Source organism: Abramis brama, assembly GCF_963993115.1.
Source record: "Abramis brama genome assembly, chromosome: 2".
NCBI lineage: Eukaryota > Metazoa > Chordata > Actinopteri > Cypriniformes > Leuciscidae > Abramis > Abramis brama.
This window is the reverse complement of record NC_139964.1, coordinates 14,978,110-15,050,198: the sequence shown is the minus strand read 5'-3', so window position 1 is coordinate 15,050,198 and position 72,089 is coordinate 14,978,110. Positions and strand designations below refer to the sequence as shown.

General features: G+C 41.2%; 3 protein-coding genes and 2 long non-coding RNA genes across 8 annotated transcripts in view; 1 reads left to right on the top strand and 4 right to left on the bottom strand.

The window, feature by feature from the left end:
- Nucleotides 1–4,943: 4,943 nt before the first annotated feature.
- LOC311078247 lies at nucleotides 4,944–9,685 on the bottom strand. The gene is made up of 3 exons (XR_014605093.1): nucleotides 9,576–9,685; nucleotides 8,790–8,879; nucleotides 4,944–5,513 (listed from the first exon to the last, which is right to left on the bottom strand). It is a non-coding gene; the product is annotated as an uncharacterized lncRNA (long non-coding RNA).
- Nucleotides 9,686–25,404: 15,719 nt separating this feature from the next.
- Nucleotides 25,405–28,550, bottom strand: LOC311078199 (uncharacterized protein). The gene is made up of 3 exons (XM_084106916.1): nucleotides 28,311–28,550; nucleotides 26,957–27,072; nucleotides 25,405–26,851 (listed from the first exon to the last, which is right to left on the bottom strand). Exons 1-3 carry the CDS (start codon nucleotides 28,336–28,338, stop codon nucleotides 26,576–26,578), a joined length of 420 nt encoding a protein of 139 aa, XP_083963042.1. The 5' UTR covers nucleotides 28,339–28,550; the 3' UTR covers nucleotides 25,405–26,575.
- Nucleotides 28,551–28,568: 18 nt separating this feature from the next.
- LOC311078201 lies at nucleotides 28,569–29,948 on the top strand. Its single transcript, XR_014605076.1, has 2 exons — nucleotides 28,569–28,689; nucleotides 28,773–29,948. It is a non-coding gene; the product is annotated as an uncharacterized lncRNA (long non-coding RNA).
- A 15,368-nt stretch (nucleotides 29,949–45,316) lies between these two features.
- On the bottom strand, nucleotides 45,317–51,331 carry LOC311077940 (B-cell receptor CD22-like; the record flags this gene model as incomplete). The annotated part of the gene is made up of 10 exons (XM_084106585.1): nucleotides 45,317–45,591; nucleotides 45,763–45,822; nucleotides 45,974–46,039; nucleotides 46,168–46,204; nucleotides 49,541–49,628; nucleotides 49,705–49,944; nucleotides 50,029–50,283; nucleotides 50,376–50,630; nucleotides 50,714–50,962; nucleotides 51,058–51,331. The coding sequence occupies 10 exons, from the start codon at nucleotides 51,329–51,331 to the stop codon at nucleotides 45,580–45,582; spliced, it is 1,536 nt and encodes a 511-aa protein (XP_083962711.1). The 3' UTR covers nucleotides 45,317–45,579.
- Nucleotides 51,332–59,571: 8,240 nt separating this feature from the next.
- Nucleotides 59,572–72,089, bottom strand: part of LOC311077766 (hemicentin-1-like) — a 68,022-nt gene continuing 55,504 nt past the window's right edge. For 2 of the 4 annotated variants that reach the window (XM_084106377.1, XM_084106379.1), the window contains 11 exons: nucleotides 71,888–72,089; nucleotides 71,537–71,794; nucleotides 71,191–71,445; nucleotides 66,222–66,476; nucleotides 65,794–66,051; nucleotides 65,451–65,702; nucleotides 65,021–65,275; nucleotides 64,596–64,850; nucleotides 64,374–64,473; nucleotides 64,146–64,185; nucleotides 60,408–60,637 (listed from right to left, as the gene is read on the bottom strand). The exon at nucleotides 71,888–72,089 is cut by the window's right edge and continues 56 nt beyond it. In XM_084106377.1, the coding sequence (XP_083962503.1) occupies nucleotides 60,479–60,637; nucleotides 64,146–64,185; nucleotides 64,374–64,473; nucleotides 64,596–64,850; nucleotides 65,021–65,275; nucleotides 65,451–65,702; nucleotides 65,794–66,051; nucleotides 66,222–66,476; nucleotides 71,191–71,445; nucleotides 71,537–71,794; nucleotides 71,888–72,089 (2,289 nt within the window). In that variant the 3' untranslated portion in view covers nucleotides 60,408–60,478. Of the gene's footprint in view, nucleotides 60,240–60,385; nucleotides 60,638–64,145; nucleotides 64,186–64,373; nucleotides 64,474–64,595; nucleotides 64,851–65,020; nucleotides 65,276–65,450; nucleotides 65,703–65,793; nucleotides 66,052–66,221; nucleotides 66,477–71,190; nucleotides 71,446–71,536; nucleotides 71,795–71,887 lie in introns of those variants that run through there. The other 2 variants (XM_084106378.1, XM_084106380.1) reach the window with 2 other exon arrangements.

The window sequence follows — 72,089 nt, the reverse complement described above, 5'->3', positions numbered from 1 at the left end:
CATCCATCCATCCATTTTCCAAGCCGCTGGTCCAATGTCGCTACAGCATAATATAAAACAGGTATAAATTCCTTTTTTATTGATTATTAAATTAATAAATTAAGGTTTATACATGCTAGTTTCCATGACAGATTTCAAAGTAAATCTTTTCATTACTACTGGAGCAAACATGTTTAGCACAGCGTTAGCTAGTGTTACGCTTTTTTCCGGCTAAGGTTGCAGGTTTGCCAAAACCCTAACTTGACAATAACTATAAGCTCCAGCATAACAAAATACCCCACCACTAAACCTGACCTTAAAGGGATACTTCAGGATTTAGCATTAAGCTTTGTATTAGTAGAAAACCTGTAGTATTTTCGAATTACCATGCTTTCCACCCTCATATTCCCCTGAGACGAGAGATTTATGTATTTTTTGTCTGGAAAAAATCCTCCGATGACGTCAAAATCATAATTTTGCGTCATCGGAGGATTTTTTGGCCATAGGCTAAAGACTACAGCCAGCAGTAGGAGCTTTCCGGCATGTTTTCAACCCGCCCATAGAGGGTGGGATCTCACTCACAGAATGTACAAATAGTGTCAGCCGTCTTTCTTTGGAAGCTAAGCTAGCAGGCTCTTGTTCTGTGGAGAAAGCCGAGTAGTAGGATAAGGCTGAGTAGTAGGGGTTACCATCCTCTTTTTCCCGGACATGTCCGGCCGTCGAGATCGTCCAAAATGTCCGGGATTCGGCTTTTGCTTTCTGCAGTCGCCATTCATTGTTTACATGCACACCTTTTGTTTCAATCTAGCTGAATTCATTCCGATTGGTGAATATGAATATGAATGTCACGCCACCGGCCTCACGTCGTTCTCCCGCGGCCCTCAGCCTCGTCCTGCTCGCCACAGTAAACATAATGAATGAATGGCGACTGTAGAACGCAAAAGCCAAATCGCGGACATTTTGGGCGATCTTGAAAACGCGGGCAGAGCAGACTCGTCACGGAGACTCACTAGTAGCCTAGACTTGTTGTTTAACTGCGCGCTCTTACCGGTAGGCGTGGCTTGGGAGTGGCCTCCTAGGGCAGCGAAGCAAGTGCATTCTGGGAGTTGTTATCTTTTATCCACATAAGCCAAAAATACATTTTCTGGCTTTTCTCAGTCTAGAAAGCTCCAAATTCAAATATAATTTCACATTTCTTCTACATAAATGACCCATTTTAAATACACATTCATCTTTCCAGAGGTGAAGTATCCCTTTAACGCTGCTGTAATCTCCATCCTAACAGCCGGTCTGATACTGCTGGTCTGGCACTGCTGTGGCGTGTGGCTCTGCGCTGGGCTAGTATTGTATGAGCACATCACTAATAAAACTGATCACTTAAAGGGAAAGTTACAGGAACACAAAGACAGAATAGCAGAAGCTGATAATATTGACCATAAAATGATAGAGTGTCCATTGTGAAGAGGCACAATTATGATTTTGTTCAGTATATTATGGTAAAATGATCAATTATTATTTAAAAGCAGAAAAATGCACTTTATCCACCAATGAACATCATGTTAGCATTTATATTTATATTTTTTTACACAGCGTGTGACAATTCACCAGCTTTTAACCTTTATTTAATTCCAATGTTACATCATTTGTTTTAACTATACAGAAATAAATCTATTTTAGTGGCTCATCACTGATGACCCCTGTCAATCATCAGTGGCTCCGCCCACAGAGCTCAGGATTGGTTCATTTGTGCTCCGCCTCTCACTGCAGAATCTTCCTGTTGATCTGAACGAACAATACGATGAAGAAAGACTGACTGAAGTTCATCAACAACATTATAAAACCTTTCACAAGATACATAAAACAATCACACTATACTGAAGAGAGTTTTTTTGATTATATTGAGAAGAGCTGCAGGTTCTGACACTTACTGATGGATTCTCATGTTTAGAAAAGCTCTGAGGATCAAGAGTCTTCAGGAGATCTGGGATCAAAGGTCTGTGTGAAAGAGAAGTCAAAACAGGGACAGTAATAGGTGAACGCCAGCCAATGAGATTTCCGTTTGCGTATAGAACAAAAAAAACAACAAAGTATATTGTTTACACATAGTATGTCAATTCTGCGTGGTATAAGACTCTCTCTCTGAGTGTGTGAGAAACAAAAAAGCAATGACTAATGTTTCCCTGTGCATTCATTGAGATGAACTGAAATAGTGCGCTTTGCGGATTGCTTGAAGGAGAGCGAAATTCACAAGCGCTCAGTGTTCAGCAAGTGAAAATATATCTGTGTGCCCATTCCAGACTGTAAAGGTAGTTCCTCTTTTAGCCATAAACTCCTCCTCAGCTTCACTGGTTAAGTTCAGTTCCGCCATAGTTGTTTTCGCTCTGTGTGTGAGCTAACAGAAAAACATAATCAACTAGGCTTTATCGTTGTTAGCGAGGGAAGACTGATTCTTATCGTTAGGGGAATTTTTACCGGTATATCGCAAAGATAATACATCACCCATCCCTATTGAGAAAAGGTTTAAATGTTGATATTTTATTGAAAATAATAAAGTCAGTAGTCACCATTTTGGTGATCAGTGTTTGCTTTAGTTGGGCTCAACTCTTGATTTTATAATGTGGCGATACGATGGGCAAGACGTTTAGAATCACACTTTTATTTATACCCGACTACGCCACCCTGGTGGAGGGCCAGGGAAATACTTCAAAGAAAGACACACAGGTAAGTGGCAAAGATATAAACCAATGAGACAGGGGTAACAATACAAAACATACTTTATTTTATTAAAATGTCATAAACATCACAAAACTCACACCATAGAAAAATACTTCTCCAGGGCCAGGCTTCACAGGAACAAGGCAGGCCGGGCTCACTCGAGAGGTCTTCCAACCAACTTAAATTCACCCCAAATCAGACTGCAAGGCAATTGTGTCAACACACATCACACACTGTGAAGCACACGCCTCTAGACAAAGGCAGCCGGCCTCCCCCGTTCCACATCGAATCCCTACCGGCTCCTGGAGACACAGAAAAAGGATTAGCTACTAATTATGAGAAAATTATACTACACAAAAACCACCAACCCAAATAAAATATACAAACACAAAAATGGCACGTTGAGTGTGTCCCAGCCTCCTGACCAAGTATGGCCAAGCAGAGGGCAGTGCCTGAATGGTCACCAACAGAGAAAAAAAAAAAAAAAAAAAAAAAAAGTTACAATATTAACATAATAAATTGCACAAAAGAAAAACCATAAATTAATATGTAGTAATATTGAAAAAAAAAAGAAAACTAATAACAAATAACCAACGAGCAGTAGTTGCAAAAGAAATTCAACAGGACAAAACAAGAAAAAAAAAAGGTAGCAGAAGTCCCAAAATCAAAGAAAACCCCAAAGAATACACACTTAGACAATCGAGTCAACCATAATACGCCATGTAGCAGTAGTACGAAGCAGTATTGGTTGACCCCAAAAGCAACCAACCTGCTAAGCTTTACGCTCAGCACAGCTGTACGAACCCACAGGAATTGACAATAAGTAAACCCAATAAGCAAAACAACAGCGGCATCTCCTGTAACGTCTTCAAACTGGATAGGATTTACAGATGGGTAAGTTCCTTCTCTCTTTAACAATAAAACACTGAACGTTAAACTAAATCTATAAAATCCCAAATGAAAAAGGGAACGAGATACTTACAGTTTTAGATGAACACCCTCCAAACGCCCGATGTATGGTTACTCACAATGCGCTGTAGCCCAATCCGCCAGCCAGCACTCACACACCCGCTATTTTAACTATTAGCGAGAGCAATACATAGTAACTACCACAACAACCACTCGTGAAATTTGCCAAGAATGCCACACATACCTGAGATCGCATACCGCCACCATTCCTCATAATGCCTATGCCACCAGCAATGCTATAAATCAAACTATAACCCAGCCAACATTTGTATGTGGGGCCCATATGGGTATGAAATGGGCTGAAAAATGGGCCCCATGTAGGATTGTCCGCGGGTTCCATAATGGCCCCATGTTAATTGCCCAGATGGATTTCATGTAGGATTGCACTTGGTACTAGATGGGACCCAAGTGGGCAAAATGCACAAGACCCATCTCTGTCCCAGCTTTAACCCAGTAGACATTTGTATGTGGGGCCCATGTGGGTTTGAAATGGGCTGAAAAATGGGCTCTGTATGGGATTGTCCGCGGGTTCCATAATGGCCCCATGTTAATTGCCCATATAGATTTCATGTAGGATTGCACTTGGTACTAGGTGGGGCCCAAGTGGGCAGCATGCACAAGACCCATCTCGGTCCCAGCTTAACCCGGCCGACATTTGTATATGGGGCCCATGTGGGTTTGAAATAGGCTGAAAAATGGGCTCTGTATGGGATTGTCCGCGGGTTCCATAATGGCCCCATACCAACTGCCCACATGGATTTCATAAAGGATGGCACTTGGTACTAGGTGGGACCCAAGTGGGCAAAATGCACAAGACCCATCTCTGTCCCAGCTTTAACCCAGTAGACATTTGTATATGGGGCCCATGTGGGTTTGAAATGGTCTGAAAAATGGGCTCTGTATGGGATTGTCCACGGGTTCCATAATGGCCCCATGTTAATTGCCCATATAGATTTCATGTAGGATTGCACTTGGTACTAGGTGGGGCCCAAGTGGGCAGCATGCACAAGACCCATCTCGGTCCCAGCTTAACCCCGCCGACATTTGTATATGGGACCCATGTGGGTTTCGAAATAGGCTGAAAAATGGGCTCTGTATGGGATTGTCCGCGGGTTCCATAATGGCCCCATGCCAACTGCCCACATGGATTTCATATAGGATGGCACTTACAAAAAGGTGGGCCCCAACTGGGCTACATGCACAAGACCCTTCTTGGTCCCAGCTTTAGTTTTTTTGTAGGTACAACAAGGTTACTACATGGGCCGAAATACGGGCTGTAAGTGGGTTTGTCCATGGGTTCCATGTTGGCCCCAGCAACTTACTCATTTAGGTTTTATGCAGGATTTCACAGGGCTTTAGGTGGGGCCCAACTAGGAATCATATGCATGTGGCCCAACTAGGGATCATCTGGGTTCCATCTAAATGAGTAGCAACACCACACAAACAAGTTTTAAAGCATTAGAGCACACAGTGAGATTGAAATCTTTTCAAATTAAAATTTTATTGAAATTACCCATCATATTATGCTATATTCTGAAATTCCAGAGACAATATTTAAAGAAGCAGATTTATGTCAGATTAAAGAGTATCTCTTTAAAGTTCTATACCTAATTGTTAAAATACATACTTTTAACCTGTATTTGTCTTTACTGAAAGCTTTGAACATTTGAACAGGAAATAAATTGGGGACAGTTAGAAGAAGCAGCAACTACACATGTACCAGTACAGCTTACACTGCAGACAGTCATTTGTGCATTCTGGACACTGTCCTCCATCTCTTGTCCCAGACTATTTTGAGTGTTCCCTCTCAGTTTCTTGCCAGTTGATCTGAGCAGTCTTCTTAAGAGCCTCTGCAAAACAAATTAGTTTTTTTAGAGATTAGGATTTTAGAGAAATCATGTTACTTACACATGTCACAATACCTTATGAAAGAATAACAACTTTTACTCAGGATAAAAAACAAAAACAGCATTAACCTTCAATTGAAATGGTCATGGTATTGGAATGTCACTGGAAGGGCATTTGGGAAATCAACAGAGAATTACCGTTTATTTATTCAGACTATTCCGATTTAATTTTGTATTAATAAAATAGGTTTAGGGCGGCAGTGGCTCAGTGGTTCATGTAGATTGTCTACAAACCGAAAGGTTGGTGGTTCAATCCCCGGTTCCACCTGACCAAGTGTCGAGGTGTCCATGAGCAAGACACCTAACCCCAGCTGCTCCCGACGAGCTGGATGGCGCCTTGCATGGCTGACACCGCTGTCGGTGTTTGAATGAGTGAGTGAGTGAATGGGTGAATGTGAGGCAGTGTAAAGCGCTTTGGTGGCCATAGGTCTGTGAAAGCGCTATATAAATGCAGTCCATTTACCATTTATTTACCAGTTTATAAAGTATGAATATGCAATGTGTTTGAAAGCATTAATTTATTAATTGATACAAGTTAACCCTAAAAAAATTATGAACAAAAATAATAATAATAATACATTATTTGTCTCAAGTCATTTTAATATTAGGTAGTTTCTCACAATCAGATCTTCAGTCCATGATAGAATGGGCCAACAAAATGATGCATAATTAAAGTATTTTTTATTGCTAATGATTTATAATTGCTTTTAAAGTAAAAATATAAAAATATTATTCTTTGTGTCTTTGGAAAATAATTGAGGTGATCACAGGTGTGGATAATTCTTACATTTCCAGGATGGCTCGACTTAAGAGTCACAGTTTTAATAACAAGTTAGAATTGTTAAAATGAGAATCTGATTCTTTTAGTGTTTCAGACAGAGATCATGGTTCTGAACAGATAAATGAACAACATAACATGTAATTTACTAGAGGTTCTGACAAATGTTAATTTCTGCAATCGATTTAAAATGTTTAATCTGAATGAAAAAAAAAAAGTTTGAATGAATGCTTTAATGACTAAAATACGTGTTTCATTACTGGATGAATCAGCGATTTTGAACGAATCTCTAGAATGAATGATTAAAGTTTCAAGTGTCAAGATTCTTGCAAAAGTTGTTTTACTCTATTTTGATTGCTACTGTAGACAGTGTTTATATCTGAACTATAAACTTTTATCTCAGTACTTCTGTGATCATTTGAATTAAGAGCTGATGTTGTTGTAATATTATTTAAGAATATAATAAATGACTGTTGTGTCAATCTAAAATGATCTTCCCACTCCTCATTCTGTGAAGTGGTGCAGGACAACGTTGTCCAACAAGTGCTTGTTTTGGACTCTCATCTGCAGATGCCTTGTTTTGGGCATCGTTTTTTTGCTGCTTGATTAATATAAGCAGCACGGCAAACCTTTGTGTACTCCACGTCTCCTAATAAGGACCTGAAATAGGTAAATATAAGTCTGCTTTTTAAAACAACGGAGGATGGTTAGTTTGTGACAACAGCAGGAAACTGCATATTATGTTCACATCAAAAAGATTAAATCAGATTTGAAGCTTGTGACTTATAAATGCACATCAACCTGATGACTTAGCATTCATGTAAAAACTATGTTCAGATTCATCAATCAGAATGATTTCATTCTGATCGAAACAAAACATTTCCATGTAAATGTGGGTACTGACAGCGCCAACGCAGATATAAATGTTCACTGTGATCTTACTTGACAAAGGTTTAAGACAAATCATTGTCATTTAGGAAAATATTGCGTGGGTTCAAAATCTTTCAACAATTTCAGCTCTAATTTCTGATAATATAAGTGGTGGGGGTGGAACGGTACATGTATTCGTATTGAACCGAAACGGTACGGGCGTCACGGTTCGGCGCATAAATTTACACAGAGAATACACGGTATAAAAATAAATAAAACTTGTGTGCAAATGAATGAATGTAATGCGGAACTACTGTTAGATACGCCAGTGCTTTAGGGACACCTAATCTGTAGCCCCGGCTTAGCTCTGAAGCAGGCTGCGATGTAAAGATTGCAATGCTGGAATATATTGTGTGTGTGAGAGAGAGAGAGAGAGAGAGAGAGAGAGAGAGAGAGAGAGAGGCGCGGTCGCGATCGAAAAGTCGCAAAGTGCTTACTGAAATTTGTGTGTGTGTGAGGTGCGATCGAACAGTGTAAACATAAAAACATACTCTGTCATTTTGTTTATACAGGACATCATTCAAACTGCAAAGTGTTTAAGTTACTGTTAATTAAAATTTTAAGGAAAACAAATATATTAATCTGAAATGTAGCAAATTAATTAAATTCAATTCATTCAGGTACAATTATGTCTGAACCGAGGCATGAACCGAACCGTGACTCCTGTGTACCGTTCCACCCCTAATAAGTGGCTCTGTATATTTCTGATATGTAGAGAAACATTACACTTAATTCAGAATCCTAACTACACATAGTATTAAAGTAGTTCACTTTAAAAATGAAAATTAGCCCATGATTTACTCATCCTAGGTGTGTATGACTTCTTGCAGACGAATACAATCGGAGTTATATTAATAAACACATTGACACTTCCAAGCTGCATAATGGCAGTGAATTGCAACCATTGCAACCATCAGATTGAAGCTCAAAAATGTGCATCTATCCATTACATAAGAACTCTACGCGGCTCCGGGGGGTTAATAAAGGCCTTCTGAAGCGAAGCCATGAGTTTGTGTTAGAAAAATATTCATATTTAAAACAACTAGGTTCTGGGCAAACAAACCTACGGATTCCACTTAAGGGTAAAGCGCAACTACCCTGAATAATGCAACATGCTGCTGATATTTACGCTACCCCATGATGCACTACGCTACTTCTGACGTCACAAGTTGCGTAAGTTGCGCTTTATACAAAAGTAGACTATGTATGGTCGGAAGCTAGTTATTTTACTCTCTAAAGTATTAAATATGGATACTTTTGGAAACTCATGGCCTTGCTCCAGAAGGGCTTTATTAACCCAACCCCATAGTTATAACTCCAATTGTATTTGTCTAAAAGAAGAAAGTTATATACACTAACGATGGCTTGAGGGTGAGTAAATCATGGGGTAATTTTCATTTTAGTGAAAATTACTACTACTCTAAGTCAATTATGTAAAAATTTTGTAAATTGTATTAAATTAAGTAAAATCAAAACACCTCACACATAACAAAAGGTTAATATATTCATACCAGAAGTGACAGTGCAATCCTTCACCAAATTGCCAGTACTCATCTGGATCCTTGGTCAATCTGGGGTGGGATGGAGTGGGCTGATAAGTCCTTAAAAAGAAAGATTTAATTTGTACCATTCATTTAAACAATATTAAACAAAACGTATTTAAATTGTACCAACATTTGCCATTATTAAACATTCAGACAACATGAACAAATGGTCCCCAATAGCTCCCTGGGTGCCACAGCAAAAACGGCTGGCCACTGCTCCGGGTGTGTGTTCAGTGTGAACACACACCCGGTGTCTCATGGACACCTCGACACTTGGTCAGGTGGAACCGGGGATTGAACCACCAACCTTTCGGTTTGTAGACAATCTACATGAACCACTGAGCCACTGCCGCCCTAAACCTATTTTATTAATACAAAATTAAATCGTAATAGTCTGAATAAATAAACGGTAATTCTCTGTTGATTTCCCAAATGCCCTTCCAGTGACATTCCAATACCATGACCATTTCAATTGAAGGTTAATGCTGTTTTTGTTTTTTATCCTGAGTAAAAGTTGTTATTCTTTCATAAGGTATTGTGACATGTGTAAGTAACATGATTTCTCTAAAATCCTAATCTCTAAAAAAATACTCATTAACACACACACACACACACACACACACACTGTGAACACACACCCGGAGCAGTGGGCAGCCGTTTTTGCACATACATGTCACGTCACATCACACAATTGTAGCTTTGAAAAAAGCAAATTGGTACACCAAAATCAAACAGACCATCTAATAATTTTACCTGTCGCCACATTTATCCTGTTATGACACGTCTGAGGGTCGTTCCCTTGATGTTCTTCAGTGAACTAAATAAAGGACTGATGATGGTGACATGTTCTCCTTTCTCTGTCACCTTTAGAGAAAGAAAGACAAAAGGATAAATAAGTTACTCAGATTTGACACTGGTAGATGAAATGACTTTTGATGATGAGAATAATACTTTTAACTACATAATATATTAATCCCAATGTAAGGTTTAGAAGCAATGGTTAAAATTGACTTGCATATTACTGAAGTTGATAATCGTGGTGGATTTGTCTCTCTGTTGAGTGCCTGTTCTCCCCAAAAAATCTTCTTCCAGTGCTTGATATATATATATATATATATATATATATATATATATATATATATTAGGGCTGTCAAAAGATTACGGTAATCGCGATTAATCGCATCCAAAATAAAATATTGTGTTTAAATAATATATGTGTGTGTATTGTGTATACTTAAATTTGTATCTAGAAATACACACACATGCAAGTATATATTTAAGAAAAATGTGTTATTTATATATAAAAAATATTATATTTATATATTATATATAAATATATACAGTATATGTATGCAAATATTTCTTAAATATATACATGCATGTGTGTGTATTTATATATACAAAATATTTATATACAGTACACACACATATATTATTTAAACACAAACTTTTATTTTGGATTTATCGTTCGCTTTACTCATTCGGATGCTCCTTCCCTAGAAAAAATAAATAAATAAATAAATACATTAAATGCAATAGTTCCACTTTAGCACAATCAAATACACTTAACCTCAGCACTACTTCCAGATAACTAAAGTTGCATTAAGTACAACATTTGTTGTTCTTATTGACTTTAAGTATATAATTTAGGATACAAAGTACAATTGCAGGGTATTTATATTAAGTACATACATATGTAAATGCATTTGTAGTAAACTTAGCATAAAATAAATGTTTCAAATATATTTTAGTTATATATTTTTTCCAATAGGGTTTTCATGTGTTTGAGTTTTAAACTAGCTAACTAACATTGACATCAGAGGCTACGTGCTAATACTCACGATTAGCATCTTACTGTAATCAAATCAATGGTACACGTACACGCGCGCACACACACACACACACACACACAGCTGCAGGTTGTAGTACGTCCGTTATCCGTGTGTAAAAGTTAACTGACACAGAAATTTTCTGGGAAGTTAACCTCCATTAACACAAGATTTGTTTACCTGCATTATTCTACCATGAACTATAGGCTATTAACATTCTTATCCACTTATTTTAATGTAAAGCCTAAACGTTATATATATTAATTGATCTCTGTTTTTTCTAAACTGATATAGGACATGAACACAAAACATATCTACGTAATAGAGACTGAAAAATGTTCTCTTACCTGATATCACCAAAATGTTTGCAGGACTCACACATCCAGACCGACCTTCCTCTGTGTTCACATAATCAGCTTCTGTTCTCCTCCGTTTACATGTCACAACGCAAATTAGTTTAAAATAATAATTTAACAGGCATAAGGAAAGACCGAGTAATCTTGCCGAGCAGTAGCACACGTCGTCATCATATTTTCAAACTTGACCAGTAAAAAGGCGCGCACGGTTGTCATTGGCCAGTTACTTAGATGACAGTCATATTAACCAATCATGATCAAAGAAGATGAAACAACCAATAGCATTTTTTTTTTCAGCATGGTAATGGAAAATATTTCTTTTTTTTTCTTTTTTTTTTAAAGAAATGTATGTTTAGTTTTATTTGTATACTATATCAATCCTGCATGGTAAGCTTTAGGCAAACACAAAATTGTAAGTCCAAACAAAATCACACAAAGCAAAAAAGTTTCTGCTGCACTTCTCTCTTGAGATTGAAATTATATCCATTATTATTATTATTATTATTATTATTATTGTTAATAATATGATTATATTTTAACATAAATTTAGATTTTTGAAGTGGTGTTTTGATCAAAATATCATACAATGCTAAAATAACAAAATAATAATTAGAAATAATAATTCAAAGATTATGTATTCCTTGAAGACATGACATTGATTCAACATACAGATTTTATATATATATATAAAAAAACTTTTCAACTCTTTAGTAAACGTTTCATTGTGACAACATTAAAACAACAACTGACATTATTTCAACCATATTTCAACTTTGAGGGTCAGCCATGTGCCAACTATGACTGAAAAGAAAAGTCTGTACTGTTGGCCTCAAAAGAAAACTGAACACAAAACACAATATGCTAAATGAATGAAACTGCACTTTATTCTGTGCACCTGTATATGATGCAAATATGATTTCTGAATTTACATTGGATTTTCCCTTCAAACCATGAATTTCCATTCTATCTTTCTTTACTTGGGCTATTTCATCATCTGAACTGATGTGCCCCTCTCAATAATCAAAACCCTAACCCTAACCCCAATATTCAAAATCAGAACATTGTCACTAACCGACTGACCAGAAAACTCTGGAGTATCTCCATTGAATAAGGGCTGTTGCTAGGGGTTTGATTTCTTCTACCCATCTCTAAGCCATTATAATTCCATTAACATGATAGATTTTGATAGACAGAATTTGATAGCTTCTGTAACCCATTCTTCATATTGTACAGTGACCATTTTCTGGATATTTTGAACCATTTGTATAGATTTTAAAATAACTATATGGAGATAAGCATTTTGCAGTAACTCACAAAATAAGACCACTAAAAGTTGACACTTTGAATATTTAAAGTCATGGGTTGGAACTAATGTCTGCTGAACACCAACACTCCAGGACTGGATTTGAAGAGCCATGGCCTATACTGTAACCACATGCACTATATTGCCAATAGTATTGGGACACCCCTCCAAATCATTGAATTTGGGTGTTTCAATGACTTCCATGGCCACAGTTGTATAAAATCAAGCACTGGGCATGCAGACTTTTCTACAAACATTTGTGAAAGAATAGGTTGCTTTCAGGAGCTCAGTTAATTTAAGCGTGGTACCAGGTTTCCACCTGTGTAATAAGTGCATTTGTGAAATTTCCTCACTACTAAATATTCCACGGTCAACTGTTAGTGGTATTATAACAAAGATTATAAATTACAAATATACTGTATATAATTGTTTTAATGATTGTGAAGAGATGTTATTTACAAGTGTATAGTTTATGATGTAATTTACAGATGCACAATTTATATTTACTAAAAAATTCATTATATTTACAATTATACTTGAATGTATTTCCCCATTCGTAACCCATATAGAGATTACCTATGTGGGTACCATCTTGGGCTCATGTTGGCAGCCTATATAGGACTGATTGTGTTTGTCCATGTCTGACCCATATGGTTTATCAAAGTGGGCCCCATATGTTTTTCCCATTCATAACGCATATCGAAAATTACCTATGTGGGTACCACCTTGGGCCCATGTTGGCAGCCTATATGGGACTGATTGTGTTTGCCCATGTCTGACACATATGGTTTGGCCAAGCGGGCCCCATATGTATTTCCCCATTCAGAACCCATATAGAGATTACCTATGTGGGTACCACCTGGGGCTCATGTTGGCAGCCTATATAGGACTGATTGTGTTTGCCCATGTCTGACACATATGGTTAATCAAAGTGGGCCCCATATGTATTTCCCCATTCAGAACCCATATAGAGATTACCTATGTGGGTTCCACCTTGGGCTCATGTTGGCAGCCTATATAGGACTGATTGTGTTTGCCCATGTCTGACCCATATGGTTTATCAAAGTGGGCCCCATATGTATTTCCCATTCATAACCCATATAGAGATTACCTATGTGGGTACCACCTTGGGCTCATGTAGGCAGCCTATATGGGACTGATTGTGTTTGCCCATGTCTGACCCATATGGTTAATCAAAGTGGGCCCCATATGTATTTCCCATTCAGAACCCATATAGAGATTACCTATGTGGGTACCACCTTGGGCTCATGTAGGCAGCCTATATGGGACTGATTGTGTTTGCCCATGTCTGACCCATATGGTTAATCAAAGTGGGCCCCATATGTATTTCCCCATTCAGAACCCATATAGAGATTTCCTATGTGGGTTCCACCTTGGGCTCATGTTGGCAGCCTATATAGGACTGATTGTGTTTGCCCATGTCTGACCCATATGGTTTATCAAAGTGGGCCCCATATGTATTTCCCATTCATAACCCATATAGAGATTACCTATGTGGGTACCACCTTGGGCTCATGTAGGCAGCCTATATAGGACTGATTGTGTTTGCCCATGTCTGACACATATGGTTTATCAAAGTGGTCCCCATATGTATTTCCCCATTCAGAACCCATATAGAGATTACCTATGTGGGTACCACCTTGGGCTCATGTTGGCAGCCTATATAGGACTGTTTGTGTTTGCCCATGTCTGACCCATATGGTTTATCAAAGTGGGCCCCATATGTATTTCCCATTCATAACCCATATAGAGATTACCTATGTGGGTACCACCTTGGGCTCATGTTGGCAGCCTATATAGGACTGATTGTGTTTGCCCATGTCTGACCCATATGGTTTATCAAAGTGGGCCCCATATGTATTTCCCCATTCAGAACCCATATAGAGATTACCTATGTGGATACCACCTTGGGCCCATGTAGGCAGCCTATATGGGACTGATTGTGTTTGCCCATGTCTGACACATATGGTTTATCAAAGTGGACTCCATATGTTTTTCCCATTCATAACCCATATAGAGATTACCTATGTGGGTACCACCTTGGGCTCATGTTGGCAGCCTATATAGGACTGTTTGTGTTTGCCCATGTCTGACCCATATGGTTTATCAAAGTGGGCCCCATATGTATTTCCCATTCATAACCCATATAGAGATTACCTATGTGGGTACCACCTTGGGCTCATGTTGGCAGCCTATATAGGACTGATTGTGTTTGCCCATGTCTGACCCATATGGTTTATCAAAGTGGGCCCCATATGTATTTCCCCATTCAGAACCCATATAGAGATTACCTATGTGGGTACCACCTTGGGCTCATGTAGGCAGCCTATATAGGACTGATTGTGTTTGCCCATGTCTGACACATATGGTTTATCAAAGTGGGCCCCATATGTATTTCCCATTCATAACCCATATAGAGATTACCTATGTGGATACCACCTTGGGCCCATGTAGGCAGCCTATATGGGACTGATTGTGTTTGCCCATGTCTGACACATATGGTTTATCAAAGTGGACTCCATATGTTTTTCCCATTCATAACCCATATCGAGATTACCTATGTGGGTACCACCTGGGCCCATGTTGGCAGCCTATATGGGACTGATTGTGTTTGCCCATGTCTGACACATATGGTTTATCAAAGTGGACTCCATATGTTTTTCCCATTCATAACCCATATCGAGATTACCTATGTGGGTTCCACCTGGGCCCATGTTGGCAGCCTATATGGGACTGATTGTGTTTGCCCATGTCTGACACATATGGTTTGGCCAAGTGGGGCCCATATGTTTTTCCCCATTCAGAAACCCATATAGAGATTATCTATGTGGGTACCACCTTGGGCTCATGTTGGCAACCTATATAGGACTGATTGTGTTTGCCCATGTCTGACACATATGGTTTATCAAAGTGGGCCCCATATGTATTTCCCATTCATAACCCATATAGAGATTACCTATGTGGATACCACCTTGGGCCCATGTAGGCAGCCTATATGGGACTGATTGTGTTTGCCCATGTCTGACACATATGGTTTATCAAAGTGGACTCCATATGTTTTTCCCATTCATAACCCATATCGAGATTACCTATGTGGGTACCACCTGGGCCCATGTTGGCAGCCTATATGGGACTGATTGTGTTTGCCCATGTCTGACACATATGGTTTGGCCAAGTGGGGCCCATATGTTTTTCCCCATTCAGAAACCCATATAGAGATTACCTATGTGGGTACCACCTTGGGCTCATGTTGGCAACCTATATAGGACTGATTGTGTTTGCCCATATCTGACACATATGGTTTATCAAAGTGGGCCCCATATGTTTTTCCCATTCATAACCCATATAGAGATTACCTATGTGGGTACCACCTTGGGCTCATGTTTGCAGCCTATATGGGACTGATTGTGTTTGCCCATGTCTGACACATATGGTTTGGCCAAGCGGGCCCCATATGTATTTCCCCATTCAGAACCCATATAGAGATTACCTATGTGGGTACCACCTTGGGCTCATGTTGGCAGCCTATATAGGACTGATTGTGTTTGCCCATGTCTGACACATATGGTTTATCTAAGTGTGCCCCATATGTTTTTCCCATTCATAACCCATATAGAGATTGCCTATGTGGGTACCACCTTGGGCTCATGTAGGCAGCCTATATGGGACTGATTGTGTTTGCCCATGTCTGACCCATATGGTTTATCAAAGTGGGCCCCATATCTTTTCCCCATTCATAACCCATATAGAGATTACCTATGTGGGATCTACTTTGGGCCCATGTTGGCAGCTTATATGGGACTGATTGTGTTTGCCCATGTCTGACACATATGGTTTGGCCAAGCGGGCCCCATATGTATTTCCCCATTCAGAACCCATATAGAGATTACCTATGTGGGTACCACCTTGGGCCCATGTAGGCAGCCTATATATGACTGATTGTGTTTGCCCATGTCTGACCCATATAGTTTATCAAAGTGGGCCCCATATCTTTGCCCTATTCATAACCCATATAGAGATTACCTATGTGGGTACTACCTTGGGCCCATGTAGGCAGCCTATATGGGACTGATTGTGTTTGCCAATGTCTAACCCATTTGATAAACCCAAATGGGCCCCATTTGTGTTGCCCATTTTGAGCCCATGCACTCATTTCCCATTAGTGACCCAACTAGGACCCACATGGGGAGCCCACCTGTTTTTGCCCATGTGGGACCTACTTAGCTGACTCAAATGGGCCCCAGATAAGATGCCCATTTTGAGACCATGCCCACTTGGTACCCACGTAGCCCAAGCATAAACCATGTGGGGCCCACATATGCATGTTGGCTGGGAAATAGTACATATTACAACAGAGCAGTCCACTTCATTGCAAAATGCTGCTAGCCTTAACATACCCGAGAACCACAGGAACGGGGGAGAAAAAGCCCGGAATCAGCAAGACACGTAAACAGACGTCAAAATAAAGGTCCTTAAATACTAAAGGTACTTAAATACTAAAGCTACCACCTCATTGGTCTTCTACCCACCCTCTAATAAACCAATAAACTAACTCCTTTATCCTGCCACAATAACATTAGTTTTTCTCTGGCTGCTGTAATGTCCAGAACGTACATTTAGTGGAGAAGAAGACTAGTAATAATTTTAACATCAATCAGATATTATATCGTAGCTGTCGGGCGGAATCCTCGTATCTCCAAAACCATTATTTTTCAGGAAATTAAAAAAACTGCATATTTTTTGAGTTATTAAAGGAGTCATGACCTGCAATTTTCACTTTTCCACGAGAATCAATGTATGTTACGATTACCTAACGATTATACACTGGCCGGGAAGCCGATATTTAAAAGTGAAGCGTTTGTTTACCCCAGGATTCGTAAACCAGCGCACGTGCACGCGCACTCAAATTCGAGATTTTAATTTCAGCCCCGACTTGACGTCATGACGGGGCAGGATATACCATATATGGACACCGCAGACCTGCCGCAGGAAGCGCGCCCTGGCGCCCCTCTCCCCCTCATATTCAGTCGAGAAAGATGCAGAAACGTAGTGCACACTGAGTTGCTCTGTTGTTGACTGCCAGAATCAACATGTAAATGTGTGCGTGGAGAGTTCATATACATGTATGTGTGACTACTTAGTATATAACCATGGCGTGACAGAAAATATATTTTTTGGATGCATATTCCTGTAATCTTAGAAGAAATATAGGGTTATACAGAAGTAGGTTAATAAGTGGAGAATGGCTGCTAACGTTACTTTGCAAACAACAAATGACTGAGATCATCATGAATTCGGCTATTGTTTATTGATTGCCTAACGCTTATATATGAGGCGCCGTCTAGTTTGTGTGTGTGTGTGTGTGCTCGCGTCTTATATGAGTATGTGCGTGGAGAGTTCATATACATGTATGTGTGACTACTTAGTATATATGTATGCAAGCGTGTTTCATAAATGTGTGCGTGAATGAAGTTTGATTTAAGCCCTAAACGGCGCCTCATACTTATACACTGGCCGTGAATCCGGTCGCGGCCAGGTCGGGTTCATTCACAACTTGCGCCATGATGTCATTTTGTAATGATATGCTAAAGCGTTACCTGCGGTGTCAACCCCCCTCCTTCCTGCCACCAATCAACGCGCCCCTCATTTGCATTATTAAAATGACTGGCCACGACAGCCAAAATATCGCATCAGATCTCGCGAGACAATAATGCCTTCAGAAATAAGGGTCTGAGGAGCTCTGTGTTTATTTTTTTTCCACTTTTCTTTTTTAGAAGGGCCTGAAAGACTATAATAGAGCGTTGGGCATCCAAGGTAATACAAGGTCATGACTCCTTTAAACATTGTATCATTAAAGTTGGTATTATACCTTATATTGCTATCATATACTGTTGTGTACCAACATTAACACAACATTTCCCCAAAATCATGTTTAATCGGAGATACAAGATTTATGACTTGGGAGCAGGGAGATACGAGATTACGCTGTCATTGATAAGAGTGGTACGGACACAGACGTCGCTGCGGCCAGCAGTGTTCATCAAAGTCTGCGGTCACGTTGAGCCTTTTGACAATAGATAAGGCTTTAAGAGCTATTCAAATCTAATGATTGTGGTGATACATCTTCCTAAACTCCATTTAAAATGTTTAAGAGATATGAGTGATGCAATACCAAAATACTAGGCTGTCTAAAATAGGCGGAAACCCAGCAAACACATTTACGTTGTGGCAACGTCTGTGGCACGTTGCATTTCTTCTATGGCAACGTCGCTGTCTGCGTGCTCGCAACATTGTAACAACGTAGAATTGTAAGACGCAGCAGGACTGTAGCAACGTTGTTGCACGACATTCAGCAACTGAGAGATGACGTTCTGGCAATTTTTTGTTTTTATGCTAGATAGGCCTATAGATATCCCCCATTTAGCATCAATGTTTTGAGGTTAATTTTTAATTAGTCAGATGTTAGATAATTATATCGGGGTTTTTTTATATTGTTTATCCTTATTATTATTTAATGGGGATATCAGTAAATTTGCCTAATTATAATCAACACCTGTAAGTGTACACTTTGAAGAGTAAAAATTACAGAAGGTTACATTAATTCAACTTTATTAAAACTAACTGCATACGGTAATCAAATTGCTCTTCCAGAAGTCATACATTTGTGAAAATAGACAAAAAACTAAATAAGTGAATATACAAATTTATTTTAAGTATAATAAATAAAACATAAAAAGCAAACATCAGAACATTTAATGAACAAAACCGGTTCTGTACATGGCAGACAGTAGTCGAAAGCCGGACGATAAAGTTCGGTAGACGGAATCAGTCCAGGAAACATCCACAAATCCAGAGGAGCAAAGAAACAAATGAGATTAAATAGCAGACAAATGAAATGAAAAACTAAACAGTGCAAGCGAGGCTACATTAGTCACATTAGAAAATGAAGTTGTAGGTTGTGTTTGAATAATTACGGATCTTATTTAGCTGAGGTAAATAAAACGCAATCCTCACGTATCTTCGCTCGATGAAGAACGAGACAACACAATGAGCCCAACGGGCGGTTGAAATTTATAAGGCTGATTTTCACGCTTCAGGGCAGTGACGAGTACATAATGATGTAGTCCAGTGGTTGTCAAGACACCGTTGGCACAACCTTAAGCAATGGCCCTGAACGGTGGTTTAATGTCAACATTGTGACAACGCTGTAACAACCTTCACCACACAACATATTTATAGCAACCTTTTGGCCATGTTGATAAAACATTGTTAGAAGGTTGGCTACGTTGTGCCAACGTTCTGTGTTTGCTGGGAATTAATATCTGCACGCAAACAAAGTCGGCGGTCGCGTTGAGCCTTTTGACAAAAGAAAAGGCTTCAATAGTTAACCAAAGCTAACGACTGTGGTTACATGCATCTTCCTAAACTCCATTTTAAAGGTTTAAGAGCTATAAGTGAAGCAGAACAAAAAACGATGAGGTGACTAGGCTGTCTAATAGGCGAAAATTAGCCTAATCTGCACGCAAACTTACCGTGGCTCACGGGCTTCCTTCTGCACCGAAGCATTACAGCTATCGATTTTTGACAAAACAAGCCTAATGTATCTTACCTAACTTCAACCTTGAAGAAGCTCTGTATCCTGTGTATTTTGTGTGTGTGTGTGTGTGTGTGCTAGTATTCCTTTTACACTACAGTATTGGCACCCTGGGGAGACGAAATAACTTGTTCTCTACAAACAGTGGCGCAAAAAGTGGGTATGCGCTATATGTGGTGCATAGGGGTGTAGCACCATATTCATTTTTTTTTTTTGGGGGGGGGGGGTATTTTCTATATGTAGCTGCTGTTGTGCGTTTCTAGATCATTTCTGCATTTCCTCAATGTTAGAAAACATTTTAGAGGTGTAATGGAAATTTTTATTCTAGCCAGCTTATACCATACATGGTGTTAAAGAAACTGCAAGTTGCATATCATCTTCTTCCTTACTGCTGAAGAACGAGGTCAAAATGACATTTGCAGAAAGGACAGTTTGTTCTTTCTAAATACAGATAAGCTCGCTTGCACTAAGAGCAAAGGTGTTGCATTGGAAAATATATACTCAATTGTTTTTAAAGACATATGTGTGTAAGTGTGTCCGTATAACCATGGGGTGTTAGAATAAGTGTGATGAATTTTGTATATATAGGCTGGGCAAAAAGGAGAAGTTGGTGCGCTTCTCATGTCAGACTCTGACTGATGTGTGAACAGCCTTTCTTGCAAGAAATAAAGATCTTTATAACTTTTGAAATTTCCAGCTGTCTTCCAATTATTATTTAAAGTTGAGAAAGAATTTCCACGACAGTGGAGTAACAGACTAGAGTAGGCGCCCTCATAAGATTATGGGGGTAATATCGCGAGCGGGCGGGGGCGCGGTGAGTGCTGAGCGAGCAGGTACGAGTAGTGAGTTGTCGTCAAAAACGATGGATAAAGCAAAATTGTTGCTGCATACCCCTCTGACACTGGGTAGTAGCGCCCCTGCAAAATGGGTTAGAACAAAAATCTAGCACGTAACAGTCACATACAATTTTATAGGTCATGTGTGATAGTTGCCCTCCATTTTGAAAGGAAAACTAAGATCTGATTACAGACAAACATGCCGCTCCTATCTGACCTGATCTATAAATCCATAATCACAGTTATGACCAGATATCATTTGATATCTAAATACATGCGCAACCTTTTTGTGTAAATTATATTATCAGCAATAAAAATTTAAGTGAAAAGTTGATTCAAAACTTACAATTTTTTTGAACATAATTATCCATTTGTTTGACTTAACTGTATGGCTTTCTTTTTATGTTTACATTTATGCATATTAATTTATACAAAGTGACATGAGAAACTCTCCAATAGCTGCTCTTTACACAGACCTGGATAACAAACATCTGTTATGAATAATCATTTGCATTATTCATGTCCTGTATGTCTTTCTGAGGTGACAGACCTTTAGACACAGGACAGAGTTACTTAGTTCAGAATTATGATTTTAATAACCTATCAGATACAATAAACACAGACATACAAAAAATGACATGTAGCAAAACACTTTGTACACAATGGCGCCATCTAATGGAAGAAGACAGACATATAGAGGACTAAACCAGGATCAAACCAGGCTGGAAGTTCAAGCCGGAATTATTTTTAGGAAAAACAATCTCTAAAAATGCAAACACAACTGCAAAGTGATGATGATATCAGCAGATACGAGTCCAGGCGTGTTATCTGTCATCTTCAGTGGAAAAACTGAGGATTCAACAGGCTTATATTGTGCAATGTAAACAGAATAGGTCTACTTTTATCTAGTTTATAGTTAGCCAGTTTTTGATATGACTATGAGGCAGGATTTTTTATTTTTTATTTATTTATTTTGGAGGCAGGTCTTACAGTTTTTATCAGTTTATCAGTATTTGGTATTTCTTGAATCGTCCTAAACATTTGCAAACCTTCATTTCTCAAAACAATTCATACAAGCAGCAGCACACAACCTGCAAAAGCCTGTAACTTACTCAAAATCCTTAGTTCAGTGTATATCAATGAACATATCAGTGCCATCAGAATGACAAGTCCTTGTGTCATTGTTCACAAACAAGACTGCACTTTTTCTGTATGGCATTTATCAATTTTAACAGTACAAACTGACACATTTCTGTATATGGGATATTGATTACAAAAGACTGGACAGGATTCACAGGAACACTTTTACTATTGGTCTGTCAACATATTACAGTACAATGTCATTGCGATATAGAAAAGAAATATATATATATATATATATATATATATATATATATATATATATATATATATAAACATTGGCTGTTTGAATTTAAATAGACGAATGCACGGATATAGACGGATCAATAGACGGATCATTATTGCAGTGATTATTATGTTTCTATCATGTTAACAGTTCTTCTAACCCTAACTGATGGATTGTATGTTTAATTTCATTAACAATCATGTATGAAGACACATCATGGCCATATTCCAGGATGACAATGTCAAGCTTCATCAGGCTCAAACTGTGAAAGATGAAGAATCATTTCCACACATGAATCGCTCCTCTGAGTCCAGATCTTAAACTCACTGAAAGTCTTTGGGTTGTGCTGGAGGAGATTTTACAGAGAGCTGGACTCTTGCATTGACTATACAAGATCTTGAACTTGATGGAAATAACATCACAACATTTATTTCCATGCTACTGTAATATGAAGCATTACAGTAAGTATACAGTATTAGAGTACAGTGCACATTGTTGAAACACATACAGTACCTGTTCTGTCAACAAAATGCTTGAATCCTTGAGGAAACGGTTGTTCTCCCAACATTCATCTGGTCCCGTCGACCCAGCTCAGTCACTGTAAGGTCATGACTGAGAACTCTGAGTTCTTCTCATATTTAATTACCATTTTCTAAACTATAGCGAATAAACTTTGATAATGTGAGAAATGTTGAAGGTGTCTGAATAAATGTTGGTTTGACTGTATACGCTTGCCAGATGAAGCTTTTACGGGGCCGTAACGTAAGATACAAGGTAATGGAGCATTTTATACATTGTCGTATTTCTTTAGAAATAAATAATGGACAAATGGAGTCTTCAAACGCCTCAGATGTAAAGTTATTCGCTGTCAAAGTGACACCAAAATGAATGGGAGTCAATGGAATGCAGGTGAAGTTCTGCTACAAGATGGTGGCATGCGGCCGGCTTCAACTTCCGGTCGACTTCCTTCCCGCTTCCTTCACCCATCCAAGTGCACACACACACACACACACACATACACACTTGGGGGTTCGTTGTCTAGCTCAAGGGCACCTCTGTTGAGGGTATAATGATCCCCACACCTATACTTCCAGCAGGTACTGAGACTCGAACTCAAGATAATAATAGCATTGTTGTATCCATATCTTTTTGAAAACCGTAAGAATGAACTTAAACGCAGGTTTATTTATTTTTATATTGCTCTTTGATAACAAGAATAACATTTAAAAAAAAAAAAAAAAACTTTTTTTTTAAATTAGCACGCAAAGTGTAGCTCTCTTCACAAACACAGACACAGGTCGGTTCCTTAAAACGGGTGTTTTAATTCTTTGGCTCGTCTTGTTAACGCCGTTTTGTCATTTCCACTAAAGTGATGCATTCTCACACCTTACATTTAAAGAGCCACAAATTAGTTTACATAGCATTACATCAAATTCATAAATATAAGACGATATGCATGATAATAGACGAATGCATGAATAGACGAATGCATGAAATGATGGATTTAATTATAAGTTAATTATTAAACAATTGCATAGAACATCTGCTTAACAGCAATTACACAAAGATAATAAACAGACTTTTCTGTTCACAAGCTGTTAACAAAAATATCCTTTTCTCAACAAAGTAATATGTGAAAACATTCACGTTTCAATATGCACATTTCAGTCTGCTGCCACCTACTGATGATATAATGCAGCGTGACAAAAATATCCATCTTTTTCTTCCAGAAGTCAAATGTAACGTAAAATGCAAGTAAAGTGACAACCCTGACTCATTGGAAAAACTCAGCTCAGTTCTGTTTCTTGTTCCTTTTCTCCCCTGTTTCTGAGTTGCTGGAGCTGCAGATATACTGTATTTTCTAGCTAAAAAATAATAATAATAATAATAATACATTTTATTTAAAAAGGCGCCTTTCTGACACTCAAGGTCACCGTACAGGCATACATAAAAGTTGATACAATAAACAAATAATAAAGTTATACAAAAAGTAGATTAAAATCAATTTAAAATCAAGTAGAATTACAGATGCAATGGGTGCTACAACGAAAAGGCTTGTTTAAACAGAAAGGTTTTGAGTCCAGTTTTGAAATGAGGGAAAGAGTCCATGTTTTTGAGATGAAGTGGAAGGGAATTCCAAAGGCGGGGAGCAGAGCGGCTGAATGCTCTGCTCCCCATTGTGGTGAGACGGGCAGGTGGGACAGACAGGTGTAATGTGGAGGAGGATCTGAGAGAACGAGATGGAGTGGAAACATGTAGGAGATCAGATAAATAAGGGGGAGAGAGGTTGTGGATGGCTTTGAATGTCAGCAAGAGGACCTTGAACTGGATACGGAACTGTATAGGGAGCCAGTGAAGCTGCTGGAGGACTGGAGTGATGTGATGGATGAAGGGGGTTCGGGTAATGATTTGGGTAAATACACTCCTAAACCAGCTGCTGCTGCTACCAGGACTGTACCTGCTGCTGCTCCTATTACTGCTGCCTTTCCTATAGTTAATGCAGCTGCTCCTAATCCTCCTCCTCCTCCTACTGCTGCTCCTCCTCCTCCTACTGCTGCTCCTACTCCTCCTACTGCTGCTCCTACTCTTCCTCCTACAGCGGCTCTAGTGAGACATTTTCTCTGTAGTATTTCATCCTGAGTCTCCATATAATCCTGTTCAGTATCTCCTGTTTTTGTTCTTCTCTCTCAGTGTGTTTATCTTTTTCAGGTTTTTTTCAGGTAAAAATAATGACATGTGTTAGATTTGTGTGTGTGTGTACCAAAAATTATTTGATTTATGGAAACAGGTAGTTCTTAATATTATGTGCTAGCATCTAGTGTACGTCCAGTAGAGCAAAAAGTAAAAAAATTTGGCATTACAAATAGTCATGAAACTGACAAATAACTAGGCATAATGCTCACAAAATTTGACTTTATCCCTCAGAGAAAGAGCTCAAGAAGCGGTGGGATTTATTGCGAACCCAGTACATGCGTTATAAGAAACAAGGACCCTCAGGAAGTTCTGGATCTCAGAAGACTGGCAGGCAGCAATAGATCCTGAACCACCTGCAGTTTCTACAGCCTCACACAAAAAGGAATGAGAGCACTTCAAACTATTACTATTTATCAGGTTAAATAAACAAATCTATATGTTTTTTTTTTTTATAGAATAAAATGAAACATTTTGCTTTTTTAAAGTGGCCACTGATTGTTCAGATGGGTCTATTACAAGTAACTCAACATATTAACACAAGCCGTTAAATTCATTTGTCACATTATCTTCCACAATGTGCCATAAAGTGCTTCTGAATAGAGCCATTTCACCAATTTGCAGGGTATTGTTTTTGCTTTGCCCTGTTATTGTTATGGGTGATTGGTGAACAGTTGTAAGAATCTATGGTATCACATCATTTGCATTTTGATTTTTATCTTTTTTTTTTTTTTTTTAAGGAACCTTCGGCTGATAGTGATTCCTGTTCACCCTCAGATGGTACCAACAGTGACACCTGGACTGGCACCCATGAAGAGCCCAGCTTCATTGAGGCGGAGCTACAGCCCAGTACACCCTTGCCTGAATCCACGATCTGTGGAGCTGAGTCCACAGCCATTAGAAAGAAATCAAAGCCTCCGGGGAAGCGCAGGAAGATGCAGGATGAATCATCCAGTGAGGAGTCCACATACTTGATGCGCACCATCGGCAAAACTCTGGAAAAGTTGACATCATAGGAAAACACCAATGATGCCATCTCAGCCTTCTGCAAAAATCTAGAACACCGAATGTGGAATTTGCCACCACATGTACTGCCACATTTCCAGCATGAGGTTGATGATTGCATTTTCAAATATTCAGTGGTCCACAACCATTCACTGGATGCATCTGTCAATCAGTATACACACCTGTGTGTGTGTGTGTGTGTGTGTGTGTGTGTGTGTGTGTGTGTGTGTGTGTGTGTGTAGGCTCTTCTGTGCTCAAATCATAACTAAGCAACTGAAGTTTAAAAAAAGAGAAAGTTGAGAATCTTGCACACAAACAACATGCATTTTAATCCAAGAACAAATATATACAAAATTATATTTAGATTTTTTTTGTGAAAGTCACACACACACACAACAGTTTTCATTCCCACTTTTGGAACACACTGCAGTGACTCAGTGACTTATATTTTGCCCCACTGAAAGGGGACTGCACCAATGTCTGAATTAAAGTACTGGCACAGTTTATCCCTGAGCTGTTTGGCGTGTGTTGTACTGTTGGTTGTGTGTGGCAGAGAGGCCTGCTGTAGGCCAGGGTCTTGATCTAGTACTTCCTGGTCGATTCCTGCCATGTATGCTTCACAGCACTCTGTACGCAGAAAGTTGTGCAGAGCACAGCAAGTCAACACAATGTCCTCCACTTTGGCAGTGTTTTGAATATTAATGGTAGTTAGAAAAACTCAAAAGCGATTTGCCAGGATGCCAAATGCATTTTCAACCACCCCCCGAGCTCGCGAAAGCCTGTAGTTGAATATCCTGTAAAGAGCATCCACCAAACACTCCACCATCTGAAACACGCCCATTGCAGCCCACATCAACATAAAGGAATCTGTATTTGCTGTCAACCAGTGCCATTAGAACAATGGAAAATGTACGCTTGTAGTTGTAAAATGTCGATCCAGTTCCTGGTGGGGGACGAATGTTGATGTGTTTCAAAGGATGTTGACTGGAATCCAATGGCAACTCGCTGCCACTCTTAGTGTCTGGGCACTGAAAAACAGTAAAATGTAAAAAAAAATAAAAAAAAATTATTTGTCAGACCCTTTATAACTCGTAGTCATTTTGGGATGTTTCACTGTCTGAATGTGTACAAACCTTCAGGTATTTCTCTTTCAAGACCTGGTAGATTGCTGCACAGGTTTCAGGAACGAATTGCTGAATTGTAGACATTCCCACTCGGAACTGGTAAGAAAGGCTCTTGAAGCTTTCTCCTGCAAAGAATACAAATCACATAACTCTATCAATTTTCCACACCTTTTCCAGAATCAATCATCAAGAACAAAACACTTTTAATGCATTTTCATATGATTATATTTTAAATGCTGTTTCTTTTTAAGTAGGCTACAATTGCCATCCGAAATAATCAATTTCTTTTCACTTTTATAAAGCTTAACCCTTTAAAACCGGATGTGTCGTCGACGACACAGCCAACCAAGCTGTATTCATGTCACTGTAACTCTTCAACCGTTTGCACTATCAAAATAATTTAAATAGTTCCTGAAAGTAGACATCATGCGCTTTTCGCCAATATACGGCTTATTACGGTAATGTCCTGCTTTCCGTCTGCAAATGACAGCAGCGCGAGATGGAAGGATTTGAACAGAGAGATTCGACGCGCGGCAGGTTAGAGTGTTTTGGATTGCATAAAATAATAAAAGAAACAAACAAATACATGGCGAAAGAAGTGTTAGACAGCAGAAGAGGGGATTGGGATGATTTTTTATGAAATTTGGGAGGCGGATGGCCGTTACTCTTTCACGTATGTAAGCATGTAGTGCGTGCGTGTGCATGCTTGAATGGGTGCATTTGTATGTGTGTGTGTATGAAAAAAAGTATCCTAAATGAAAACTGTGCAACTCAATGTCACAAAAAAAATTTGTATATATGTATTATAGTTAATTTTTCAACTTTAAAGTGTTAGTTTCTTTCGTAAGAAACTACATGTAAGCATGTAGTGCGTGCGTGTGCATGCCTATGAATGCGTGCATTTGTATGTGTGCGTGTATGAAAAAAAGTGTCCTACATGAAAACTGTGCAACCCAATGTCACAAAAAAGACTTGTATATATGTATTATAGTTCATTTTTCAACTTTAAAGTGTTAGTTTCTTTCGTTCATGATTTTTTCTGCTTTTTTTCTAAATAAAAATCAGTAAATTTATTCTCGTTTTTTTATTTTTGTCTATTTAAATTCTATTTACAAACTCACCACACACAATAATGGTCAATAACTGTAATTTGTTGAAAGCTTACCTTTTTCTGAAAAAGATGACACCTTGCACATGAAGATAGCACATTGTTTTAGAATTTTACAGTCAAAAAATCAAATTATGTGAAAAACACCTATTTTAGCTTCAGGTTCTAAAGGGTTAATAATACACCAAAATGTACACAACTGAAAATGTGTTGTATTGCAATGTTAAAACAAAGAATAAGCTTTAGCTTGCTTACCTGTTGCCAGGAACCGCAGTGTAATCATCAGACGTTACCCTACGGAGATACAATCCTGGTAGTTCGTGTTTTTTCTCTGTATAATAGGAGTGATAAGTTCCTTTAACGTGTTAAACTGAGTAGGAAAAAGCCGTGCAAAATTTTTAAAATCGGAGGTTTCATCTAGTTCCAGCTCTCTACACAGGTTCGGGAAAGCCCCATGAGCCTGTTTCTGGAGAATCCATGTGTGGTGAAGTGAGTGACTCGTTGCCACGTCACCCTTATTACATATATGGCCAATAGGGTTCTGCCCCTTGGTGTATATAGACTCTTTGGATGCTCCCTGGGATACGTCATTGAAAGCCCGCCCCTTTGTCATTCATTCCAAGAGACCGCGGAGGTATGTGTGTCAGCCGTGCAGCCGGTTGTTTTGATGTTATTATTAAGTGATGTTTCATTGTGCCTTCATCTGTATTTGTTTAGTGTGACACTCGGCCATCGAGGCTGTGCGCGTTCTCGTGGCGACACCTACATCGTGGTAAGTTCTAATATTAGTTTTTAACTTTTTGTGTAGTTCGTTTGTTTAAGCGACCTGCAATGCGTTTTAGTGTGGCGTGCCTTCGGTCTCCCATTGGTGTGACGTCTCCTCATAGCTGCGTCGGGAGTATCAGCTGTTTATTGACTCGCTAACATCAGATGACTGTCATATGATTTCCGTGTGCCTGTGATTGTGTGTGTGCGCGCGCCGAAATTGAATCAGGGTGAGTACATTTACGATCGTTTCTTTTAATCTGCAACTGTTTTTAATTAGATAGTTAATGAATATTTGTGTTTAGGAGTTCTCTTTTGCCCGTGTTAAAGCCAGGCTGAGCAGCTACTTTAACAACTTGCTGTCAGCAATCCATGCTTCATTGAGCCACGTTTGCTGCTTTGTGGAAGCCGAATATTACTGCTGGACTCCACTTTATCTATTGCTCAGGCAATTTATTTGTTCTTTCGGGTTCAAGTGGGCCAGAAGGATTACTTTATTTGGTCTCATAATTTTGTGTTTTTTTTGTTTGTTGTATGAATGTGGCTGGTTTTGTTACCAGTCCTTAGCTGCATGATCCTCACTGTTATAACTGTGATTTATTACATGGAGTGATAATTAGCCTACCAAACTGGTCCCATCATCTGTGTAGGTTGGACTGATTGTGTGATTTTTTTTGTGTTGTGACCGTTTGAATGGTTTATATTTATTTTCTTTGTCTTTATTATAGATTACCATTTATCTCATAACTTGATTTTTGTTTTCATTATTTGTCTTATTGTGATTTGGTTTATCTCTAATCATTTCTATATTTATTTCTTTTCTGTATTCTGCAGGAGCTGGGTTTTCCTGGAGGCAGGCTGGTGGTTTTAGCTGCAGGCCTTCACCCTAAGTAGGGGTTATAAGTGTGGTGTGATTTTTAATCACTATTTTGTAGTGGAGTGATTCTTCAAAGTGTGTTTGATTGCCATATGCAGCTATAGCTAGCCTGCTTCTCTGTGGTCTCAGCCCCTGCAGTGATCATATTCTTTTTTTTGTTTTGGTTGTCTTTTTGATTACTAAATGACACAATTGATTGTGTTATTTGTTTAATTGCTTTCTTTAATAAAAATTGCCTGTTTCAATGTGAACTCACGTCTCTTGCCTCTCCTGAGTAAACGGGCTTGTGTCCTATTTATTAGATTATTTCCCCGGTAATTCGGGGTGGCGTAGTCACTACTAGACGGCCACGTATTGCTACACATGGTTTCACCCATTTAGTGCACTTTCTGCGTATTTTTCGCGCCCGATTCTTTCTTTCCTCTTTCACAAGCAAAATACCAAGGGCTGACAACGCCAGTGCCATTTGCAACGTGTCAGACATTTCCGATTTCCGAAATATCACAAATCTGTCTGTGGATAGCGAGACTCTGATATGCTTTTTCTTTGTATATGTTTTGTATCCCTGTAGCTTCTTCCGGTTTCCCGCTTTGAGTAACTACTGCCAAGACTACTGCCACCTGCTGGTACGGAAAGGTATTTCCTACGCAGGTGCAGAACAGACGTGCTAGTTGGCCGTCGGGTGTCGAGAATCGGCTTGGTGTGTCAGGGCAAATCTGGACCTAGACGCTAGACGTGAGCCGACCCTGCAGTCTGCTTTCGTTGCCACTAGTTCGTCGGCGTCGGCTTGTGTGTTCCCGGCTTAAAGAATGGAATAATTTATGATGGTTCTTTCTGCGGTACAAATCGAGCACAAACAAAAAGCACCGGTTTGGGGCGATTTGGACGGCATGGGGTGGAGAGTGACGTCACTGTCCCGAATCCAATGTGTTATTTCTAAGGAGGGGAAAAAGATACAATGTTCATCGTAACGGCACAAATCGGCACAAATCGAGCACAAACGAGCGGCGCAGTTCTGCAACGATTTGGACCATATGGGGTGGACAGTTATGTAACTGTACTTAAAAAGTTTCTTTTTTTATGTTTAAGAGGGGATCGTAGTTGCAATGATTCTTTCAACGGCACAAACCGGCACAAATCGAGCACAAACGAACGACGCTGGTTTGGAGCAATTTAGATGAGGTGGGGTGGAGAGTGATGTCACTGCCCCAAATTAAATTGGTTATATCTGCGAAAGGAAAACAGATACAGTGTTTGTTTTAACGGCACAAACCAGCACAAACCGAGCACAAACGAATGGCACCGGTTTGGAGCGATTTGAAGGACATGGGGTGGAGAGTGACGTCACACAACCCCAAAAAATAATGTTCAATATCTCAAACACCAAACCAGCACAAACGTTCGTTTTTGCGGCACAAATCAGCACAAACGCAGCACAAACAAATGGCATAGTTTTGGAAATTATTTCGTTTTATGGGGTGCCAACTTCACGGAGGTTCTGTACCACGCTTATGCAGAGCAAGGACAATATATAATACTACATGGCATTTCGTTAGATTACTCACAGAAATTGCCTTCAAGGCAGCCTAATACATCACTGGACTAGTTTTGAGCCATTCCACCGAATGTGACATTTCTGTCCCCAGGACATTATATTAAAAAAAATTTACTCTAAAATACATTTTATTAGGCAAAGTGTCCCGCACATTAAGCTAACTGCAAATTTAAAATGTATAATTTAAAAAAAAACTACACTTTAAAAAGTTAAACATTTTTATACGCAAAAAAATTGAGTACAATTTAAAGCTGTGAAATCAATTAAATATACTGTATGAATTGAGTAAATGCAAGAAAATAATTAAGTAAATCTGAGTAACTGCATTTGGTACATTAACAAATAAAATTGAGTAGAAATAATTTAACATTTAAACATTTAAAAAACAATATTAATGAGTAATATTAACTGTTTTTATTTATGAGTAATATTAACTTTTTTTTATTTATGAGTAATATTAACTTTTTTTATTTCCTCTAAACCTTTGTAAAATAGTATTCCATAAAACCACCAGTATACATGACATTGGCCTTTATTGTCGATGAGTACAGCAGCAAATTTTACACTGTTTTAACATGTAGCCTATACAATATTGCCTACATTTAAACATTATAAACATTTTAGAAGTAAAAATGAAACATTTAAACTTTTAGGTAGCCTAATTCAAGTGTAATCAACCGGTCTGTTATCCAATTTCCACCGGATCAGCGCTGGTTCTCGTGTGGAGACGGACTCGTGCTCTGCGGGTGAACTTCAAACTTCAGACCGCCGTCCTGCGTTTCACTCATAGCCGAAAGATACTGCGAGCGACTGACTCCATAACCTGCCAATAAACAAACAGTGCACAGTTCTGAGGACATTTTATCATCCAAATTAATTATATTCATTATCTTTAGGAATAAAGTCGTGTGTTTATGCAAGGCATTTTAATCACGCGTAAAGACAGGTGCGACTCTCGTTTAGGTGTCACATCACACCTCTGTATGTTGTTTTGCATTAAATAAAATGATTTAAAGCGCTGTAATGATTTTATAGATAAAATAAAACATACACAAACCTGAATTTCACAGAGGAAATGCACCAATTTCGCGACGCTGAGAAGAGGAGAACTGTTCTGGACTGGAGAGAGTTCAAACAGCGCGCGCTCACTCAACGTTGAGTTGTGTCACGTCAGAGGGTGGGGGAGGGGTGCATTGTTTTAACTGAGTAAACTTACTCAATTTCTTAAGAGTGTGTTATATATTAATAATATTGAATCCCAATTCTCTGTCTTACTCCCATAGTTGCTTTGCAGCATATTTTGATCTTAGAAACTTCAGCTCGTATTCATCCCAAAAGTGGATCAGCTGCCGGGTTTCCTCCGGCGTCCCTGTGTGATACAGGACAGTATATAAAGCACGTATCGATGTCTCCAGGGTGACCATGCAATGTCCTCTTTTTCCCCGACATGTCGCCTGGATTTCGGGATCACCCAAAATGTCCGGGATTCGGCTTTTGCTTTCTGCCGTCGCTATTCATTATGTGTACATTATTTGACACTGACACGTATGTGCCAGCTTTGCAGGTCATGCATTCAGCTTCAAACAGATCCCGACTGATACGAAAACAAAGGAATTTAAGCAATGCTAAAACGCACATAAACCAATCACTTGTTGAATGCATGACCTGCAAAGCTGGCACATACGTGTCAGTGTCAAATAATGTACAAATAATGAATGGCGACTGTAGAAAGCAAAAGCCGAAACCAGGACATTTTGGGTGATCTCGAAATCCTGGCCGGACATGTCCAGGGAAAAGGAAATTCACTGCTTATGGAGTTTAGTTAAAACTGTAGACATGCATGGAGTCCATGCAAGGCTAGTCAGAGAAATGCGGGACTGATTGTGCAAACCAGCAATGTATCGTTAGCATAGCCTAGCGTAGCAGACTAGCGATATTTAAAAACGTTTCAGTTAACAACATGGTTGCAAATATATATGTACATGACTGTGTAGAGCACAAAACAAGACTGTCATAATTTTTCAATCAGTCAATTAAAGCTATAGTAGGTAATGTTGGGAGAGCTAGCAAGATTTGAAAGCGGCACCTCTTCTAAGCTCCACCCCCTCCCGTCAGTACTCAGTCCAAAGCTACGCCCCCACAAACATGAACGCGCATCCACAGTCGGAGTCAGCTGCAGGTCACAGGAAAGCCGAGTATTTTTGTCATGTTGGAATAAATATTTTGAAACGATAAATGCCTTTCCTTTACCATTTCAGCATAAACAAGCTATTACTTTTCTTACCTCCTTACATGCTAAATGAATAATGACAATGAATGTGGTATAACACTTTTTGTTTTATTTAAAAAAAAAAAAACGAACAAGAGAGACCTAAGAGAAATACTTTTTTACACAAGTATCTGTACTTTCGCTGCTTTTGATTGTCATAAACAATCTGTATTTACATATAATAAATAAGAATATATATATATATATATATATAAGAAAAGGAGTGTCCAGGGATGGCTGACAGGTCAGGCTTTGCATGAGGCGTCGTCTGCTGTGGTGATCTACTCCTTTGGCAGTGATTTACCTTTAGGAAGAATATCACAATTACACATCTGACAATAATTACTGCATCTCAAAGACACACAATGAATGACAACACAACTTTGTTTCCATTTCACACACTAACAAACATTTCTTCTTGTAGCTAACAAAACACATATGCCACATCACCACAGTTGTCCCGTTTATAAGCAATATATTAACGTCATTTTATCACAATTATAATGCAGACACTTGCGACTATGGCTGTGCAATATGTTCAAAATGTCATGTCCTAAAAGTCAGATAAGCAGACCTGTAACGCAACTGGCTTACACCGACAGAGAAGCTAATGTTAGCATTGGGCTAATACTAGCTACAAAAGTAGCTACGTTGCCTAACGTAACATATATCATGGAAATAACAAATCCCCCCGAAGCAAAACAAATAATTACCTGTTCAGCAGAAAGACCGCAACCTCGGCATCGCTTTTCAGCTCCCTCAGTTGTCTCCACCGTTCAAATGCTGCAATGTTGACGCGAGTTTGTGCTCTGGCTTTATCCAGTGCATGTTTCGTTGCAGCCTTTTCTGCCTCCGATTTTCTTTTTTTAGGCTTTTTATCAGGCGAGCAGTTACCAGCAAAGCTGGCATTGGTAGATTTTGCTGCATTTTCTCTTCCATTGTGCCGCAAACTCCTGCTTACTCGGTGTAGTGAGCCATATAAATTGTCTCTGAGTGAGCTGAATGTTTCCGGGAACGGTGACTTGTGATGAGTGCATGCAGGGCAGCGCGCGCAGTGGGGCTCCGGCATGAGACATGAAGGCATCTGATTGGTTCTTTACATTCGCACCGAATGGCAGTGATTGGTCAGAGTTTTTACTGTCCTGCAGCTGCTACAGAGGTCTGATTTTTTTTCATTCCTTTTTCTGAACACATAATGTATTGACTACTCTCAGGATGGAAGGACCATTTCACCCAGTATAAAAAAAAGTGTTTCTGAACAGGATTACCTACCCTAGCTTTAAGTAAAGTCTGTTGCTGTAACATGTGAATCATTACTCGCGTAATGTTCCTCTCATTGTCCTCACTATCAGACAGCCTATGCTCAGCAGCGTCCATTCTTTTTTTAATATCTCCAAGTTCATTTCGTAAATCACTCACTTCTTTCCTCAGTGCCACAAACTTCCCCGACGTCTCATTGCGAAATGCTCTTATTTCGTTAAGTATTTCAGCCATACCAAACGCGGCTGCGTTGCTTTCCTCAGTCCCATTGTCTGGGTCAATTTGTTTGGTTTTACTTTTTGGCTTTGTCATTCTCAATTTTTTCGATCAAAGCCCTTTAGTGGGATGTTCTTCTGGTGAAAGCACCACGATTTTTCCCAAAGAAAACAGTTATAGTTGCAGTATTCACTTCAGTTTAAACAGAGTCATTTACTAAGCCATATACTGCAGCGGCCATCTTGAATCCCCGAATTATTGTGAACAAGTGCCTCGTAAGGAAGAGTAAGTGCCTCCTATTGTCACTCCCAGCAGCAGAGAGAGGTGAGAACTGCACAATCTTTAGAGGCCGTTTTCTTCCCTTTTAGCTTTTTTGAGTGCCTACCTTCAAATGGCCACAACTTCTCCAAATATTATCAGATTTCCATGTGTTACACATCGTTGGAAAGCTTGGAGACTACACTTTCAGAATCTGTGAATAACTCAAAATGCCCCAGAACAGACTTGTGTCCCTACTTTCCGTGATTGGTCACATATATATATATATATATATATATATATATATATATATATATATATATATATATATATATATATATTGCAGCACAGCACATAGCTTATTCCTACAAGGCACATGTGCTGTGCTGCATGAAATAATAATAACAATAGGCCTAGCCTATAAATCGTTAAAAAGGAACACTTCAGTAACACTGCACTAGAGAAAAATATATTGATTATCATATGTTACTTCAATCTCATTTCATAATGTCATAACGAAAATAAACATTTGGAGTAAAAAAAATGAAGCCTATTGTTTGGTGCATTTTGCTTTTCAAGCGCGTGCAGAGAACATTTACTGAAGCGATCAAGCTGCTCAAAACTATTAAACTAATTATTGTTACCATATTATACATCTACGTTTGAGCAGATATCCACAAACACAGTATTTAACAGTAAACACTAAGGGTGTCACGATTCTCCAAATCCTTGATTCGATTACATTTTCGATTCTAAAGTCACGATTCTAAAGCTTCGATTCGATTCTCGATTTAAAAAATGAAAGCACAAGCTATGCCATTTTTAGACTTTTATGCAATATAATAATATCTGACCTTTGTCCGCAATGTACCACACACATTGTCAAATTTAAACCATTTATTAACAACATAATGTAACAATAACTTATATCTTCAGTCAATTGGAAACTTAAACAATGTAACCTATTACCTATTATAGTCCCGGGGCTCCCTGGACTCCTCAGAGCAGTCACAGGAAAATAGCACGGCGTTTTAAATTGGGTTCCCACAGCGTTTGCAACGCAGTATGAGAGAACGTTCTCGTAAGGGAACGTACTTGGTTACTTGCATAACCTCGGTTCCCTTAGAGGGCTCCCATTGGACCGCACGCCACTGCTAACTCGCCATAGGTTCGTGCAGTTGCCGCAGCACAGACAATCAGCTCGCTCAGACGAGCTATGATGCTCTCGCTGTGCAGCTGCAATGCGTTTTAAAATACAGGCTTCAATATTCTCGAGAAAAGGAGTTCTCTTACGAGAGTTCTCTCGTACTGCGTTGAAAACGCTACGGGAAAAGTCTCTTTTCACGAAACACTGAAGCAAAAATTATCCTTTAATTTTTCATATATGTAAAACACGTTGCGGCAGCAGCAGACAGCTGAAGCAAGACGGCTTGTCTGCTCATTGGCTGCTCTGCGGCAACTGCATAAGCCTATTGAGCGCAGGCTGATGCAACATCAGACCAATGAGGGCGCTTTGCGCCCTCCTCGCCACTTCCCGCCGAGACGGGCGTGGCTTACCTCTATAAAAGGAGCTCGAGAAGGCTGATTCACTTGATTTTAATCTCTTCAGCGAAGCGCACGCATCGCTGGATCACGGAAGCAGCGTCGTTCGAAGCAAGCACTTCAGCGGGACGAGCCCTCGAAGCCGCTGGCCTACGCCGCCTTCTACAGCCGTACCTGCTGCGCTTTCCGATGCCCATATCCTTTATTGTGCTCTGTTTTGTGTGTGTGTGTGAGTGTTCTCGTAGCACTCACCCCCTAAAAGAGGGGCGTCTTTCTTAAGATTCCTAAATCCTGCGGCTCGTGCAGAGCCCCACTCGCCGGGGGAGACGACCACGTCATCTGTGTTTCCTGCCTCGGTGAGGACCATGCAGCGCTCGCGCTCGCTGACGGCGGCTGCCCTCACTGCGAGCTTTTGCCTATGGTGGCTCTGAGGACCCGCCTGGCATCCTTCTCGAAGCCTGCATTCTCCGCCGCGATGCCGCGCCGTAAGAAGCGCAGCTCGCAGCGGGTCCCGGAACCCTCCCCACCCCGACCAAGCTCGCCGGTTCGCCCGCCAGCTTCACCGACCTCCCCCGAATCACTTCCTGATGCTCAGCGCCCGCAGCCTGCCGCCGCTTCATCAGAGGAAGTTGTTTCGGAGGCCGCGTCAGGGGAAAAGGATTCCTGTTCTCTCCTCGCTTCAGGCAGTGAGGATTGGGCGAGCTCTGAGGATCTCGCGCCTCCTGCCCAAAAGCCCTCAGTGAGAGCCAGCATCGAGACGGAGCTCATGCGAGTACTCGCGTTGGCCGCGTTGAGCCTCGGCCTCGAGTGGTCTGCACCGGAGCCCCCCTCTCGCACCCGGCTTGATGGTAGCTTCCTCCCAGGTGAGCGCAATTCTCCGGAATCTAAGCCCGCTCCTTTTCTTCCTGAGTTACATGAAGAAGTTGCGAAGGCTTGGAACGCGCCCTACTCTGCGCGTACGCGCTCATCTGTGTCGCCTGCATTCTCCTCACTGGACAAGGCGAATGAACGAGGCTACCTCTCTCTGCCGCCGGTGGAACAGGCTATAGCAACCCATCTGTGCCCGCCCTCTGCTGGATGGCGGACTAAACCGGTGTTGCCTTCAAAAGCCTGCCGCATGACGTCGACGCTGCTCGCGCGAATATTCTCCGCCGCTGGGCAAGCCGCGTCAGCGCTACACACCATGGCTACATTACAGATATTCCAGGGTGATCTCCTCCGTAAATGGGACGAGGTTGGACCTGATGCAGTCTGTATTGCGGATTTGAGGAGTGCTTCGGACCTCACGCTCCGAGCCACCAAAGCTGCTGCACAAGCCATGGGACGCTGTATGGCTTCCGCCACTGTCGCTGAGAGGCACTTATGGCTGACGCTCACGGAGATGGCCGATTCCGAGCGCATTGCGTTTCTCGACGCCCCGCTGTCTTCCGCTGGCCTCTTTGGTTCTTCTCTCTCCGAGTTCGTGGAGAGATTTACCGAAGCCCAGAAAGCGTCTCAAGCCTTCAAGCACTTCCTACCGAAGCGCTCTGGTTCCGCGGCGGGTCGAGACAAACGGACCCCGCGAACCTCACAGCCTCAGCCCCCGCCTTCGGCCTCCTCTTCGCAGCAGCCTCAACAGCGCAGCTCGAGACCCCGCTCTCGATCGAGCGCCCGGCGCCCCGCGCGCGCGCCGCGACCGAGGATTGTGGTGAAACCAGAGGCCCCGAAGAAGTCCTAGCCCGCCTAGGAAAGCGCAGGTGTGTGAGTCCCGTTGCGGCCGGCCTCCCACCCAAGCGCCTCGCTGTCTCAGCCCCAAGCTTCGCGGCTGTCCCAGCGTTTTCTGCAAAGCGCAAGCCTGTACAAGTGCCCGCTTGCCTGCACTCAAAAGCCGTTTTTACGGCTACCCAGATATGTCTCGAAAAGAGTGTGATTTCTGGTGTCCCGGCCACGGCCGATGGTGCTATAAATGTAGTGTCGATGCCCACTCCTCTGTGCCCATCCCTACACATAAGCACAGCCCTGCACTCAGGGCTCGCGCAAATAAAATCGACTCAGGTCGATTGCGCCCCCCACATAGTAAAAGTGCCCACTACTCAGTGCCCACGAACACTATGTCTATCAGATCACAGGCTCTCTGTAAAAACGAGACCTGTGAGCGCGCGCGCTGCTTTCACAAGCAGCGCGCCCCAAGCAGTAAATGTGCCCGCTCCCAGCCCACATCTACTCGCACACATGAGTCCCACGGGGCTCGCGCAGCCCTCCCTCACTCAGTCAAACACTGTTGTAAGGTCGAGGGCGAGCGCTCCGCCCGCTGTATTAAGCGCGCCCCCCGCCTAAAAATGCCGCAGGCATAACGCCTATGTTTGTGAGCCCCGTAGCACCTCTGTCGCACGGCGATCAGAGCGCGCTCTGTATCCGGCCCTTAGCCAACCATGCAGATGCATGGGCAGCGCTTCCCGGGGTTTCGGACTGGGTCTTAGACATTATAAAGAGAGGCTTCTCGCTACAGTTTTGTCGACGCCCTCCGCGCTTCACAGTCCCTGGCACCTCGTACATTTACGAAATGCATGGACGCTGCGCTCACTCCTCTCAGACTCAGAGGCATGCGAGTGCTGAACTATTTGGACGACTGGTTGATCCTAGCCCAATCACGATCTCAGCTCATAGAGCACAGAGCCATTTTAGCCACTTTCACCCCGCTCAGAAAATTTCAAAGGATGCTGGGTCTCATGGCCTCAGCATCGTCAGTTCTCCGGCTGGGCTTGCTCCGCATGCGCCCGCTGCAGTTCTGGTTGAAAGCGCGGGTTCCGCGCAGAGCGTGGGTGTCCGGTCATTTACGCCTCAAGGTCGATCAGGACTGTGTCACAGCCCTGGTGCCTTGGATGGCGAACGACTGGTACCAATCAGGTGTAAGCCTGGGGACTTCCTCGAGGGTGAGGATGGTGTCTACGGACGCATCCACCTCGGGATGGGGAGCGCTGCTCGAGGGCAGACCGTCCTTCGGCCTATGGTCGGAACGGGAAAAGCTCCAACACATAAACTGCCTAGAAATGCTGGCAGTGCACAACGCGCTGACGCGTTTTTGTCCCCGCATCAAGGACCAACACGTCATAGTCCGTTCGGACAACATGGCAGTGGTGTCCTACATAAATCGCCAGGGCGGTCTGAATTCCATACCCCTGTACAGGCTGGCGAAACGCCTCCTGCTATGGGCTCAGCACAACCTGCGCTCGCTGAGAGCAGTACATGTGCCCGGGCTGCTGAATGTGGGCCCGGACAAACTGTCCAGGAACAACGTTCCTACAGGCGAATGGTCTCTACACCCACAAACAGTCCGGCTGTTGTGGGAGAGATTCGGCAAAGCGGAGGTCGACCTATTTGCGTCCCGCGAAAACGCTCACTGCCCCGCATTCTTTTCAAAGACCGACAGCGCGCTGTCCCAAAGGTGGCCGCGCTGCCCACTATACGCTTTTCCCCCCGTCTCCCTCCTGCCTCAGGTGTTGGAACGGGTCAGGAAAACGAAATGCCCAGTGCTGCTTGTAGCACCGTTCTGGAAGAACCAGGCATGGTTCCCAGTTCTGATGCAGTTAGCAGACATCGCTCCATGGCCAGTGCCGTTGAGGAGAGATCTCCTCTCGCAGGCCAGGGGCTCGATCTGGCACCCACACCCGGAACTATGGTCCCTTCATGTGTGGGCGCTCAACGGATACCCGTTGGTCTCGCAGAGGGAGTCATGAATACCATCACGGAGGCTAGAGCGCCGTCGACCAGGCGACTCTATGCTTCAAAGTGGTCGGTTTTCTCCGGCTGGTGTACAGCTCGGGGCCTTTCACCCCTCGAATGTCAGGTAACGGAGGTTCTCTCCTTCCTACAAGAGCTGTTGGATAAGGGCAGATCCCCTTCCACGCTCAAAGTGTATGTGGCGGCTATTTCAGCGTTCTCTGGTTCAACGCTGGGTCAGTCACTAGGAAGGAATGATTTAGTCATCCGCTTCCTCAGGGGAGCTAGGAGACTGAATCCACCCAGACCTCCGTCAGTCCTTATGTGGGACCTTTCTACGGTCCTGGCGGCCATGAAAGGTGCCCCTTTCGAGCCTATCCAGTCAATCAGCCTCAAACATTTGTCTTTCAAAACAGTGTTTTTGATGGCCCTCGCTTCAGTGAAGCGCATAGGTGATCTGCACGCGCTCTCCGTGAGCCCGACATGCTTGGAGTTTGGTCCTAATGACTCTAAAGTCATACTCAAACCTAAGCACGGCTATGTGCTGAAATCCCTCAACACGCCTTTTCGGGCTCAGGTCATTTCCCTGGCTGCCCTGCCGGCGTCGAGTGAGGAAGGGGACTCGAGTTTTCTTTGCCCTGTTAGGGCTTTAAGAACTTATATGTCCCGCTCTGCTGCCTTTAGACAGACAGAGCAGCTCTTTGTCTCGTTCAGCGGACGTTCCAAAGGAACGGCTGTTTCGAAACAAAGTCTATCCAGATGGATAGTTGACGCCATAGCGCTGGCTTATACTGCCAAGGGCATTCAATGCCCGTTGGGAGTCAGAGCGCACTCTACGAGAGGCGTTGCCTCCTCGTGGGCTTGGTCCAGCGGGATTTCCTTACAGGATATATGTACGGCGGCAGGCTGGGCCTCTCCGTCTACATTTATCAGGTTTTATAACCTAGAGGTTCCCGCCTTACAGGCTAAGCTTTTGTCGGTGTAATCTAATTACAGGCGCAATGCGCTACCGACTATACTGGGCAGAACTGTGTAAGACCCACGTTTTCCCACATTAGTGCAGGCTCCCTACCCTGGCTATGTGATGTCATATTCGCGTCTGTGGACATGTCTATATAAGGACGGTGGAAAACCCTCCTGTCTTTAGACTCTCCCTGTGAGGTCATGTTAAGCCTGCGGACGCTACAATATAGGGAATTAAGGCTCCCCCTCCTTATTCCCTGACTCTGTGTGAGTCTATCTGGTGATTATGCACTGTATGCCTGAAATAGCTTCCGGTGATCAGTGTTCTTATCCCAGCACGCACGGCGTTTTGCAAGGGGTTCCCGTAGCGTTTTCAACGCAGTACGAGAGAACTCTCGTAAGAGAACGTACTCGGTTACTAACGTAACCTCGGTTCTCTCTAGAAGAGGGAACGAGTACTGCGTTCCCTTGCCGTGCGTTTGGTTCACTCTGGTTCGCTTCGGCAATCAAAATCGAGTGAATCAGCCTTCTCGAGCTCCTTTTATAGAGGTAAGCCACGCCCGTCTCGGCGGGAAGTGGCGAGGAGGGCGCGAAGCGCCCTCATTGGTCTGATGTTGCATCAGCCTGCGCTCGATAGGCTTATGCAGTTGCCGCAGAGCAGCCAATGAGCAGACAAGCCGTCTTGCTTCAGCTGTCTGCTGCTGCCGCAACGCGTTTTACATATATGAAAAATTAAAGGATAATTTTTGCTTCAGTGTTTCGTGAAAAGAGACTTTTCCCGTAGCGTTTTCAACGCAGTACTCGTTCCCTCTTCTAGAGAGAACCGAGGTTACGTTAGTAACCGAGTACGTTTTACCTATTACAGGCAAGCCGAGCTGACGTGACATGGGGGTGTGGCACAGAGTCCTGCACGGGTCCGATTTTGTAAATCCGCACCCGCCCGTACCCGCAGTGCTTAAAACCGCATCCGACCCGTTTTCCGACAGCAGCACTAATTAAAATCCGCACCCGACCCGACCCGACCCACTTAAAATAGAACCGACACCCGACCCGCACCCGAAATAAAATCAGTTTAGCCAATCACATTATAGACACACTTACAAAAATGTTTATTGCCAGGTCATACAGAAGTTATCACACGACAATTAACACAAGGACAACTTCAGCCAAAGCTAAGGCCGGTACATGAAGAACATGGCTAACATTAGCCTACCACAAAACTAACATTTTACCAATTGAACAGACGCGGCTACAACACTATATGCCACGCAATTTCGTCTAGCCTACATCTGACAATTTTGGGTTCAAACACGCCCTGCATACCACACATACTTAACAGTGTTAAATTTGAAAAATACTGTTAGATAGAATTAACGGCTTGGTTTGTTACCACAGTTATCTGCGTGCTTCAGGGATGAAGTTCCACATTTGCAGCTATAATCCAGCTGGAAAATGCAGCAAAGCCTTTCACAATATTTTCTTCAAATAACTCCAAATTTCTCCCACACACTGGACTTGATTTTTGATGAGGTATTGTCGACAACTTTACAATCTCCACTAGCTGTTATTTTCTTCAACTCCTCAGCATCCATCTTGACGACTGCAAGCAGATCGCGCGCACGCTCGTGGTTATGATGAATTTTTAAAACTGAAAGTAGGTAACGTTATCCTGGGAGGGCGTGGCGCGTGGGCACAAATAAACTGATGTGGATTTTAAATTATTTTATCAACTTGAAATACAGGCATATTTTTGTTGATGTGTTCCTAAAAATATGCATGGCTATATTTTTACGTTTGCATGTGATTGTTTTAAACCCGCTTTTAGACCCGTGTTTCCCCCGTGTCCGACCCGCACCCGTATCCGACACAGTTGGATATTTTTCACCCGTTTGAGCAAAATTTGTGGGTCACCCGACGGGTACCCGCGGGTACCCAAACCCGTGCAGGACTCTAGCGTGGCAGCATCGACGATTCCATTTTTTGATTCGATAATCGAGATTGAGCATTAATTTCTTAAATCGAAATCGTGACACCCTTTGTCATGTCTTGTCATGTTATGTCTTGTTCCTGTTCTTTCTCTCTACTCTGTCTCCCTCTGCTGGTCTTTTTTGGTTACTTTTCCTTTTCTCTTCCTCCAGCTGTTCCTCATCTTCTCTGACTACCTCGTTTACTCTCATCCCATCTGTTCCCTCTCCCCTCTGATTAGGTCTCTATTTCTCTCTCTGTTCCTGCTTCTTTCTTTGTCGGATTCTCACTTGAGTTTCTCATGCTAGAAGCAAACTACAGTCCTGTTTGTCTCCGTCCTAGTCCTATCCTGTTGGTATCCGCCTGGTGAACGCGATCTATTCTCTGCTAATCTTCTTGTTCTTGTATTCTGTCCAGTTCATCTGACGCTGTGAGAGATCTGGTAACCGCAGTCTTTTCTCGAGCCTTGTCTACTCTGAGAGGCCTGCAGCCTGTCGCCGCAAACACAGCCTTCTCTGTCTGCTGCCTAAAGATTCTTTTTGAAGTTATCTGAAGTATTTTTTGCTGAAGTATTTTTGTTTCATTTTTATCGCCCTCTCTGCGGGTTGCCTGTTTTGCCATTATCTCTCAAGAAGAAGAATTGTGTTCTACATTTTGCCACCCTGTGTTCTCATTAAAGACTCTATTTTGTTAATTTGCTTTTGGGTTCTCTCTTACCGGCATAACACCCTTAGTAAACACGGTTCTAAACATTATAATATTCACCATAGTATACACTCATACTAGCCTACTTTTATCATGCTGTGTTTTATTATAGAATATGAAAACATCCTCGTGTCGGACATGTATATACATTTAGCACTGAAAAGTTGCCTACCAGTCTAGTTCACATTTCAAAATGTTTCTGTCTATTTATAGATACATATACAGTACATGTACGATATTAGGCTTAGTTCATGTTTTTACTCCAATCTCATTTCATAACATACATTTTAATCTGGCACCACCAGTCTTACCTTAACAATCTTCTCATCTTAAAAATCGCGTTCTTCTAATTCTTCTGAGGTAAATCTAAGTGAAACAGCACAGCACAAACAGTCTTCCAAACTCGATGAAAAGCACAGGAGTAAGTTACCCAAGTCTCTGATTCTTTGTTTTGAGGTAATGAGGGCGTTTACAGGTCTGCGTTTCTCCACGTGGATCATTTGCATGTCAATCGCGCGTGGGCGTGGTCACATTAAGGACGCGTTAATTAGGTTAATTAGTTAACTAACTAATTAATTAGGATGCGTTTGAGAAACTGTACATGCCGCTGCTTTCATACGGATTACTTAAACAGAGAATATTTGTTTTTTATATAATTTACATACTTTAAAAATAGAGACTCCAAGCGTTGTACAGACATGCGTTTCAAGTCTGTGTGACAAACATTCGCTGAGTTACAAGTCATTTTCTGTCGCGTTTCAGAATGAGTTTCACATTGAGAGATACGGCAGAACGTGCATCATGTTTATTTTCTTTATTTTACGAAAAACACAACGTTTTGTTTTTATTATGAGTGTACACAAATAAAAGAAGACATTTAACAGTTTTGAATGATGTATAACAAAAGTATGTAAGATCAAAATCAACAGAGTAACACAGGTGCGATAGCCAACCTCAGGGGTTTAACTAACCACTTATAAATGACTTACAACTGAACGTTATTATAAAGTGTTACCGTGTAATTTTGTGCAGTAATCCTTGTATAAATACTCTTATCAAGTTCAATCTATTTTTTCTCTCTCTAGTATTCTCTAAGTGTAATGGTCTTTAATATTTCTTATGCTGTTATTCTAATTTATTGAATGTCAGAAAAGTGTGCAATTTTACAACTAGAGTCTTATTGTTTTCTGCCTTTTATTGGAAACATGAACAATACGGATACTCAAGTTTTAAAACATTAATAATCTAAATGAAGAAAGATTCATACATGATTTAAAAAAACATAAAGAGAAACACACTATAGTGATTACACACTTTTACATAATTTCATTAAGCGTTTACTTTCATTATCGCACATCCATCTATAAAATGATGGCACTCCTGTCAATCATTCAGGGCTCCTCCCACAAAGAGATTAATAAAGGCTGTAATATTTACTGTGTCCAAAACACTACAGCCTCTTCTTGTTAGGTTGAAGAAAGAAAGAAAGAAAGAAAGAAAGAAAGAAAGAAAGAAAGAAAGAAAGTGAAAACATTAATATTGAAATATTTAAATAAAAGCATCAACAACATTTGTCATAAGGAAAGGCTAATAGATTGGGTTTTGTCTCTATCTAGTGGGTATTCTTACTTACTGGAAGATTTTCATACAGAGACGAGTCCAGTTCAGGTTTACAATCATGAAGTTGAGCAGCCTATATTAATGAATGTAAAAGTAAAAACAGGAGTGTGTTATTTAAATTCCCATATTCTTAGTCAATATAGACATTTCCACACTGACATTGAGCGTTTAATTCCTTTTGACTAAAGGTGAAGAGTATTTAGTCTGTTGTAGGAAACACTTACCATTTCATTCTCATACTCAGGATCACTCAATTCAACATCATAAGCGTCGCGTCTGTCATGATCCATCTTTGTCATTAAAGAAAAAAAACAGAATAAAGAGAAAATAACGTCCATAAACAATTCACTAGAAAAAGTTTCTGCTACATTCAGACTTTCAATCATTTAGATACCAAATCATTTCCCATTTTTCTCACCTGTGTGTCATTTCTCTTTTTCATCCTCCTGGTTCCCCTTTAAAGACAGTGATTTGACACAATTACAACCAATCAAATTCAGAAATTATTTGATGTTTAATACACAGTTATGATTTTAACTAAAGGTATTTCTATAGGACGTGGCACTGCCACTTTGAATGTGATTTTCAATCTTCCGTTCGGGGCGATCCTGCAGCCCACCAGAGAAAATGCGGCGAAATTACTTTCAAAAACGCGCTTTCTACAGATACGAGTTGATTATTAGCTTATTTGTGCATGGCATTTGTGGGAGGAGGAAGAGGAGCTAATGTATGTAGGACGTCTGAACAGCGGACAAAGTAGCTGTCAGTGTGGAAAGAAAGAATGGGAAATTTTGCCTTGGCTCACGTTCATCACGACCAGAGACGAACCTACATTAAGTGTGTGGGTCCCAGGGAAAATTAGTTAATGAGGCCCTTCTAAAATATTTTTTAACATAAACATAAAGTTCTTATTTTTAAATAAACAAAAAGTCAATCTTCATCTTTATAGTAGAAGATAAAATTCAATCTTCATATTTATAACTGTCACCATAAAAACTGTGCTTTGTGTGGTAGTGACAGGAATGAGCTGTTTAATCTTTATTTTATTATTTTATTAGTTCATGACGTCTCACTGAATTAACAACTTTCTTATTCAGTCATTCATTCACACACACACTGCAGAGTACGTCCTGGTTGCTCCCTGAAGGAGGGAACGGAGCACGTAGTCGACCTCGACTGAATGGGATCACGCTAGGGAGCCTGTCATCTTCGAGCATGTTAGAACAAGCCAATTCGCATCACACACTCCGCCCCCGGGATAGGTAATACCCGCCGTAGGGATTACAACATATGGACCCAGCCTAACACAGGTTCCACCAGTGCATACGAGTGATAGGCCTGGCTTCGGATGTTCCGCCACGTCCGTTGCCGAAGGGTATGGAGGAACTCAACAGGGTTCGGTTTAAGAGGGAACTCACTGGAGCGAGAATTGCGCACGTATCCAGTCCATAGTAGGGGAATGGCACAGCAAGCCAACACTTCAAACCGTGCTTACAGTGAAACTGGCTTCATGTGAAGGGAGCCCACAGGAAGCAACGGTTCGACACATCGACTAGTTCTCTAGCTAACGTGTATAGGTATCGCCCTGCCCCCAACTCTATTAAACATCTGCTCAGCGAGGCACTCTGTATCAACGCCTAGGAGGGAGCAATATCCTCGCTTAGGAGGAGCTCACCGCCCAGGTGGGCACGTGCATCTTGGGAACTTTCTCACTAAGATGAAGGAAACCACATGTAGTGGGTAGGGGTGGGGGAAAAAAATCAATTCTTAGATGCATCGCGATGCCGACGTGAACGATTCTGGCCTCGAAGAGATTCTGGCAAACTGTCCGGTGCCTCAGGAGGGGGAAGCAGTGCCCTACCAACGGTGTTTTCAGTGAAGGTGGGCAGCTTTTGACCTCGACTGGGGATGTCATCGGACAGTGGAAGGAATACTTTGAGGATCTCCTCAATCCCACCGTCACGTCTTCCATTGAGGAAGCAGAGTCTGAGGGCTCAGAGGTGGACTCGTCCATCGACCAAGCTGAAGTCACAGAGGTAGTCAAGAAACTCCTCGGTGGCAAGGCACTGGGGGTGGATGAGAACCACCCCGAGTACTTCAAGTCTCTGGCCAGTTGTCATGCTGGCCCCATCATACCAGGACCTTCAGCATGCACTGGGACGGTTTGCAGCCGAGTGTGAAGCGGCTGGGATGAGAATCAGAGGCCATGGTTCTCAGTCAGAAAAGGGTGGCTTGCCCACTTCAGGTTGGTGGAGAGTTCCTGCCTCAAGTGGAGGAGTTCAAGTATCTTGGGGACTTGTTCACGAGTGAGGGAAGGATGGAACGGGAGATTGACAGACGGATCGGTGCAGCTTCTGCAGTAATGCAGTCGATGTACCGGTCTGTTGTGGTGAAGAAAGAGCTGAGCCGCAAGGTGAAGCTCTCGATTTACCAGTCAATCCACGTTCCTACTCTCACCTATGGTCATGAGCTTTGGGTCATGACCGAAAGGACAAGATCCCGGATACAGGCAGCCGAAATGAGCTTTCTCCGCAGGGTGGCTGGGCGATCCCTTAGAGATAGGGTGAGAAGCTCGGCCACTCGGGAGGAGCTCAGAGTAGAGCCGCTTCTCCTCCACATCGAGAGGGGCCAGCTGAGGTGGCTCGGGCTGGCCTGGAAATGCCTCGGTGTCCCCCCGGAAGAGCTGGAGGAAGTGTCTAGGGAGAGGGAAGTCTGGGCATCCCTGCTTAGACTGCTGCCCCCGCGACCCGTCCCCGTATAAGCGGAAGAAGATGGATGGATGCCATTTTACTTACCACGTTTTACTAAATGGGTGGAGGCAGCAGCAGGCCGTCGGGGCAGGATGTGCCAGATGGCCTCCGTCTGCTTCTGGGCAGCAGAGAACTGCTGGGCAAAGTTCCCCATCATCCAAAGTTCTCCCATAACCCAACCTGGGAAATGGGAGATCGAACCTTGTCCGCTTTTCTCATATCTGCCAGATTGAGTCAGACTGATCGCGCGAGCTGCAACCGCGGAGGGAGAGTCTCGACCTCACCGTAATCCTCAGGTCACCCAGCCCAGACGGCAGAAGAAAGGCCTGGGGATTGGGACTGCACCTTCGCGAGCGAAGGCGAGTCTCGACCTCAATGCCGAGATGGTCATGTTCCCGCAATGAGAACATGAGTCATCCACCAAAGCTGCTTCATCGTGCTGTAAGCCCAGACACGTGATGCAACTTTTGTGACCGTCAGAGGGGGACAGAGCCTTACCGCACCCAGAAATGCACGGATGGAATGGCATCTTGAAAAAGACGCACTCACACCCATGTTGCTCTTTTAGAAAATGGGACCCGTCACCAGTGCCGGAGCACACAGGGAATGACCGCGGCAACACTTATTACAGCGAACTGAAACCAGTGAAGCACTCACTTTTCCGCCCTCAACCAACAACATACAAACAAACAGAGAAATGTGTTGCCGCGACCACCGCTGCACTGCGCTGTAGAAATCACCAACACTGAGAGAGTCTTTTCCAAAAGAACACCTACACACTCGCTCGTTGAATATAACGATACTCTTCAGAGACACCATATGAACGGCTCTGAAGCAAAAAGCAACTAGTGCATGCATCCACTTCCGTATTTATACCCGCGCCGTGGGGGCAGAGTGTGTGATGTGAATCACGCATGCCAATTTCATTGGCTCGTTCTAACATGCTCGAAGATGACAGGCTCCCTAGCGTGATCCCATTCAGTCGACATGGACTACGTCTGATGTTCTCGACTGAAAGGGAACCACAGACACACATCTTACCAAATCACTAACATCGTAATGATCACTGCAGCTCCACAAACCCCTCCAATGGATATGTATAATATCACCAGACGTCCGGCAACTGAGACTAAAGAGTAAAACATCTGAACAGATTCATTTGAATCACTATAGAAAGAGTAATGTAAGTATATGAGCCGCTTTACCTTTAACATTGACAGTTACAGTGTCTGATCTCTGAGATCCATGTTGATTTTGAGCCTGACAGTAGAAGCGTCCACTCTGTAGTGCACTGAAACTCTGTCCAGATCCAACAGCTGAGGTTTCATTCTCCTTAAACCAGAAGTTCTGGGCAGGAGGGTTTGAGTCACTGATGCAGTTCAGAGTCACTGAATCTCCCTCCACTATTTCACCAGAGATGGAAACTAAGACATTTTTTGGCGGGTCTAAAGCAGAAAACAAAAAAATTCACATCACAGACGATGTTTAGAGGATTTAATTTCACATTTACTGAACCATCATTAACTCACACATGACATTTAAAGTCACAGCATCGGAGTATTTCTCTCCATGTTCATTGATAGACTTGCACTTGTATTCTCCACTGTCATCAGAGCTGATCTTTGAGAAGCTGTAGATTCTTCCAGATCCTACAAATGTTCCTCCTTTAATCCAGCTGATTTCTGCAGGAGGGTTTGAGTCACTGATGCAGTTCAGAGTCACTGAATCTCCCTCCACTATTACACCAGATGGACTGATGGACACTGACACTCTCTTGGGAGGGACTAAATAGGACAAAAATTTAAATTCATAATAAATATTACAAAATTATACATTTTGAAATTTTGAAAAAATGTGCTGGTGATCATTAACTCACACATGATGTTTAAAGTCACAGAATCAGAGTATTTCTCTCCATGTTCATTGATGGACTTGCACTTGTATTCTCCACTGTCATCAAAGCTGATCTTTGAGAAGCTGTAGATTCTTCCAGATCCTACAAATGTTCCTCCTTTAAACCAGCTGATTTCTGCAGGAGGGTTTGAGTCACTGCTGCAGTTCAGAGTCACTGAATCTCCCTCCACTATTACACCAGATCCACTTATCAACACTGAGACACTCCTGGGAGGGTCTAAAAAGGACAAAAATTAAAACCCTAAATAAATTCAAACACGACCTCCTAATTTTAAAAAGAATAAATGAATCTGTACTCACACATGACATTGAACTGAACCTCAGGAGAGATGTGAGTGTGTCCGTCTACAGCACAGCTATATCTGCCTGAATCCTCTCTTCTGACTGACTGCAGCAGGAGTTCATTGTTTCTGTCTCTTCTCTCAGTTAATGGCTGTGAGTTTCTGTACCAGATGAATGTTGCTCTGTCAGTCAGAGCGCAGCTGCTTTTACATCTCAGAGTGACTGAATCTCCCTCTGTCACTCTCTCAGGAGACTCCACCTGAAGATCTGAACACAACACACACATTATATCTAGTGCTGCTGTCATACACTGATTATTCAACATAATGCACAGAAGAAGAGATAAACCTCATCAAAGTCACCTGTGACAGTAAGAGTTACACCAGGTTTACCAGTCCCTTTTCCTTCAGTTATATTAGTGATGAATCTGAAATAGTACATGTGTGAATCCTTCAGTGTCACATGACTCAGTCTGACGGTGCAGTTCTGCTGTTTATCTCCCAGATACTGAAGCCTCTGACTGTATTCAGGGTCATCAGACAGATCTGGAGGCTCAACACCCTTTATAGACTTTTTGAACCAGAACGCTTTCATGATCTGATATCCAGTAGAAGGGTATTTATAAGTGCATCTCATTATCACTGTTGAGTCCTTGATTGCACAGATGTGTGAAGGACTGTAACTCACACTCCAATCATCACTAGAAACCCCTGAAACACAGAATTCATCTCGAACAATTTAGCAGCAGCTTGTGACTGATGTCACTATCAACACCTACAACAAATGTACAGTGGCTCATTTTTCAGCTTAATGTCTTGTCGTTTTGGTCTCACTGTTACACATTTAGTTTTTCATATTCTCATTGCATTCAAAGTTTATCAAATATATTATATATGTGTCGGGGGGCGTGGTTCAGTGAAGTCTACAGTGGGAGAGATCTGGCTTGTCTAAATACCCATACTTGTGGTCTTTGCACTTGACCACTTGTCTACTTGCATGACGCATTTCCTCTATTTGGCCCAAGTGTTAACAGAGCTTTTATTTATACTTAGCATTTTAAAATAAACGTCTACATGTCTGTTCAGTAGTTGCTATGTAACTAACAGAAGACAAAAAATGTAAATTGTTGTGCTTCTGATGTTCTGATTAAGTAAGAAAACAGTTGCAAATGTTGTACAAAATAAGCCTACACATACCATACTCATCTTTGCACCAATAAAATGTGCAACACTTTATGTTTTTACTACCAAATTATATGTATCTAATTCATTTAAATTACAGTGGAATGTTTTCCTCGACATCTCGCGATTTCGGGGCACATGAGTTCCCGAACATAATGCATGATGGGATACGGTTAGCCTTGAATACTCCAAAGTGAGTAAGTAAGTGCATAATGATAAACATCTGTGTCTTGTTGCAGTAATTGGCATGGAGAGACCGGATAAAAGCCACTGGGAAACTGGGAGATTCTGAGAGAGAGTGGGCTGAGGACTCGTGCGCTGTGTCTGTTCCAGACCAGACTTTATGATACTTTGATCTACTGAGAAAAGTATGTAAGCTCAGAGAACACGTGCATGTTTTTGGTTTATTTTAAACTAATAATAGCACTAGCCTCAGCCTATTCTTGGACCTACAGATGAAGACACTAGCTCAACATAAACCCCCTGTATCTTGACTATAGCTGCGCATGCACATGTACAAGTGTGTGGGTTACCTAATGTAGCATCAGTGACCTCATCTTCCTTTTCTTAGGAAAATTGAGCACCATCTATTTTGAGATTGAACTAAAAGAGAAATACGCTCTAGTTCTTAGCTTAAAGTCAAACAGAAATCAATGAAATACCTTTATGTATGCAAGAAAATGACAGCAACCATAATTTTTGCACTGCTTGAGTACGGAACTGTCTAAAGCATTTCCCCGTCCCCTTTGATTGACAGCAGCTTTCATTATATAGTCAGCCTGTATTATACAGTTACTTCTTGTTAAAATATTAAAGTTTTAAGGTGTTTGTCACCAACATACAAAACACTGCTAGAGAAAACATTGTGCTATTGGACTTTTGATTTTAAACCATATAGTTACTGAGACACAGCCCTGTGACAACTAGCCCCAACCAATCTCCCATAAATCCCCCACACTTAAGATATTTAACAGAACAGTTATAAAATCATGCTCTTACCCGTTTCACCAACACCAGTGACCAGTGACAGCACTACAAATGATCAGGATGAAACCAGTATTGGCGTTTTCACACTCTGAATGACACGTGATTAACACCTTATACTTTCACATGAGCTCATGACACCTCAACTAGTGCAGATCGAGCAGAGCAAGAGTTTTAACAGACAACATTAGACTAAAGGCATAAACATTAAACTGAGAGCAACTTTACATCAGTCCATAAAGTTGCTCATGTAACAATGTTTTCAAACTTGGGAATATCTATATTTCATCAGTTGCATATATATATATATATATATTAATGACAAGGAACCTGTTCTTAGGAAACTAATTGCTTGAATAACTTTTCTTTAATTTGCATATGCAGACCAACTATCCTAGCTTGTAAAACACTAGAAGGTATTACAGTAGCAGTGACGTCAAAACACACATTTCATCGCTTGCATCGCCAACTGTGCATTTGATAAACTTCCAGTTTACTGATTTATTAATACCAATCTGGAAGTTAAATAAACAAAGAACTTAAAACAGAAACAAAATTGATTAATCTGAATGTTTTTATCATGAGAACTTCAGAGCATTTTATTTTTGTCAGTGGCCTTGTTCTTCTTGAATGCATCATATCTCTAAAAATACTGTTTCCTCTTTAGTAAGTGAGACTTCAGCATCACAGTGTGTCACAGCTGTCTCCCTTTAAGGACGCTCTGCTCTCATTTGTCCGTCTTCGCGAGGAAAAAGGGACAAGGATCTGTGCCCAGTACACTGCATGAAAAGACTCAAATCTGGCAAAATACGGGCTTGGTAAACTCCTGTGTAATTTGATGTATGCCGGATGTACTGTATGTGGGAAAAAGCGGATCAGAGTAACATGGGACAGTATATTTCCAGATAAACCCGGAAACCTCACATATGCGGTCATATACAGGAATCCGTGAAATTTCACGGACATTAACACTGCTGGGTGTGAGAGGATTGACGACTGTTAGGTGTGAAGACCTTTCATATGTTAATGACTGACACTAATACAGTGCTGGCTGTTCTCAGAGGGAGGGGTGGCAGGGGAGGACTTCAGGATTGAGAATTATCTCTGTATTACTATAGGCTACAGCAAACAAGCTTTTTGTACAGAAAAATAAATCAATTCTTAAGGCCCTGAAACACAAAACCGACGTCAAAGAACTAGCAATGACTGAAGCCGACTCTAGGGTTGGCTCACGTCGCCTGTGTCAGGGCCTTAAAACCTCTGCATGAAAAAAAGTCTCTTAATCAAATATTTTTTTTTATAAAAACAGGACAAAATAAACACCCTGTCTGAACATATACGTTCACAAAAACATCTGAATATTTAATGAAATAAACAAAGGAATTTAATGGAACAAATAAAGAAAAATGAACCAAAACATTTCAGAATATCTCAAAGTTTTAATTGCAGACAACAACATTAGTCACCTTTTTCACCATTGGCTTTTAGCTTGCTTAGTTGGGGACATTTAATTTAATATTCAATAATATTATTGATCTGCCTGCGTTGACACTATTATATGAGATCTGACATCACGGTTTTCTCCAAAGTGGCTATATATATATATATATATACACATTTAAATGTATTTATTTATTTATACAACAAAATGAATCACCACTGAACTGACTTAAGCTGGACTGTGAAGCTATTTTCTTCTGGAAACAAACTTTCTTGCATTATTTTCCTGTTATCTCTGTAAAGCTACTTTGAAACAATCTGTATTGTAAAAAGCGCTGTATAAGTAAAGGGGACTTGATATTTATTAAAAAGGTAGAAGGAACACAGCAAAAATCAGAGTGTTCAATGTACTCTATAGGAGTTCACTGAACACTGGTTTCAGTGTATATATAGGTCCAAGAGTTCAGTGTTCAGTGAACACTGTAAAAAGTGTAAAATATATACTCTCAAAATAGAGCTACATTTGAACACCTGGAGAGTTAAAATGTACTCTTATAACTAGCACTTTTGACACCGTTTCAGTGCTTTTGAACACCTGCAGTGTAAACCTAGAACCTTTGCAGAGCTCATTATTTAACACTTGGAGAGTACAAATGTACTCTAAAGCTGGTACTTTTTTTATTTACAGTGTTTCAATAGTTTCCAACACCTGCAGTGTAAACCTAGAACCATCAGTGAGTGAAAAATACTCAAAGTCAGTGCTTTTTATGTCCGTTTATTTAACAATGTTCATGGATGTTCAAAAACCACAAACTCATACAAACACATGTACAGGAACCACATATTGATAATCTCTATCAAAACCATAAGTAGTTTGGTCTCATTACAGCTTTGAGAATTCTCTGGTTGCTCTGGAATTAAATTAACTACGGGTTCATCAGATACGTCAACTATGACGGGTTCGTTCTCAACTATGATGGGTTCGTTCTCAAATTGATCTAGACTTTTAGCGTTATGTTTGTTATGGAGATGTTTTCTAAAGCCTGAAAAAGTCCAAAATCTCTGGTGGCATCCAGTCTGGTCACACATCAATTGAAACTTCTTACCAGGATAAAATGCATGGAAAACTTTGAGATGACGGATCAACATTTGAACGGTTAGAAAAATAGACTTGCAAACAAAGCATCTGAACATCATAACTCTTTAGTTGAGGAGCTTAGCTCTAATGTCCTTGACTCTGGGAGTTTCGTGAGAATGATCTACATCAGTGTTGTAGATGGTGGTCTGCACAAACGTGTACATGCCATTTAAGGCTTGGTCATAGGAGATGCCGAAAACATAATGTGCTTTGATAAGTTCATCAAAGGCTGACAGGGAAGACTTGCCCTTGCAGGGAAGGAGATCACCATCCAATGCAATGTAGAACTCGTGGATATGCTTTCTTGTCGTCCCAACTGCCACGATGTAGGGCTGCCTCCCCTGGTTTGGACCAGAGTGCTCCTGGCTGCGACATGACTGTAATATAACAATAAACTGAAATGAATCTACACTGAACATCACATTTTGATGGATAAGTCACACTCTGATAGAAACCTTTGATGGCACAGTTAGCTTTCCCATGCAGGATATATTCAGCATGTGATAAGGCAACCAAGGTTTGTGTACCACGGTCACACAAAGAGAGAGAATTAAACAGAGACTTCATCAATGTTGGTTACCTTATCACGTCACAGCTAACTCCAATACGTTGGCAAGACAGACAACTAAAAATAAGAATGAACGAGCACAAGACTGATGTGTAACACATTTACAAGTGATGAATAGTTTACACTTTAGATTAGGGGACGCAGAAAGTGTTGTAAATGATTTATTATTTATTCATGCGTTTAGACATCTATAACAGGTGTTGAACACTGTAGTGTGCACTGCAGTGTAAGTGCTGACTGGTGAGGGTATAGACCACTGTCTTCTCTGAAACACATGGAGTCTTTAACCACTGTACACCTGATGTGAGCAAAACATACAAAGAAAATGTGACAAAAACTCACCCTGCAATAAAGCGATAAAACGCACCCACAGAAGACAGCAAAGACAGAGACAGCAAAGACAAAGACCCCCCCCCCCCCCCCCCCCCTCCTCTTAACACGAGTCAAGTCACCAATAGTTCACTAAGAATATCTATATATCACATATGGGGTGTGAAGTAACGAATTACAAATACTCACGTTACCTGTAATTAAGTAGTTTTTTTCAGAAATTGTACTTTTTTGAGTAGTTTAAAAATTGTGTAATTTTACTTTTACTTGAGTACATTTTAAGTGATGTATCGGTACTTTTACTCCGCTATTTTCCTTCTGTTTGTGGTCGTTACTCGTTACATGCTTGTTTTAATTTTATTTTTATCCATCAACGTGATTGGATCGAGTAATCAGTCTTGTGACTGTCATCAAATCAAATTAAGCATAGAAAACTTTAACCGCCTATTCCTGCTGTTACTCGTGACTGCTGTGGAAGTGCATTCTTCAAGCATCAATTGCTGTGCTCGATGCTGCTGATAAAACAGCTTCGCCGAGACTACAAAGAGACATGCATTTGTGTGTGTGTGTGTGTGTGTGTATTTGTTTCTTTTGTAAAAGTTTCCCGGATATAACTTCCCTATTTAATGCACAATTTTCCTTACAAATTACATTATCAGCATTACAATGTGAGTAAATGTAGCTGTGTAAAGTGTAAGGGATAATGCCACCCTTCTAGACAATGTGCATTTACGTTTAAATTGTAACATATTTAATGGCATGGAATTACAGTGTAATTAGTGTTAGCTCACTATCTTAGCCTTTTTCAGTGCATTAGGTGCATTCAGTGCATAATATTAGTGATTCTCATTTATCAAAACACTAAAATTGGTACCGTTTTGGAGAGAAATTGGGTATTTTTTAATCTCTCTATTTAACCCATCTCATGGTGTGTGATGCTGAACTATCATATGAGTTTCTAAAGGTTTTTGAATTCTTTGCACAGTTATGAATATTGATATTTTATGTGCAACAATATCAGGCTCAGGGGCCTTTCGCCTAATTTTAAATGCTTTTTCTTTTTCAAACAATATGATTTAAATGGTGATGAGTGTAATGATTTGATGCATTTTAAAAAGATGGATGATAGATATTCTTCAATCTTTCTGACAAAGTTTTTGAATTACAGTATGTGCAATTTTTTTTTAATTTATAAATTGTAGTCCACAGTGTTTATTATAAGAGGATAGAATCCGCAGCTCAGTGCTCACTACTCACTACTCATGAGTACTTTTAAATAAGCTACTTTTTTACTCTTACTCAAGTAGTTTTTTGGACAAATACTTTTTACTCTACTCACACTACATTTTTTGGAATGTAATGGTACTTTTACTTGAGTATGTTTGTTCAGTACGTTTTCCACCACTGCACATATGATGTATCTTGTGAATATATTGTTTTTCCTTTTCATGCTTGGTATCATTTTAAGTGTCTCAGTGCGATTGGTAAAATGGTCTTAATTTCATTGCAGTCATTGGTTTAATGAGAAAGATTGAGACCTTAGGAGAATCCTGTTATATCTCCCGAAACCAAGTGTTACCCCCTGGGGGACATGGATTGACCCAAACAACTCTAAACAATATTGGTATAACAATTTTGTTCTGGTCTGGGTATTTAAGGCTAGGTGACAGAGCAGTCTTTGGGACTCTTTACTAGGATAACCCCCATACAGTGCGGTTTCAGTGTTTTCCTGTTGGAAAACACTCACACACCACTCCGTGTCTCTGTCAGGAAAGCATTACTTAATTTTAGAGTCATTTTTGAGTAAATGATGTCATGTATTTTTCTGAATTGGCTTTTAATCATTTAATTGTTTAATTGGCATGATACAATTTTTACCTGACAAATAAAATGTTATATTTGATTTAGTCTGGACTCTCCTGAAATCATTATTTTAGTAGATTATGAGGAGGCTGGTGCTACCGCAGCTCTGTGTCCAGGATAGGTCAAACTAAAGGCGCAGATGAACGGAGCAGTAGCACGTCATCTGAAGAGCTTTTGATTTCTGTCTATCACTGACTTGGCAAGTTGTATGGAAGTGGCTAAATAAACTACACTTGTTTGTATGAGTGAGCAGTAGGCAACCGACTTAAGAGGTATTAGCAAACCCTGCACCCTCTGACCAAGATCAGACTGGCGAGGCTGTGTCCGTGAGATCCACGTAAACCCGGGCGTGTGACTCTGTGCGGCATCGGGTCCCTTAATGAATTAATAACTGAAAGTATGGGATACTCAGAATAATCAATGATCTAAATGAATACATAATCAATATTTATGACTATTTTCTAATCAGAAACACGATCTAAATTTGATTATCATTTGAAATTGGAGTCAGATTAAGCGTAGAGCTAAAGTAATATTGAAACTAAATTCCAATAAATTAAGTGAACTGGAGCGCTGAAAAGACATACACGCATTATCCCTTCACCCACCGTTGGATTCCATCATTGAGCCAATGGGTGGACCTTACACACCCGACCCCCTGTGAGGTAATGACACCCTGGGGAGACGAAATAACTTGTTCTCTACAAGCTGGCGCCTCGAAACACAGTCCTGTGACCCAGGAGAGTCTCTTTGTATGTAACTCAGGGTCCTGGTGTCAGCTGTATAACCGATGGAGATGTGCTTTATCAGTCCATGTGTGGATATTTTCTAAATGTATCTATTTCTTAGCCATTCAGAATCATTCAACCTGAAATAATGAAAAAAATGTCTGAGTATTGAAGCTGATTCTGCTTATGAAACTGCAAACTTTCTTCAGGAAAACTTTCATCAATTGACTGCACTTCTGACTCCTGGTCTTCATTCATCATATCTGCTCCTGGTCTTTAACTGTAAATTTCTCTCCTTCAACAAGACAACAATAAGACTAAAACTAAAGAAAAATTGTGATATTTTTCTTTGTTGAAGAATGAAGATGAATGATAGTGATTAACAGGTGAGGATCATCGAGGTTGATGTCAGACGCAGGAGATGTGACCTCTGGTGGCAGTTTGAGGGATTGTTAGGGATGGGCGATTACAAACTTTTTATTTTGATCCAATACCAATACTTTTTCTTACAGTTTTAACAATGCCAATGTAAAAAAAAAAACACAGTTATTTCTTAAATTGGTATGTGATTTTTCAAAGTTATTTTTAGAAGAAAAAATGAAATTACACTTAAAGGCATATCACCCAACGAACTCCAGCTAAATGTCGGGGGTGTTTTGGAGCAAACATGAAAAAAGTATTGAAAACAAATAAAAGTGATGCAGAAACCCATGTTTTGTCATTAACAATTTTAATATTGATATGTTTTAATGGAATCAATACCAAATAAGTAGCTTGTGAGAATCAAATATATATCAATACTGCAGGATCTATGAGCCCTTAAGGTTTGTACAAGCAAATATGAGACGATCACAAATTACACAACTTAAAAATTTAAAAAACATTTAAAGCGAGATTTTCAGGAACACAAAAGACAGAATAACAAAAGCCGATTATATTGAGCACTTTGAGAGCAAAACAAAACAAGATACATTTTCCATTGTGAATGAATTCCATTATCAGAATAAAATGATCAATTATGATTTAAAAGCAGGAAAATGTAGTAAAATGAGAAAGCATAGATTGTTTGTCACAACTGAACATCACTTTAGGTGTTTTGACTTAATTTTAACATATATTTAGACAATAACAATTCACCAGCTTTTAACTTTCATTTAATTCCACAGTTATATCATGTTTCTTAAACTATACAGAAATTAATCTCTTGTGACTCATCATTGATGACCCCTGTCAATCATCAGTGGCTCCACCCACAGAGCTCAGGATTGGTTAATTTGTGCTCCGCCTCTCACTGCAGAATCTTCCTGTTGATCTGAACAAACAATAAGATGAAGAAAGACTGACTGAAGTTCATCAACAACATTATAAAACCTTTCACAAGATACATAAAACAATCACACTATACTGAAGAGAGTTTTATTGATTATATTGAGAAGAGCTGCAGGTTCTGACACTTACTGATGGATTCTCATGTTTAGAAAAGCTCTGAGGATCAAGAGTCTTCAGGAGGTCTGTGATCAACGGTCTGTGTGAAAGAGAGCGAGAGATCGGTCATGTGATCATCAGTGATGGAGTATCTGACTTTGACGTCTCACTTACTGTGAGTGTGTCGTACAGGTCAGAGGTCATGGCTGTGAGTGTGTCGTACAGGTCAGAGGTCGTGGACTTGAGATCAAGAGCTGTATATGTGTCTTCATTGGGATCAGAGATCTACAGGAGAGACAGAAGGACACACACATTGTGAGTTCATGTTTTAACCCTCTGATGGTCTTTGTTTGGAGTGACACTCGCGGTCTCCAGACAATAACATGTTTTTGTTACAGAATAATCTTTTTTTTTAACAAATGTCATTTTACTCTGTTTATTAATGTTTTTACTCCACATTTGTGGAGGATTTATGATATATTTAAAATGTATATAAATTAGTGCTGGGCAACGATTAAAATTTTTAATCACGATTAATCGCATGATTTTCTTGCGATTAATCGCGATTAATTGCATTGTTGCGAGCAAAATTTAATAATGAATTCTAAAGTATAGTGTATAGCAGATCTAAATGTACTGCTATATACACAAAAGTGCAATAACATGTGGTTTGCAAAAACTTTAAACAAATAGCCTAATGTGCTTTTTACCAGCAGTATTCCCTTTACACAGTAGCAATAAAATATTTCTTGTAAATCTCAACCTAAACATTAATGTAATCAAATCAAATATTAAACCAAAGCTATATTTGCCACTGCCAGGGCATTACCTTTTATCTAGCTTGTTAAACAAGTAACCATCAGAGTCCTGTTTTCTTGTTTTTTTTTTCTGAACAGGTATCAACAGGTATCTTTCATCAGGGAGCAGCAGAAACAGTCTGTGTTCAGTAGCAAGTTTCCCTGAACTGTGCGTTCACAGTTCACACCAAACGTGAATAGCGCGTCAAATTCACGTCTACCGCGTTGAACATTTTGAATCCATTCGCACGTCCAGAGCGAAATTGACGCGCGTAAAAAGCAAAGGTTTGACCGCAGGACCTCCAGACGTGCATAAACGCGTCTTTGCATTGACTTTAACATTGAAATCACTCGCGCCAGACGCTCTATTCGCGTTTGGTAGAGTGAGGTGAAGTAGTCGAGCACAAGGCGCAGCGACAAGCGGGTGCGTTCCTGTGAAACTGTCGCGGTTGTGCGCACACGCCCTCCCACTGCCGAAGTTGAATTGTCTTGAACTTTTTGTAAATGACGCGAGACTGAAGAGAGACTGATCCTCGCTATTTGTGAGTTTCCTGAATCTAAATAATTATCAGGACATCAACAGGAGGGATTACACATGGCAGAGCATCCCCGCTAAACTAAGCCGCTGAGCAGCGGACTTTCAAAATAATAAAAAAAAAAAACTGCGTTAACGTGCGATAAAAAAATTGTCTGCGTTAATTAATAAATGCGTTAACGCGATAATAACGCGTTAACTCGCCCAGCCCTAATATATATACATTTAAAAAAAATATATATATATATTTTTTTTTTGGTTTTTATACAAAAACAGCTTTTTATGTAAAATTCACTTCATAAAAGACCCAAGTTTCTAAATTTTGTTTATGGAGATTTTTTGTATAAAAACCTATTTATTTATTTTTTTGTTTGTTTGTTTTTTTTACATTTATTTATATAAATTTAAAATATATCATAAATCCTCCAAAAACTGCACAGATGTGGAGTAAAAACATTAATAAACAGAGTAAAATTACATTTGTTAATATGATTGTTAATGACATCAATATTTCTCTGTGTTAGATCCTCCCAGGAACGTCTCAGTGTCCATCAGTCAGGCCCGTCGCGACAAGGCAGGCAAACCAAGCAATTGCTTGGGGCCCCGAGCTGGCCTGGGGCCCCAAGACAACGACTGGTTAAGAATAAAATGCAACGACAAACTGTGTGAGCGCCCCTTTCATAGTCAATGCAGTAAAGTGCAATGACACTGTTATCGGGATCCCCCTCAAGGGGGCCCCCCTCAGTAGTCGCTGACAGCAGCCAGCCAACCACGCGATCTCTGCCGGCAAAATACAAAACCTCCTCGGCAGTCATCATGAAGCGAATTATGCTTCAGGAAGCCAGAAAAGAAAGAAGATAAAGGTAAAAAAATATAGTGATAAGTGATAAATTACACTGGATAAAATAGCTCTACTTGTCTTGTACAAATGGTGTACTTTTGCAGCAGGTAGGCTAGCAAAAATATGTTTATGTTAGCTACCTGCCTGACGGCAAATGCTGCTTGTAACGAACAGTTAGTGCAACTTTTTTTTCGAAAGGACGGAATATGGTTACATACTGTAATATGTTTTTTTAACGGGATAAGGAAGACGCAGATCTGTTCCAGAATCACTGTTTATCGTATTTAATGACATGACATTGCTATAGCTTTGTATAATAGGTTTTGATGAAAGTGGCATAGCATGCTTACTAACTATTCCACCGTTATAATCTATTTCCCAAATGGGGGTTAGGAAAACCACACAATAAATTCTGTGCATCAAACATTAGCTCGGGATGTTTTTAAGCATTGGTAGTTGTGAAAGCAGCTGCATCCCTTCCCTTCTAATATCAAAATATGGAATTGCTAACATATCTTTTCGGTAACACTTTATTATAATCAAATCAAATCAAGTATATTTGTATAGCGCTTTTCACAATACAGATTGTATCAAAGCAGCTTCACAGTATTACATTAAAATAAAATAATACAACAAGGTTTGTTTCTAGTGGAATTTATTGATTGATAGAATAAAATTAAATATCCACAAAATATCCCCAACTGAGCAAGCCAAAGGCAACAGTGGCAAGGAACCGAAAAAAACTCCATCAAGTGACCTAATGGTGTCCTAAAACTCCATCAGGTGACCTAGCCTAATGGAGAAAAAAAAAACCTTGGGAGAACCCAGGCTCAGTCGGGGGTAATATAACCATCATTAATAGATGGTAAATTGTTAGTCTTTAATTTAATCTTTAGTTAATTGTCATTTAACTGTTAGCAAACAAGTCTTTTTACTTAATAAATACTTTGTAAGTTAATCCATCTATAAACATTATTTAAAGGTGTTCCTTTAACCAGAAAGAGGCAGAGGAACATGATTTTTTCATAGCTTATCTTAATGTGCTAGTGTCGGGATATAGGCTTCTGTAAGCGGTGACAGTTTATGCAAATATGACATTATTTTTAAGTTACCAATGGATCTTGAACAGTTACTTCAAGGTTACTGCGAATGTTCAATTGTTGAAAATGTTCAAAATTTTATGCACAGTATATGCAACTGTAAACATTTTTTATTTATATAAAGTGTGGGTGAACTATGGCTATGCTGCGGTGGTGGTGGTGGTGGTGGGGGGGGGGGATGTGTATTGGGGGGGCCTCCATGTCCATTTTGCTTGGGGCCCCCAAATTCCTTCAAACGGCCCTGCCATCAGTCCATCTGACGTTTTTTTTTTTTTAGATCTAGAAAGGGTTGAGAGCCGTACAAAGTTTCATGCCATTTGGACAAATAACAACATTTTTTGTAAGTGTAATGTTTAGAGGATCTTGACGAAAATCAGTTTTACTGGATCTAGAACTGAAGAATCGGGTGTTTGCACACGAGACTTGTGTGTCTTATACTCTTAATATCTGTGTACGGCTCATAGCGGCTGTAGGAAACATCTCTGCAGGAAAACACTGTGAATAATTGAGATCATCTCACCTCCTTCATAGCAGATCTTCTGTTCATCCTTTTAGTAAGACTGTCAGAAGAAAGATGAATAAACAACACATTTAACGTCGCAAATAACTGCAATTTCAGGATTCAAACAGAGATGGCGACAAAGAGGCAAAGCTTACGCACTACCGCTTTAAATGTAACACTTAACCTAAATGTAATACAGTAATTCTTCATACATGGAGAAGTAGATTTTTTAAATGAACTTCTTACCAAATGTACATCACAAAAGCCCCTGATGCTCCACCAAGTAAAACACCAACAGCAACACCAACAGCAACACCGACAGTTACAGACGAGAAACATCTGACTGCTGAAATACAGACAAACACACACCAATGTTTAACAGGACTAGATCAGACAAAATATTATGACAGATAAGGAAGTAAGCAAGAGTATGTGGTTAAAATACTGAATATGATTCATAAAACTCACACATGACACACAAAGTCACAGTATCAGAGTATTTCCCTCCATGTTTATTGATGGACTTGCACTTGTATTCTCCACTGTCATCAGAGCTGATCTTTGAGATGTTGTAGATTCTTCCAGATCCTACAATCGTTCCTCCTTTAATCCAGCTGATTTCTGCAGGAGGGTTTGAGTCACTGATGCAGTTCAGAGTCACTGAATCTCCCTCCACTATTACACCAGATGGACTGATGGACACTGAGACGCTCCTGGGAGAATCTAATACAGAGAAATATTCATATCATTAACAATCATATTAAACTTGACATCACAGAGGATTTAATCACGTTTAGAGGATTTAATGTCACAAAATAAACTCTATACTCATGTTTTGCATTTGTTAATCCACTAATTTGTTGATCACAGTTAATGAACCATCATTAACTCACACATAACGTTTAAAGTCACAGCATCTGAGTATTTCTCTCCATGTTCATTGATGGACTTGCACTTGTATTCTCCACTGTCATCAGAGCTGATCTTTGAGATTCTGTAGATTCTTCCAGATCCTACAATCGTTCCTCCTTTAATCCAGCTGATTTCTGCAGGAGGGTTTGAGTCACTGATGCAGTTCAGAGTCACTGAATATCCCTCCACTATTACACCAGATGGACTGATGGACACTGAGACGCTCCTGGGAGGATCTAATACAAAAAAAAAACAAAAAAAAACACTAACAATCAAATTAAATTTGACATCAGACTTATGAATCACCCTCCATTATTTGACCTGATGGACTGATGCAATCACATGATTTATTGGATAGGAGGATCTGTGTCAAGTAGAAGGTATGAAAAATGAAAATATGATTCAACTCACACATGACGTTTAAAGTCACAACATCTGAGTATTTCTCTCCATGCTCATTTCTGTACTTGCACTTGTATTCTCCACTGTCATCAGAGATCTTTGAGATGCTGTAGATTCTTCCAGATCCTACAAAAGTTCCTCCTTTAAACCAGCTGATTTGTGCAGGAGGGTTTGAGTCACTGATGCAGTTCAGAGTCACTGAATCTCCCTCCACTATTACACCAGATGGACTGATGGACACTGAGACGCTCCTGGGAGGATCTAAAGACAAAAAGTGTAAAATGACATGCAGTGAGACAAATCATTGCACAAATAATCTTCCAGAACTGGTTAAAAATAAAGGCAGACTTACACATGATATTCACATTCACAGCATCAGAAGTCTGAGATCCATGTATATTTCTAGCAGAGCAATGATAGTCCCCGCTGGACTCAGACTTAATATTAGTGATGCTGTAGGTTTCACCAGATTGAAAAATATTCCTTCCTCCTTTAAACCAGCTGATTTCTGCAGGAGGGTTTGAGTCACTGATGCAGTTCAGAGTCACTGAATCTCCCTCCACTATTACACCAGATGGACTGATGGACACTGAGACGCTCCTGGGAGAATCTAATACAGAGAAATATTGATATCATTAACAATCATATTAAACTTGACATCACAGAGGATTTAATAATGTTTAAAGGATTTAATGTCAGAAAATAAACTCTATACTCATGTTTTGTATTTGTTAATCCACTAATTTGATGATCACAGTTACTGAACCATCATTTACTCACACATGACGTTTAAAGTCACAGCATCAGAGTATTTCCCTCCATGTTCATTGATGGACTTGCACTTGTATTCTCCACTGTCATCAGAGCTGATCTTTGAGATGCTGTAGATTCTTCCAGATCCTACAATCGTTCCTCCTTTAAACCAGCTGATTTCTGCAGGAGGGTTTGAGTCACTGATGCAGTTCAGAGTCACTGAATCTCCCTCCACTATTACACCAGATGGACTGATGGACACTGAGACGCTCCTGGGAGAATCTAATACAAAAAAAAAAAAAAAAAAAACACTAACAATCAAATTAAATTTGACATCAGACTTATGAATCACCCTCCATTATTTCACCTGATGGACTGATGCAATCACAGGATTTATTGGATAGGAGGATCTGTGTCAAGTAGAAGGTATGATCGGGTCCTTCGTCTGTTAAGGCCCGCCTATTGCGCACCTCCAGCGCATTGCTTTTCTGTCAGGGTATGCTCCCTTAGCCTTATCTCAACAGACTAACCACAAGGCAGTGGGGCTATTTTCCCATAGCTGGGACAGTGGTTGACGGGCGCCAGGGCATGTCCACACAGTGGTGGGCCTGCACACCGCGTCTCTGGGGCCCACTGCTGCTCTGAGATCCCCTGTAGTTTAGCCTGGGATCGTATGATACCCAGTTCCCGTGTGTGGCCCCGAGGCGGCACTACAGGAGTCTTGGTGGTGGGGAGGCTCTGTACTGGCAGAAGGAGGCTTATGCACTCGGCTCCTCTTTTCACCCTCTATCAAGAAGGCTAGCCAGCGGCAACAGCTGTAAGCAGAGTAACAAGCAGAGAGCACAGCGCAGCATGTACTAACTACCAGTACCACTACACTACTGCACTAGACGCTTCACACACACCCTGTGTGAACACACACACACGACAGCCTCCTGCAGCCAAGATGGGGAACCGGTTGTCCTGGGACCACCCTTGCCATCGGGATTAACCTCATCATGGTGAATATAGTGCTACTGGGGATGGCGCACCTCCTTTGGCACTTTAAAACCTTCCTTGCGCAGGTCTCCACCTCTGACCAGGGTGACAATACCTGGACCTTACATATGGTTAAAGTCTGACGGCGATGGGGAATCTGATGACGGGGGCAGGTTTGAATAGACTGGGAGCTCTTAGTCAGAGCCCTGCATGGCAGCGGCACAGGGTATTTGGTCGCTATCAACTGGGACTGAGGGCAGGTGTTTCGGCAGACCCCTGTGCGACGGAGCAGCCCTATTTAGGGACCGCACTGCTCACCCCCATTGGGGAAGGGCCTAGAAAAGGTGGCCTAAAAATTGCCCATTCAACCATTTACCTGGATAGGTTACCACGCCTATCGGGTTATTCCAGTACTGCGGTCGAAATAAGAAAAATAAGAAACAATACAATATAAAACTGGCAACATGGAATGTAAGGACTCTCCTGGACTCGCATGGCATCTCTGACAGACCTCACAGGAGAACAGCCCTGATCTCTGCTGAGCTGAGCCGCTACAACACCGACATTGCTGCCCTGAGTGAGACTAGGCTTCTGGATGAAGGATCTCTAACAGAGGAAGGGACGGGCTATACCTTCTTCTGGAAAGGTTTCCCCCCAGGTGGAAAACATCTTTATGGAGTAGGACTGGCCATCAAAAACACGCTTCTACCAAGTCTCACAGAAACATCTATTGGCATTAGTGAAAGGCTAATGACCCTCCGTATCCCCCTGGCAAAAAAGCGTTATGCCACACTTCTCAGTGCCTATGCACCAACTTTGCCATCTGAAAATGAAGCCAAGGAAAGCTTTTATCAAGCACTGGATGAAACTCTTCGCCGGATACCTAAGAGTGATAAGATCCTCTTGCTCTGGGATTGTAATGCTAGGATGGGACAGAACTACAGGATATGGAATGGAGTACTAGGTAGGCATGGCATTGGCAGGGAGAATGCAAATGGTATGAGGTTACTTACTCTTTGCTCTGAGCATAACCTTACCATAACCAACACCATCTTCCAGCAGAGGGCAAAATATAAGACCTCGTGGATGCACCCTCGCTCTAAACATTGGCACATGATTGATTTCATCAGGGTGAGGAGTAATGACATCAAGGATGTTTTCATCACTCGTGCCATGAGAGGTGCAGAGGGCTGGACTGACCATCGTATGATTGTGGCCAAGCTCAATATGGAAGTACGTTCCCCTTTGCTGCGGCAAAAGTCCAAAAAAAAGAGGCTAAATTGTAACCGCTTTGGAAACATAGAAGCAAGAAGTGAGTTTCGACGTCTCCTAGCTGAGAAGCTCAGGGAGTCAGAAAATTGTCTGAGCTCAGAAAACACAATGGAACAACAGTGGAACTATATTAGCTCTGTGCTTTATGATGCAGCAGCCAAATCCATCGGCTATAAGAGCAAGAACCACCAAGACTGGTTTGACGACAACTCAGACATCATCCACAACCTGCTTAAGGATATGCGGAAAGCACACCGGGAAACTTTAGACAACCCTTCATCCATTAAGACTAGACAGCATTGGCAGGCAGCTCGGAGGAAAGTGCAAAAGGATATACGGGCCATACAGAATGAGTGGTGGACTGAAAAGGCACATGAAATCCAATCCTTTGCAGATAAAAATGACATGCATAATTTTTATAATGCTGTCAAAACCATCTACGGTCCAACAAATCGCTGTGTCACTTCCCTGAAAACAGCTGATGGTCAAACACTTCTGAAGGACCAGAATAGTATCCTATTGAGGTGGGCTGACCATTTTGACACCCTGCTTAATCAGGACTCTGATGCAGACCCCACCATCCTGGACGAACTGCCTGAACTTCCTCCCATCTACGATCTCAGTCTACCACCAACCTTCCAGGAGGTTCTATCATCTGTCCGTTCCCTTAAGAACAACAAGTCCCCTGGCGCTGATAACATCCCTGCTGAGTTACTGAAGGAGGGAGGGTACATATGTATGCGCACCCTCTACCAGTACATCACCAAGACCTGAACTGATGAGAACATCCCACAGCAATGGAGAGATGCAAACATTGTAGTCATCTATAAGAACAAGGGTGACAAGGCCGTATGCGGCAATAGCAGGGGCATATCACTCCTTTCTGTTGGTAGTAAGGTCATGGCCAAAGTGCTGCATCAGAGACTTATTAACAACATCACTGAGTCAATGCTGCCAGAATCACAGGGTGGGTTTAGAAAGAACAGGAGCACGATCGACATGATCTTCACAGCCCGGCAGCTTCAGGAAAAGTGCCGGGAGCAACATCAGGACATGTTTATGGCCTTTATCGATCTCTCGAAAGCATTCGACACTGTGCAAAGAGAGCTCTTATGGGCTGTCCTCCTCAGGTTTGGATGTCCAGATAAGTTTGTTAACATCCTCCGCCAATTCCATGATGGGATGACTGCTCGGGTGACCATAGGCGGACAAGAGTCCGAGCCCTTCCCTGTACGCACAGGGGTGAGGCAGGGGTGTGTGTTAGCGCCTGTGCTCTTTAACATCTTCCTCCTGTGTGTCACCAAGCTTCTCCACAATGAGATTGAAAACAGCAGTGGTGTGGCAGTGGACTTCAGATTAGATGGCAACCTCTTTAACATTAGGAGGCTAAATGCAACAACGAAAATCAGTAGAGAGCAGGTCCTGGAGCTACAGTATGCAGACGACTGTGCTTTTGTGGCCCATACTCCGGAGGATCTTCAAACTATCCTTGCTGTGTCGGTGAGGGCGTCCAGCAGGATGGGGCTGACTGTCAACACCACCAAGACATAAGTGGTCTGCCAATGGAGTACCAATGTCCCACCCACATCTCCTGCCTTCACCGTTGGAGATGAACAGCTGTCAGTAGTGCCATCTTTCAAATATCTGGGGAGTTTTCTCTCTGAGGATAGCGGCATCGATAATGAAATCCAGAGCCGAATTAAACAGGCATCAGCTGCCTTTGGGAGACTTCGATGTAGAGTCTTTCATAATAAGAACCTTCATCCCTCCACAAAGGTCGCCGTGTACCAAGCGGTCTGTGTCACCACCCTCCTCTATAGCTGTGAAGCATGGGTAACCTACTCTCGTCACATCAAGTCTTTAGAGCACTTCCACATAAGCTGCCTTCAGTGCATTCTGGGAATTACCTGGCGTAATCATGTGCCTCACACTGAAATACTTAAAAAGACGAACTGCAGAAGTATTGAGGCCATTATTACCCAGCGCCAACTGCAGTGGTTGGGGCATGTGATAAGGATGCCCCCATGTCGGCTGCCCCGCAGAGTGCTATATGGCCAGTTACATCATGGTCGACGCTCAGCTGGGGGTCCGAAGAAGCGCTATAAAGATCAGATGAAGAACGCCTTGAGAAAGTGTAAGATCAGACCTGAGGATCTGGAGGATGTTGCTGCTGACCGCACCATCTGGCGACAGCTATTTCACGAGTTCACACTTACAAATAAGTTAGATAGAATAAATGGTATGCATATTTGGCGTGCTGTCCGGGGAGAGGGCTCCGAGCTCGGATATTAGGCCCGAACCCAGAGTACCCCCCCACCCCCCACCCCCCCGTATTGCTGGTTTAGGAAGAAACCAGGCGAGTGTGAGGAGACGGGGTGGTGGAGGGATGCTGAAAACTGTCGCTGGTTGGAATGATGTGATAATTGGATCAATTATTTGAACGTGCTCCTCCCGAACTTTGTTAATAAAACATCATGTAGACATGGGGTTCGTACACTAGAGATGGAGAGGACAACCAGAAGACAGCAGAAGCGAGCCAGGAGAAATGCAGCCATAGCTGCCACTGTGACCACCATCACATACATATGCCACACCTGCAATAGAGCTTGTGGGTCTAGGATAGGACTGTTCAGCCATCAAAGATCTCACCGTTAAAGGCGTGGACATCATCATCGGATTTCGATGGACAACCAAAGAAGAATAAGAAGAAGGTATGAAAAATGAAAATATGATTCATAAAACTCACACATGATGTTTAAAGTCACAGCATCTGAGTATTTCTCTCCATGTTCATTGATGGACTTGCACTTGTATTCTCCACTGTCATCAGAGCTGATCTTAGAGATGCTGTAGATTCTTCCAGATCCTACAATCGTTCTTCCTTTAAACCAGCTGATTTCTGCAGGAGGGTTTGAGTCACTGATGCAGTTCAGAGTCACTGAATCTCCCTCCACTATTACACCAGATCCACTTATCAACACTGAGACGTTTCTGGGAGGATCTGTAAAGACAAAAAGTTTAAAATGACATCCAGTGAGACAAATAATTGCACAAATAATCTTCCAGAACTGCTAAAATAAAAGCAGACTTACACATGATATTCACATTCACAGCATCAGAAGTCTGAGATCCATGTTTATTTCTAGCAGAGCAACGATAGTCTCCGCTGGACTCAGACTTAATATTAGTGATGCTGTAGGTTTCACCAGATTGCAAAATATTCCTTCCTCCTTTAAACCAGCTGATTTCTGCAGGAGGGTTTGATTCACTGATGCAGTTCAGAGTCACTGAATCTCCCTCCACTATTACACCAGATGGACTGATGGACACCGAGACGCTCCTGGGAGGATCTGTAAAGATAAAAAGTGTAAAATGACATGCAGTGAGACAAATCATTACACAAATAATCTTCCAGAACTGGTTAAAAATAAAGGCAGACTTACACATGATATTCACATTCACAGCAGCAGAAGCCTGAGATCCATGATTGTTTCTAGCAGAGCAATGATAGTCTCCGCTGGACTCAGACTTAATATTAGTGATGCTGTAGGTTTCACCAGATTGCAAAATATTCCTTCCTCCTTTAATCCAGCTGATTTCTGCAGGAGGGTTTGAGTCACTGATGCAGTTCAGAGTCACTGAATC

Coding starts and splice junctions, on each gene's coding strand:
- LOC311078199 (XM_084106916.1), bottom strand. CDS start 28,338: ATGATTACACTGCGGTTCCTGGCAACAG. Junction 27,073..28,310: donor ACTGCGGTTCCTGGCAACAG/GTAAGCAAGCTA, acceptor TATTCTTTGCAG/GAGAAAGCTTCAAGAGCCTT. Junction 26,852..26,956: donor TGAAAGAGAAATACCTGAAG/GTTTGTACACAT, acceptor ACTGTTTTTCAG/TGCCCAGACACTAAGAGTGG.